The following is a 72,089-nucleotide window of genomic DNA, read 5'->3' as shown; positions in this document are numbered from 1 at the left end:
GTGAAAAATATGAGAAGCATGAAACGGTCTAAAAAATAGGAGGAGCATGAAGCGGTGTTCAAAAACATGAAGAGCCTGAAAAGGTGTGAAAAATATGAAGAGCTTCAAGAGGTGTCAAAAATATGAGGAGCATGAAACGGTCTGAAAAATAGGAGGAGCATGAAGCGGCGTTCAATAACATGAAGAGCCTGAAAAGCCGTGAACAATATGAAGAGCCTCAAAATGTGTGAAAAATATGAAGAGCTTCAAAATGTATGAAAAATATGAAGAGCTTCTAACGATGTCAAAAATGAGATGAGCATGAAACGGTCTGAAAAATCGGAGAAGCATGAAGTGGTGTTGAAAAATATGAAGAGCCTGAAAAAGTGTGAAATATATGAAGGGCTTCTTAGGGTATGAGAAATATGAGGAGCTTCAAAATTTGACAAAAATATGAGGAGCATGAAACGGTCTGAAAAATTTGAGGAGCATGAAGCGATGTTGAAAAACATGAAGAGCGTGAAAAGGTGTGAAATATATGAAGAGCTTCAAAAGCTGTAAAAAATATGAGGGACATGAAACAGTCTGAAAAATAGGATGAGAATGAAACGGTTTTGAAAAAAGATGAAGATCCTGAAAATGTTTGAAATATATGAAGAGCTTCAAAAGGTGTCAAAAATATGAGCAGCTTGAAACGGTCTGAAAAATAGGAGGAGCATGAAGCAGTCCTCAAAAACATGAAGAGCCTGAAAAGGTGTGAAAAATATGAAGAGCTTCAAAAGGTGTGAAAAATATGAGGAGCATGTAATGGTCTAAAAAATAGGAGGAGCATGAAGCGCTGTTCAAGAACATAAAGAGCCTGAAAAGGTGTGAAAAATATGAAGAGCTTCAAAAGGTGTGAAATACATGAGGAGCATGAAACGGTCTGAAAAATATGAGGAGCATGAAGAGTTGTTCAAAAACATGAAGAGCCTCAAAACTTGTCAAAAATATGAGGAGCATGAAACGGTCTGAAAAATAGGAGGAGCATGAAGTGGTGTTGATAAACATGAAGAGCATGAAAAGGTGTGAAATATACGAAGAGCTTCAAAAGGTGTCAAAAATATGATGAGCATGAAACGGTCTGAAAAATAGGAGGAGCATGAAGTGGTGTTCAACAACATGACGAGCCTGAAAAGGTGTGAAAAATATTAAGAGCTTCAAATGGTGTCAAAAATATGAGGAGCATGAAACGGTCAGAAAAATATGAGGAGCATGAAGCGGTGTTCAAAAAAAGAAGAGCCTGAAAAGGTGTGAAAAATATGAAGAGCTTCTAAAGGTGTCAAAAATATGAGGAGCATGAAACGGTCTGAAAAATACGAGGAGCATGAAACTGTGTTCAGTAATATGAAGAGCCTGAAAAGGTGTGAAAAATATGAAAAGCTTCAAAAGCTGTCAAAAATATGAGGAGCATGTAACGGTGTGAAAAATAGGAGAAGCATGAAGTGGTGTTGAAAAACATGAAGAGCCTGAAAACGTGTGAAAAATATGAAGAGCTTCAAAGGTGTGAAAAATATGAAGAGCTTCAAAAGGTGTCAAAAATGAGATGAGCATGAAACGGTCTGAAAAATAGGAGGAGCATGAAGTGGTGTTCAAAAAAATGAAGAGCCTGAAAAGGTGTGAAACATATGAAGAGCTTCAAAAGGTGTCAAAAATGAGATGAGCATGAAACGGTTTTAAAAATATTAGTAGCATGAAGTGGTATTCAACAACATGAAGAGCCTGAAAAGGTGTGAAAAATATGAAGAGCTTCAAATGGTGTCAAAAATATGAGGAGCATGAAACGGTCTGAAAAATATGAGGAGCATGAAGCGGTGTTCAAAAATAAGAAGAGCCTGAAAAGTTGTGAAAAATATGAAGAGCTTCAAGTGGTGTCAAAAATATGAGGAGCATGAAACGGTCTGAAAAATATGAGGAGCATGAAACGGTCTGAAAAATATGAGGAGCATGAAGGGGTGTTCAATAATAAGAAGAGCCTGAAAACCTGTGAAATATATGAAGAGCTTCAAAAGGTGTCAAAATATGAGGAGCATGAAACGGACTGAAAATTAGGAGGAGCTAGAAGCGGTGTTAAAAAACATGAAGAGCCTGAAAACGTGTGAAATATATGAAGAGCTTCAAAAGGTGTGCAATACATGAGGAGCATGAAACAACCTTAAAAACAGGACGAGCATGAAGCTCTGTTCAAAAACATTAGATTTTGAAAAGGTGTGAAAAATATGAAGAGCTTCATAAGGTGTCAAAAATAGGAGGAGCATGAAGCGATGTTCAAAAACATGAAGAGCCTGAAAAGGTGTGAAAAATATGAAGAACTTCAAAAGGTGTCAAAAATATGAGGAGCATGAAACGGTCTGAAAATTAGGAGGAGCTAGAAGCGGTGTTGAAAAACCTGAAGAGCCTGAAAATGTGTGAAAAATATGAAAAGCTTCAAAAGTTGTGAAAAATATGAAGAGCTTCAAAAGGTGTCAAAAATGAGATGAGCATGAAACGGTCTGAAAAATAGGAGGAGCATGAAGTGGTGTTGAAAAACATGAAGAGCCTGAAAATGTGTGAAATATTTGAAGAGCTTCAAAATGTGTCAGAAATGAGAGGAGCATGAAACGGTCTGAAAAATAGGAGGAGCATGAAGCGGTGTTGAAAAACATGAAGAGCCTGAAAAGATGTGAAAAATATGAAGAGCTTCAAAAAGTGTCAAAAATGTGAGGAGCATGAAACGGTGTTCAAAAACATGAAGAGACTGAAAAGTTGTGAAAATTATGAAGAGCTTCAAAATGTGTCAAAAATGTGAGGAGCAGGAAACGGTGTTCAAAAACATGAAGAGACTGAAAAGTTGTGAAAAATATGAAGAGCTTCAAAAGGTGTGAAATACATGAGGAGCATGAAACGGCCTGAAAAATAGGAGGAGCAGGAAGCTGTGTTCAAAAACATGAGAGCCTGAAAAGGTGTGAACAATATGAAGAGCTTCAAAAGTTGTGAAATACATGAGGAGCATGAAACGGTCTGAAAAATAGGAGGAGCATGAAACGGTGTTCAAAAACTTGAAGAGTCTGAAAAGGTGTAAAAATATGAAGAGTTTCAAAAGGTGTGAAAAATATGAAGAGCTTCAAATGGTGTCAAAAATATGAGGGTCATGAAACTGTCTGAAAAATAGGAGGAACATGAAGCAGTTTTCAAAAACATGTAGAGCCTGAAAAGGTGTGAAAAATATGAAGAGCTTCAAAAGGTGTCAAAAATATGAGGAGCATGACGGTCTGAAAAATAGGAGGAGCATGAAACGGTGTTGAAATTCATGAAGTGCCTGAAATGGTGTGAAAAATATGAAGAGCTTTAAAACGTGTCAAAAATATGAGGAGCATGAAACGGTCTGAAAAATAGGAGGAGCATCAGGTGGTGTTGAAAAACATGAAGAGCCTGAAAACGTGTGAAAAATATGAAGATCTTCAAAAGGTGTGCAAAATATGAAGAGCTTCAAAAGGTGTAAAAAATGAGATGAGCATGTAACGGTCTGAAAAATAGGAGGAGCATGAACTGGTGCTGAAAAACATGAAGAGCCTGAAAAGGTGTGAAAAATATGAAGAGCTTCAAAAGGTGTCAAAAATATGAGGAGCATGAAACGGTCTGAAAATTAGAAGGATCATGAAGCGGTGTTGAAAAACATGGACAGCCTGAAAAGGTGTGAAAAATTTGAAGAGCTTCCAAAGGTGGCAAAAAATGAGGAGCATGAAAGGCTATGAAAAATTTGAGGCGAATGAAGCGATTTTCAAAAACATGAGGAGCCTGAAAAGGAGTGAGAAATATGAAGAACTTCAAAAGTTTTCAAAATATGAGGAGCATGAAACGGTTTGAAAAATAGGAGGAGCATGAAGCTGTGTTCAAAAACATGAGAGCCTGAAAAGGTGTGAAAAATATGAAGAGCTTCAAAAGGTGTCAAAAATATGATGAGCATGAAAAGGTTTGAAAATTAAGAGGAGCATTAAACGGTGTTGAAATACATGAAGAGCCTGAAATGGTGCGAAAAATATGAAGAACTTCAAAAGGTTTGAAAAATATGAAGAGCTTCAATAGATGTCAAAAATGAGATTAGCATGAAACGGTCTGAAAGATAGGAGGAGCATGAAGTGGTGTTGATAAACATGAAGAGCATGAAAAGGTGTGAAATATACGAAGAGCTTCAAAAGGTGTCAAAAATATGAGGAGCATGAAACGGTCTGAAAAATAGGAGGAGCATGAAGCGGTGTTCAAAAACATGAAAAGCCTGAAAATGTGTGAAAAACATGAAGAGCTTCAAAAGGTGTCAAAAATGTGAGGAGCATGAAACGGTCTGAAAAATACGAGGAGCATGAAAAGGTGTCCAAAAACATGAAGAGACTGAAAAGGTGTGAAAAATAGCAAAAACTACAGAAAGTGTGAAATATATGAGGAGCATGAAACGGTCTGAAAAATATGAGGAGCAAGAAGCGGTCTGAAAAATAGGAAGAGCATGAAGCGGTGTTCAAAATCATGAAGAGCCTGAAAAGGTGTGCAAAATATGAAGAGCTTCAAAACGTGTGAAATACATGAGGAGCATGAAACGGTCTGAAAAATAGGAGGAGCATGATGCGGTGTTCAAAAAAATGAAGAGCTTGAAAAGGTGTGAAAAATATGACAAGCTTCAAAAGTTGTCAAATATGAGGAGCATGAAACGATCTGAAAAAAGGAGGATCATGATGCGGTGCTGAAAAACATGAAGAGCCTGAAATGGTGCGAAAAATATGAAGAAATTCAAAAGGTGTGGAAAATATGAAGAGCTTCAAAAAGTGTCAAAATATGAGGAGCATGAAAAGGTCTGAAAAATAGGAGGAGCATGAAACGGTGTTCAAAAACATGAAGAGCCTGAAAAGGTGTGAAAAATATGAAGAGCTTCAAAAGGTGTGAAATACTTGAGGAGCATGAAACTTTTGAAAAATAGGAGGAGCATGAAGCTGTGTTCAAAAACATGAGAGCCTGAAACGGTGTGAAAAATAGGAAGAGCTTCAATAGGTGTGAAATACATGAAGAGCATGAAACGGTCTGAAAAATAGGAGGAGCATGAAATGGTGTTCAAAAACAAGAAGAGCCTGAAAAGGTGTGAAAAATATCAAGAGCTTCAAAAGGTGTGAAATACATGAGGAGCATTAAACGGTCTGAAAATAGGAGGTGCATGAAGCTGTGTTCAAAACTTGAAGTGCCTGAAAACGTGTGAAAAATATGAAGAGCTTCAAAAGGTGTGAAATATATGAGGAGCATGAAACGGAATGAAAAATAGGGGGAGCATGAAGCGGTGTTCAAAAACATGAAAAAAAAAATAAATTAAAAAAAATATAAAAAAAACATGAAGAGCCTGAAAACGTGTGAAAAATATGAAGAGCTTCAAAAGGTGTGAAAAATATGAAGAGCTTCAAACGGTGCCAAAAATATGAGGAGCATGAAACGGTCTGAAAATAGTAGGAGCATGAAGCGGTGTTGAAAAACATGAAGAGCCTGAAAAGGTGTGAAAAATATGAAGAGCTTCAAAACGAGTCAAAATATGAGTAGGATAAAACCGTATGAAAAATAGCAGGAGCATGAAACGGTGTTGAAAAACATGAAGAGCATGAAAAGGTGTGAAATATATGAAGAACTTCAAAAGTAGTCAAACATATGAGGAGCATGAAACGGTCTGAAAAATAGGATGAGCATGACATGGTTTTGAAAAACATGAAGAGCATGAAAAGATGTGAAATATATGAAGAACTTCAAAAGGTGTCACATATATGAGGAGCATGAAACGGTCTAAAAAATAGGAGGAGCATGAAGCGGTGTTTAAAAACATGAAGAGCCTGAAAAGGTGTGAAAAACATGAAGAGCTTCAAAAGGTGTCAAAAATATGAGAAGCATGAAACAACCTGAAAAATTGGATAAGCATGAAAAGGTTTTGAAAAAGATGAATAGAATGAAAAGGTGTGAAAATTATGAAGAGCTTCAAAAGGTGTCAAAAATATGAGAAGCATTAAACGATCGAAAAATAGGAGGAGCATGAAGAGGTTTGCAAAACATGAAGAGCCTGAAAAGGTGTGAAAAATATGAAGAGCTTCAAAAGGTGTCAAAATTATGAGGAGCATGAAACGGTCTGAAAAAAAGGAGCAGCATGAAGCGGTGGTCCAAAACATGAAGAGCCTGAAACACTGTGAAAAATATGAAGAGCTTCAAAAGGTGTCAAAAATATGAGGAGGATGAAAAGTTCTGAAAAATAGGAGGAGAATGAAGCGGTGTTTAAAAACATGAAGAGCCTGAAAAGGTGTGAAAAATATGAAGAGCTTCAAAACGAGTCAAAAATATGAGTAGGATAAAACCGTATGATAAATAGCAGGAGCATGAAACGGTGTTGAAAAACATGAAGAGCATGAAAAGGTGTGAAATATATGAAGAGCTAGAAAAGGTGTCAAAATTATGAGAAGCATGAAACGGTCTGAAAAATACGAGGAGCATGAAGCGGTGTTGAAAAACATGAAGAGCCTGAAAAGGTGTGAAAAATATGAAGAGCATCAAAAGGTGTCAAAAATATGAGGAGCATGAAACTGTTTGAAATATACGAGGAGCATGAAGCGGTGTTCAAAAACATGAAGAGCCTGAAAAGGTTTGAAATATATGAAGAGCTTAAAAAGTGTTAAAAATATGAGGAGCATGAAACGGTCTGAAATATAGGAGGAGCATGAAGCGGTGCTGAAAAAAATTAAGAGCCTGAAAAGGTGTCAAAATTATGAAGAGCTTCAAAAGGTCTCAAAAATATGAGGAGCATGAAACGGTCTGAAAAATAGGAGGCTCATTAAACGGTGTTGAAAAATATAAAAAGCCTGAAAAAGTGTGAAAAATATGAAGAGCTTCAAAAGGTGTCAATAATATGAGGTGCATGAAAGAGTCTGAAAATTAGGAGGAGCATGAAACGGTGTTGAAAAACATGAAGAGCCTGAAAAAGTGTGAAAAATATGAAGAGCTTCAAAACGTGTCAAACATATAAGGAGCATGAAATGGTCTGAAAAATAGGAGCACCATGAAGCAGTGTTGAAAAACATGAAGAGCCTGAAAAGGTGTGAGAAATATGAAGAGCTTCAAAAGATGTCAAAAGTATGCGGAGCATGAAACGGTCTGAAAAATAGTAGGAGCATGAAGCGGTGTTGAAAAACATGAAGAGCCTGAAAAGATGTGAAAAATATAAAGAGCTTCAAAAGGTGTCAAAAATATGTGGAGCATGAAACGGTCTAAAAAATAGGAGGAGCATGAAGCGGTGTTCAAAAACATGAAGAGCCTGAAAAGGTGTGAAAAATATGAAGAGCTTCAAAAGGTGTGAAAAATATGAGGTGCATGAAACGGTCTGAAAAATAGGAGGAGCATGAAGCTGTGTTGAAAAACATGAAGAGCCTGAAAAGGTGTGAAAAACATGAAGAGCTTCAAAAGGTGTGAAAAATATGAGGTGAATGAAACGGTCTGAACAATAGGAGGAACATGAAACTATCTGAAAAATAGAGGAGCAAAAAGCGGTGTTAAACAACATGAAGAGCCTGAAAAGGTGTGAAATATCTGAAAAGCTTCAAAAGGTGTCAAAAATATGAGGAGCATGAATCGGTCTGACAAATAGGAGGAGCATGAAGCGGTGTTCAAAAACATGAAGAGCCTGAAAAGGTGTGAAAAATATGAAGAGCTTCATAATGTGTCAAAAATAGGAGGATCATAAAACGATGTGAAAAATAGGAGGAGCATGAAGCGGTGTTGAAAAACATGAAGAGCCTGAAAAGGTGTGAAAAATATGAAGAGCTTCAAAAGGTTTCAAAAATATGAGGAGCATGAAACATTCTGAAAAATAGCAGGGGCATGAAGCAGACGTCAAAAATATGAAGATCCTGAAAAGGTGTGAAAAATATGAAGATCTTCAAAAGGTGTCAAAAATATGACAAGCATGAAACGACTGAAAAATAGGAGGAGCATGAAGTGGTTTTGAAAAACATGAGGAGCCTTAAAAGTTGTGAAATATGTGAAGAGCTTCAAAGGTGTCAAAAATATGAGGGGAATGAAACGGTCTGAAAAATAGGAGGAGCATGAAGCCGTGTAAAAAAACAGGAAGATCCTGAAAAGGTTTGAAATATATGAAGAGCTTCAAAAGTTCTCAAAAATATGAGGAGCATGAAACGGTCAGAAAAACAGGAGCAGCATGAAGCGGTGGTGAAAAATATGAAGAGCCTGAAAAGGTTTGAAAAATATGAAGAGCTTCAAAAGGTGTCAAAAATATGAGGAGCAAGAAAGATTCTGAAAAATACGGTGAGAATTAAGTGGTGTTGAAACACATGAAGAGCCTGAAAAAGTGTGAAAAATATGAAGAGCTTAAAAAGGTGTCAAAAATATGAGGAGCATGAAACGGTCTGAAAAACAGGAGAAGCATGAAGCGGTCCTCAAAAACATGAAGAGCCTGAACAGGTGTGAAAAATATGAAGAGCTTCAAAAGGTGTCAAATGTATGAGAAGCATGAAACAGCCTGAAAAATTGGATAAGCATGAAACGGTTTTGAAAAAGATGAATAGAATGAAAAGGTGTGAAAATTATGAAGAGCTTCAAAAAGTGTCAAGAATATGAGAAGCGTGAAATGACCGAAAAATAGGAGGAGCATGAAGAGGTGTTGAAAAACATGAAGAGCCGTAAAAGGTTTGAAATATATGAAGAGCTTCAAAGGTGTCAAAAATATGAGGAGAATGGAACGGTCTGAAAAATAGGAGGAGAATGAAGCAGTGTTGAAACACATGAAGAGCCTGAAAAACTGAAAAATCTGAAGAGCTTAATAAGGTGTCAAAATTATGAGGAGCAAGAAACAGTCGGAAAAATAGGAGGAGCATGAAGCGGTCCTCAAAAACATGAAGAGCCTGAAAAGGTGTGAAAAATATGAAGAGCTTCAAAAGGGGTCAAACATATGAGGAGCATGAAAGAGTCTGAAAAATAGGATGAGCATGAAACGGTTTTTTAAAAGATGAAGAGCATGAAAAGGTGTGAAAAATATGAAGAGCTTCAAAAAGTGTGAAATATAAGAGGAGCATGAAACGGTCTGAAAAATAGGAGGAGCAAGAAGCTGTGTTCAAAAACATGTGAGGCTGAAAAGGTGTGAAAAATATGAAGAGCTTCAAAAGGTGTGAAATACACGAGGAGCTTGAAACGGTCTGAAAATAGTAGGAGATGAAGCAGTGTTCAAAATCATGAAGAGCCTGAAAAGGTGTGAAAAATATGAAGAGCTTCACAAGGTGTGAAAAATATGAACAGCTTCAAAAGGTGTCAAAAATGAGATGAGCATGAAGCAATCTGAAAAATAGGAGGAGCAAGAAGCTGTGTTCAAAAACATGAGAGGCTGAAAAGGTGTGAAAAATATGAAGAGCTTCAAAAAGTGTGAAATACATGAGGAGCATGAAAAGGTCTAAAAAATATGAGGAGCATGAAATGGCATTGAAAACATTAAGAGACTGAAAAAGTGTGAAAAATATGAAGTGCTTCAAAAGGTGTGAATAATGAGATGAGCATGAAAAGGACTGAAAAATAGGAGGAGTATGAAGTGGTGTTGAAAAACATGAAGAGCCTCAAAAGGTGTGAAATATATGAAGAGATTCAAAAGGTTTCAAAAATATGAGGAGCATGAAATGGTCTGGAAAATAGGACGAGCATGAAGCGGTTTGAAAAACATGAAGAGCCTGAAAAGGTGTGAAAAATATGAAGAGCTTCAAAACGTGTGAAATATATGAGGAGCATGAAACGGTCTGAAAAATAGGATAAGCATGAAGCGGTGTTGAAAAACATGAAGAGCCTGAAAAGGTGTGAAAAATATGAAGAGCTTCAAATGGTGTGAAAAATGTGAGGAGCATGAAATGGTCTGAAAAATAGGAGGAGCATGAAGCGGTGTTGAAAAACATGAAGAGCCTGAAAAGGTGTGAAAAATATTAAGAGCTTCAAATGGTGTCAAAATTATGAGGAGCATGAAACGGTCAGAAAAATATGAGGAGCATGAAGCGGTGTTCAATAATATGAAGAGCCTGAAAAGGTGTGAAAAATATGAAGAGCTTCTAAAGTTGTCAAAAATATGAGGAGCATGAAACGGTCTGAAAAATACGAGGAGCATGAAACTGTGTTCAATAATATGAAGAGCCTGAAAAGGTGTGAAAAATATGAAGAGCTTCAAAAGGTGTCAAAAATATGAGGAGCATGTAACGGTCTGAAAAATAGGAGAAGCATGAAGTGGTGTTGAAAAACATGAAGAGCCAGAAAACATGTAAAATATGAAGAGCTTCAAAGGTGTGAAAAATATGAAGAGCTTCAAAAGGTGTCAAAAATGAGATGAGCATGAAGCGGTCTGAAAAATAGGAGGAGCATGACGTGGCGTTGAAAAGACGAAGAGCCTGAAAAGGTGTGAAAAATATGAAGAGCTTCAAATGGTGTCAAAAATATGAGGAGCATGAAACGGTCTGAAAAATATGAGGAGCATGAAGCGGTGTTCAAAAATAAGAAGAGCCTGAAAAGTTGTGAAAAATATGAAGAGCTTCAAATGGTGTCAAAAATATGAGGAGCATGAAACGGTCTGAAAAATATGAGGAGCATGAAGGGGTGTTCAATAATAAGAAGAGCCTGAAAAGCTGTGAAATACATGAAGAGCTTCAAAAGGTGTCAAAATATGAGGAGCATGAAACGGTCTGAAAATAGGAGAAGCATGAAGTGGTGTTGAAAATCATGAAGAGCCTGAAAACGTGTGAAAAATATGAAGAGCTTCAAAAGGTGTGAAAAATATGAGGGCTTCAAAAGGTATCAAAAATGAGATGAGCATGAAACGGTCTGAAAAATAGGAGGAGCATGAAGTGGTGTTCAAAAAAATGCAGAGCCTGAAAAGGTGTGAAATATATGAAGAACTTCAAAAGGTGTGAAAAATATGAAGAGCTTCAAAAGGTGTCAAAAATATGAGGAGCATGAAATGGTCTGAAAAATCGGAGGAGCATGAAGCGGTGTTGAAAAACATGAAGAGCCTGAAAACGTGTGAGAAATATGAAGAACTTCAAAAGGTGTCAAAAATATGAAGAGCTTCAAAAGGTGTCAAAAATATGAGGAGCATGAAGCAGTCTGAAAAATAGGAGGAGCATGAAGCGGTCTGAAAAATAGGAGGAGCATGAAGCGGTCTGAAAAATAGGAGGAGCATGAAGCGGTGTTCAAAAACATGAAGAGCCTGAAAAGGTGTGAAATATATGAAGAGCTTCAAAAGGTGTGCAATACATGACGAGCATGAAACAACCTTAAAAACAGGACGAGCATCAAGCTCTGTTCAAAAACATGAGATTTTGAAAAGGTGTGAAAAATATGAAGAACTTCAAAAGGTGTCAAAAATATGAGGAGCATGAAACGGTCTGAAAATTAGGAGGAGCTAGAAGCGGTGTTGAAAAACCTGAAGAGCCAGAAAATGTGTGAAATATATGAAAAGCTTCAAAAGTTGTGAAAAATATGAAGAGCTTCAAAAGGTGTCAAAAATGAGATGAGCATGAAACGGTCTGAAAAATAGGAGGAACATGAAGTGGTGTTGAAAAACATGAAGAGCCTGAAAAGGTGTGAAAAATATGAAGAACTTCAAAAGGTGTCAAAAATATGAGGAGCATGAAATGGTCTGAAATATAGGAGGAGCATGAAACGGTGTTCAAAAACATGAAGAGCCTGAAATGTTGTGAAAAATATGAAGAGCTTTAAAAGGTGTGAAAAATATGAAGAGCTTCAAGAGGTGTGAAAAATATGAGGGGCATGAAACGGTCTGATAAATAGGAGGAGCATGAAGCGGTGTTGAAAAACATGAAGAGCCTGAAAAGGTGTGAAAAATATGAAGAGCTTCAAATCGTGTCAAAAATATGAGGAGCATGAAACGGTCTGAAAAATAGGAGGAGCATGAAGCGGTGTTCAAAACCATGAAGAGCCTGAAAAGGTGGGAAAAATATGAAGAGCTTCAAATGGTGTGAAATACAGGAGGAGACTGAAACGGTCAGTAAAATAGGAGGAGCATGAAGCGGTGTTCAAAAACATGAAGAGCCTGAAAAGTTGTGGAAAATATGAAGAGCTACAAAACGTGTCAAAAACTATGAGGAGCATGAAATGGTCTGAAAAATAGGATGAGCATTGAAGCGGGGTTCAAAAATATGAAGAGCCTGAAAATGTGTGAAAAATATGAAGAGCTTCAAAAGGTGTCAAAAATATGAGGAGCATGAAACGGTCTGAAAAATAGAAGGAGCATGAAGCGGTGTTGAAAAACATGAAGAGCCTGAAAACGTGTGAAACATATGAAGAGCTTCAAAAGGTGTGGAAAATATGAAGAGCTTCAAAAGGTGTCAAAAATGAGATGAACATGAAACGTTTTTCAAAATATTAGGAGCATGAAGCGGTGTTGAAAAACATGAAGAGCCTGAAAACCTGTGAAAAATATGAAGAGCTTCAAAAGGTGTCAAAAATATGAAGAGCTTCAAACGTTGTCAAAAATGAGATGAGCATAAAACGGTCTGAAAAATTGGAGGAGCATGAAGCGGTCTGAAAAATAGGAGGAGCATGAAGCGGTCTGAAAAATAGGAGGAGCATGAACCAGTGTTGAAAAACATGATGAGCCTGAAAAGGTGTGAAGAATATGAAGAGCTTCAAAAGGTGTCAAAAATATGAGGAGCATGAAACGGTCTGAAAAATAGGAAGAGCATGAACCAGTGTTGAAAAACATCAAGAGCCTGAAAAGGTGTGAAGAATATAAAGAGCTTCAAAGGGTGTCAAAAATTTGAGGAGCATGAAACAGTCTGAAAAATAGGAAGAGCATGAAATGGTTTTGAAAAACATGAAGAGCATGATAAGGGGTAAAAAAGATGAAGAGCTTCAAATGGTGTCAAAAATATGAGAAGCATGAAACGACTGAAAAATAGGAGGAGCATGAAGCTGTGTTGAAAAACATGAAGAGCCTGAAAAGGTGTGAAATACATGAAGAGCTTCAAAAGGTGTCAAAAATTTGAGGAGCATGAAACCGCCTGAAAAATAAGAGCAGCATGAAGAGGTGGTCAAAAAGATGAAGAGCATGAAAAGGTGTGAAAAATATGAAGAGCTTCAAAAGGTGTCAAAAATATGAGGAGCATGAAACAGTCTGAAAAATAGGATGAGCATGAAACGGTTTTTTAAAAGATGAAGAGCATGAAAAGGTGTGAAAAATATGAAGAGCTTCAAAAGTAGTCAAACATATGAGGAGCATGAAACGGTCTGAAAAATAGGAGGAGCATGAAGCGGTGTTGAAAAACATGAAGAGCCTTAAAAGTTTTGAAATATATGAAGAGCTTCAAAGGTGTCAAAAATATGAGGGAATGAAACGGTCTGAAAAAGAGGAGCAGCATGAAGCGGTGGTGAAAAATATGAAGAGCCTGAAAAGGTTTGAAAAATATGAAGAGCTTCAAAAGGTGTCAAAAATATGAGGAGCAAGAAAGATTCTGAAAAATACGATGAGAATTAAGCGGTGTTGAAACACAAAAGAGCCTGAAAAAGTGTGAACAATATGAAGAGCTTAAAAAGGTGTCAAAAATATGAGGAGCAAGAAACGGTCTGAAAAACAGGAGGAGCAATAAGCGGTCCTCAAATACATGAAGAGCCTGAAAAGGTGTGTAAAATATGCAGAGCTTCAAAAGGAGACAAAATTATGAGGAGCATAAAACTGTCTGAAAAATACGAGGAGCATGAACCGTTTTTTAAAAGATGAAGAGCATGAAAAGGTGTGAAAAATATGAAGAGCTTCAAAAGGTGTCAAAAATATGAGAAGCATGAAATGGTATGAAAAATAAGAGGAGCATGAAGCGGTGTTGTAAAACATGAAGAGCCTGAAAAGGTGTGAAGAATCTGAAGAGCTTCAAAACGTGTCAAAAATATGAGGAGCATTAAACAGTCTGAAAAATAGTAGGAGTATGAAACTGTGTTCAAAAACATGAAGAGCCTGAAAAGGAGTGCAAAATATGAAGAGCTTCAAAAGGTGTAAAATATATGAGGAGCATGAAACGGTCTGAAAAATAGGAGGGGCATGAAGCGGTGGTCGAAAATATGAAGAGCCTGAAAAGCTGTGAAAAATATGAAGAGCTTCAAAAGGTGTCAAACATATGAGGAGCATGAAACAGTCTGAAAAATAGGATGAGCATGAAACGGTTTTTTAAAAGAAGTAGGTCATGAAAAGGTGTGAAAAATATGAAGAGCTTCTAAAGGTGTCAAAAATATGACGAGCATGAAAGGGTCTGAAAAAGAGGAGGAGCATGAAGCGGTGTTGAAAAACATGAAGAGCCTGAAAAGGTGTGAAAAATATGAAGAGCTTCAAAAGTTGTCAAAATATGAGGAGCATGAAACGGCCTGAAAAATAGGAGGAGCATGAAACGGTCTGAAAAATAGGAGGAGCATGAGTCGGTGATGAAAACATTAAGAGCATGAAAAGGTGTGAAATATATGAAGAGCTTCAAAAGGTGTGATAAATATCATGAGCTTCAAAGGCTGTCAAAAAAGAGATGAGCATGAAACGGTCTGAAAAACAGGAGGAGCAAGAAGCGGTGTTGAAAAACATGAAGAGCCTGAAAAGGAGTGAAAAATATGAAGAGCTTCAAAAGGTGTCAAAAATATGAGGAGCGTGAAACGGTCTGAAAAAGAAGAGGAGCATGAAGCAGTGTTCAAAAATATGAAGAGCTTCAAAAGGTGTGAAAAATATGAGGAGCATGAAACGGTCTGAAAAATAGGAGAAGCATATAGTGGTGTTGAAAAACATGAGGAGCCTGAAAAGGTGTGAAAAATATGAAGAGCTTAAAAATGTGTGAAATACATGAGGAGCATGAAACGATCTGAAAAATAGGAAGAGCATGAAGCAGTGTTCAAAAACTTGAAGAGCCTGAAAAGGTGTGAAAAATATGAAGAGCTTCAAAAGGTGTCAAAAATATGAGGGGCATGAAATGGTCTGAATAAAAGGAGGAGCATGAGGCGATGTTGAAAAAAATGAAGAGCGTCAAAAGGTGTGAAATATATGAAGAGCTTCAAAAGTGGGAAATACATGAGGAGCATGAAACGGACTGAAAAATAGGAGGAGCATGAAGCGGTGTTCAAAAACATGAGGAGGCTGAAAAGGTGTGAAAAATATGAAGAATTCAAAATGTGTCAAAAATGTGAGGAGCAGGAAACCGTCTTCAAAAACATGAAGAGACTGAAAAGTTGTGAAAAATATGAAGAGCTTCAAAAGGTGTGAAATACATGAGGAGCATGAAACGGCCTGAAAAATAGGAGGAGCAGGAAGCTGTGTTCAAAAACATGAGAGCCTGAAAAAGTGTGAAAAATATGAAGAGGTTCAAAAGTTGTGAAATACATGAGGAGCATGAAACGGTCTGAAAAATAGGAGGGGCATGAAACGGTGTTCAAAAACTTGAAGAGTCTGAAAAGTTGTAAAAATATGAAGAGCTTCAAAAGGTGTGAAAAATATGAGGAGCTTCAAATGGTGTCAAAAATATGAGGGGCATGAAACTGTCTGAAAAATAGGAGGAACAGGAAGCAGTTTTCAAAAACATGTAGAGCCTGAAAAGGTGTGAAAAATATGAAGAGCTTCAAAAGGTGTCAAAAATATGAGGAGCATGAAACGGTCTGAAAAATAGGAGGAGCATGAAACGGTGTTCAAATACATAAAGTGCCTGAAATGGTGTGAAAAATATGAAGAGCTTTAAAACGTGTCAAAAATATGAGGAGCATGAAACAGTCTGAAAAATAGGAGGAGCATCAGGGGGTGTTGAAAAACATGAAGAGCCTGAAAACGTGTGAAAAATATGAAGATCTTCAAAAGGTGTGAAAAATATGAACAGCTTCAAAAGGTGTAAAAAATGATATGAGCATGAAGCGATCTGAAAAATAGGAGGAGCCTGAAGTGGTGTTGAAAAATATAAAGAGCCTGAAAAGGTGTGAAAAATATGAAGAGCTTCAAAAGGTGTCAAAAATATGAGGAGCATGAAACGGTCTGAAAATTAGGAGGATCATGAAGCGGTGGTGAAAAACATGGACAGCCTGAAAAGGTGTGAAAAATTTGAGGAGCTTCCAAAGGTGTCAAAAATAAGAGGAGCATGAAAGGCTATGAAAAATCGGAGGCGAATGAAGCGATTTTCAAAAACATGTGGAGCCTGAAAAGAAGTGAGAAATATGAAGAACTTCAAAAGTTTTGAAAATATGAGGAGCATGAAACGGTTTGAAAAATAGGAGGAGCATGAAGCTGTGTTCAAAAACATGAGAGCCTGAAAAGGTGTGAACAATAATATGAAGAACTTCAAAAGGTTGGAAAACTATGAAGAGCTTCAATAGATGTCAAAAATGAGATTAGCATGAAACGGTCTGAAAAATAGGAGGAGCATGAAGTGGTGTTGATAAACATGAAGAGCATGAAAAGGTGTGAAATATACGAAGAGCTTCAAAAGGTGTCAAAAATATGAGGAGCATGAAACGGTCTGAAAAATAGGAGGAACATGAAGCGGTGTTCAAAAACATGAGAATCCTGAAAATGTGTGAAAAACATGAAGAGATTCAAAAGGCGTCAAAAATGTGAGGAGCATGAAACGGGCTGAAAAATACGAGGAGCATGAAAAGGTGTTCAAAAACATGAAGAGACTGAAAAGGTGTGAAAAATAGCAAGACTTCACAAAGTGTGAAATATATGAGGAGCATGAAACGGTCTGAAAAATATGAGGAGCAAGAAGCGGTCTGAAAAATAGGAGGAGCATGAAGCGGTGTTCAAAAACATGAAGAGCCTGAAAAGGTGTGCAAAATATGAAGAGCTTCAAAACGTGTGAAATACATGAGGAGCATGAAACGGTCTGAAAAATAGGAGGAGCATAATGCGGTGTTCAAAAAAATGAAGAGCTTGAAAAGGTGTGAAAAATATGACAAGCTTCAAAAGTTGTCAAATATGAGGAGCATGAAACGGTCTGAAAAAGGGAGGATCATGATGCGGTGCTGAAAAACATGAAGAGCCTGAAAAACTGTGACAAATATGAAGAGCTTCAAAAGGTGTCAAAAATATGAAGAGCATGAAACGATCTGAAAAATAGGAGGAGAATGAAGCGGTTTTCAAAAACATGAGGAGCCAGAAAAGGTGTGGAAAATATAAAGAGCTTCAAAAGGTGTCAAAATATGAGGAGCAAGAAACGGTCTGAAAAATAGGAGGAGCATGAAACGGTGTTCGAAAACAGGAAGAGCTTTAAAAGGTGTGAAAAATATGAAGAGCTTCAAAAGGTGTGAAATACATAAGGAGGATGAAACTGTCTGAAAAATAGGAGGAGCATGAAGCTGTGTTCAAAAACATGAGAGCCTGAAAAGGTGTGAAAAATAGGAAGAGCTTCAATAGGTGTGAAATACATGAAGAGCATGAAACGGTCTGAAAAATAGGAGGAGCATGAAACGGTGTTCAAAAACAAGAAGAGCCTGAAAAGGTGTGAAAAATATCAAGAGCTTCAAAAGGTGTGAAATACATGAGGAGCATTAAATGGTCTGAAAAATAGGAGGTGCATGAAGCTGTGTTCAAAACTTGAAGTGCCTGAAAACGTGTGAAAAGTATGAAGAGCTTCAAAAGGTGTGAAATACATGAGGAGAATGAAACGGTCTGAAAAATAGGAGGAGCATGAAGCGGTGGTCAAAAATCTGAACAGCATGAAAAGGTGTGAATAATATGAAGAGCTTCAAAAGATGTCAAACATATGAGAGGCATGAAACAGTCTGAAAAATTGGATGAGCATGAAATCGTTTTTTTAAAAGAAGTAGGGCATGAAAAGGTGTGAAAAATATGAAGAGGTTCAAAATTGTAAAAAATTTGAGGAGCATGAAACGGTCTGAAAAAAACGAGGAGCATGAGGCGGTGTTTAAAAACATGAAGAGACTGAAAAGGTGTGAAAAATATGAAGAGCTTCAAAAGGTGTCAAAAATATGAGAAGCATGAAACAGCCTGAAAAATTGGATGAGCATGAAACGGTTTTGAATAAGATGAATAGAATGAAAAGGTGTGAAAATTATGAAGAGCTTCAAAAAGTGTCAAAAATATGAGAAGCATGAAACGACCGAAAAATAGGAGGAGCATGAAGTGGTGTTGATAAACATGAAAAGCCTGAAAAGGTATGAAATATATGAAGAGCTTCAAAGGTGTCAAACAGATGAGGAGAATGAAACGGTCTGAAAAATAGGAGGAGAATGAAGTGGTGTTCAAAAACATGAAGAGCATGAAAAGGTGTGAAAATATAAAGAGCTTCAAAAAGGTGTGAAAAATATGAGGAGCATGAAACGCTCTGAAACATAGGAGGAGCATGAAGTGGTGTTCAAAACATGAAGAGTCTGAAAAGGTGTGAAAAATATGAAGAGCTTCGAAATGTGTCAAATATGAGTAGCAAGAAACGGTCTGAAAAATAGGAGGAGCATGAAACGATGTTCCAAAACATGAAAGCTTGAAAAGGTGTGGAAAATATGAGGAGCTTCAAAACGTGTCAAAAATATTAGAAGCAAGAAATGGTCTCAAAAATAGGAGGAGCATGAAGCGGTGTTGAAAAACATGAAGAGCCTGAAAACTTGTGAAAAATATGAAGAGCTTCAAAACGTGTCAAATATATGAGGAGCATGAAACTGTCTGAAAAATAGGAGCAGCATGAAGCGGTGTTGAAAAACATTAAGAGACTGAAAAGGTGTGAAATATATGAAGAGCTTCAAAAGGTGTCAAAAATATGAGCTGCATGAAACGGTCTGAAAAATAGGAGGACCATGAAGCGGTGTTGAAAAATATGAAGAGCCTGAAAAGGTGTGAAAAATATGAAGAGCTTCAAAGGTGTTAAAATTATGAGGAGTTTCAAAAGGTGGCAAAAATGAGATGAGCATGAAACGGTCTGAAAAATAGGAGGAGCGTGAAGCGGTGTTCAAAAACTTAAGAGCCTGAAAAGGTGTGAAAAATATGAAGAGCTTCAAAAGGTGTGAAATACATAAGGAACATGAAACGGTCTGAAAAATAGTAGGTGCCTGTAGTTGTGTTCAAAAACTTGAAGATCCTGAAAACGTGTGAAAAATATGAAGAGCTTCAAAAGGTGTGAAATACATGAGGAGCATGAAACGGTGTGAAAAATAGGAGGAGCACGAAGTGGTGTTAAAATCATGAAGAGCCTGAAAAGGTGTGAAAAATATGAAGAGCTTCAAAAGGTGTCAAAAATATGAGGAGCATGAAACGGTCTGAAAAATAGGACGAACATGAAACGGTGTTGAAATATATGAAGAGCCTGAAAAGGTGTGAAAAATATGAATAGCCTCAAAACTTGTCAAAAATATGAGGAGCATTAACGTTTGGTCTGAAAAATATTAGGAGCATGAAGCGGTGTTGAAAAACATGAAGAGCCGGAAAAGGTGTGAAAAATATGAAGAGCTTCAAAAGGTGTCAAAAATATGAAGAGCATGAAACGGTATGAAAAATAGGAGGAGTATGAAACGGTCTTCAAAAACAGGAAGAGCTTGAAAAGGTGTGAAATACATGAGGAGCATGAAACGGTCTGAAAAATAGGAGGAGCATGAAGCTGTGTTCAAAAACATGAGAGCCTGAAAAGGTGTGAAAAATAGGAAGAACTTCAAAAGGTGTGAAATACATGAAGAGCATGAAACGGTCTGAAAAATAGGAGGAGCATGAAACGGTGTTCAAAAACAAGAAGAGCCTGAAAAGGTGTGAAAAATATCAAGAGCTTCAAAAGGTGTGAAATACATGAGGAGCATGAAACGGTCTGAAAAAGAGGAGGTGCATGAAGCTGTGTTCAAAACTTGAAGAGCCTGAAAACGTGTGAAAAATATGAAGAGCTTCAAAATGTGTGAAATACATGAGGAGCATGAAACGGTCTGAAAAATAGGAGGAGCATGAAGCGGTGTTCAAAAACATGAAAAAAAAAATAAAAATAAATTAAAAAAATATAAAAAAAAAACATGAAGAGCCTGAAAACGTGTGAAAAATATGAAGAGCTTCAAAAGGTGTGAAAAATATGAACAGCTTCAAAAGGTGTCAAAAAAGAGATGAGCATGAAGTGATCAGAAAAATAGGAGGAGCATGAAGCGGTGTTCAAAAACATGAAGAGCCTGAAAACGTGTGAAAAATATGAAGAGTTTCAAAAAGTCAGAAATACATGAAGAGCATGAAACGGTCTCAAAAATAGGAGGTGCATTAAGTGGTGTTGAAAAAGATGAAGAGCCTGAAAACTTGTGAAAAATATGAAGAGCTTCAAACGGTGCCAAAAATATGAGGAGCATGAAACGGTCTGAAAATAGGAGGAGCATGAAACGGTGTCCAAAAACATGAAGAGCCTGAAAAGGTGTGAAAAATATGAAGAGCTTCAAAAGGTGTCAAAAAGATGAGGAGCATGAAACGGTCTGAAAAATACGAGTAGCATGAAACTGTGTTCAAAAACATGAAGAGACTGAAAAGGTGTGAAAAATAGCAAGAGCATCAAAAGTGTGAAATATAAGAGGAGCATGAAACGGTCTGAAAAATAGGAGGAGCGTGAAGCGGTGTTCAAAAACTTGAAGTGCCTGAAAATGTGTGAAATATATGAGGACTTTCAAAAGGTTTCTACAATAAGAAGAGCATGAAACGGTCTGAAAATTAGAAGAGCATGAAGCGGTGTTCAAAACATGAAGAGCCTGAAAATGTGTGAAACTTATGAAGTGCTTCAAAAGGTGTGAAATATATGAGGAGTAAAAAGGTCTGAAAAATAGTAGTAGTATGAATCGGTGTTCAAAAACATGAACAGTCTGAAAAGTCGTGAAAAATATGAGGACCTTCAAAAGGTGGGAAATACAAGAGGAGCATGACGCGGTATGAAAAATAGGAGGATCATAAAACGGTGTTGAAAAACATGAAGAGCCTGAAAAGGTGTGAAATATATGAAGAGCTTCAGAGGGTGTGAAATACATGAGGAGCATGAAACGGTCTGAAAAATAGGAGAAGCATGAAGCGGTCTTCAAAAACATGAAGAGCCTGAAAAAGTGTGAAAAATATGAAGAGCTTCAAAAGATGTCAAAAATATGAGGAGCATGAAACAGTGAGAAAAATAGGAGGAGCATGAAAAGGTGTTCAAAATCATGAAGAGTCTGAAAAGCTGTGAAAAATATGAAGAGCTTCAAAAGGTGTCAAAAATATGAGGAGCATGAAAAGGTCTGAAAAATACGAGGAGCATGAAACTGTGTTCAATAATATGAAGAGCCTGAAAAGGTGTGAAAAATATGAAGAGCTTCAAAAGGTGTCAAAAATATGAGGAGCATGAAACGGTCTGAAAAATAGGAGAAGCATGAAGTGGTGTTGAAAAACATGAAGAGCCTGAAAACGTGTGAAAAATATGAAGAGCTTCAAAAGGTGTGAAAAATATGAAGAGCTTCAAAAGGTGTCAAAAATGAGATGAGCATGAAACGGTCTGAAAAATAGGAGGAGCATGAAGTGATGTTCAAAAAAATGAAGAGCCTGAAAAGGTGTGAAATATATGAAGAGCTTCAAAAGGTTTCAAAAATATGAGGAGCATGAAACGGTCTGAAAAATGGGAGGAGCATGAAGAGGGGTTGAAAAACATGAAGAGCCTGAATACGTGTGAGAAATATGAAGAGCTTCAAAAGTCGTCAAAATATGAAGAGCTTCAAAAGGTGTCAAATATATGAGGAGCATGAAGCGGTCTGAAAAAAAGTAGGAGCATGAAGCGGTCTGAAAAATAGGAGGAGCATGAAGCGGTCTGAAAAATAGGAGGAGCATGAAGCGGTCTGAAAAATAGGAGGAGCATGGGGCGGTCTGAAAAAAAGTAGGAGCATGAAGCGGTCTGTAAAATAGGAGGAGCATGAAGCGGTGTTCAAAAACATGAAGAGCCTGAAAAGTTGTGAAAAATATGAAGAGCTACAAAACGTGTTAAAAACTATGAGGAGCATGAAATGTTCCGAAAAATAGGATGAGCATTGAAGCAGTGTTCAAAAACATGAAGAGCCTGAAAATGTGTGAAAAATATGAAGAGCTTCAAAAGGTGGCAAAAATATGAGGAGCATGAAACGGTCTGAAAAATAGGAGGAGCATGAAGCGGTGTTGAAAAACATGAAGAGCCTGAAAACGTGTGAAACATATGAAGAGCTTCAAAAGGTGTGGAAAATACGAAGAGCTTCAAAAGGTGTCAAAAATGAGACGAGCATGAAACGTTTTTCAAAATATTAGGAGCATGAAGCGGTGTTGAAAAACATGAAGAGCCTGAAAACGTGTGAAAAATATGAAGAGCTCCAAAGGTGTCAAAAATATGAAGAGCTTCAAACGTTGTCAAAAATGAGATGAGCATGAAACGGTCTAAAAAATAGGAGGAGCATGAAGCGGTCTGAAAAATAGGAGGAGCATGAAGCGGTGTTGAAAAACATGAAGAGCCTGAAAACGTGTGAAACATATGAAGAGCTTCAAAAGGTGTGGAAAATACGAAGAGCTTCAAAAGGTGTCAAAAATGAGATGAGCATGAAACGTTTTTCAAAATATTAGGAGCATGAAGCGGTGTTGAAAAACATGAAGAGCCTGAAAACGTGTGAAAAATATGAAGAGCTCCAAAGGTGTCAAAAATATGAAGAGCTTCAAACGTTGTCAAAAATGAGATGAGCATGAAACGGTCTAAAAAATAGGAGGAGCATGAAGCGGTCTGAAAAATAGGAGGAGCATGAAGCGGTCTGAAAAATAGGAGGAGCATGAACCAGTGTTGAAAAACATGAAGAGCCTGAAAAGGTGTGAAGAATATGAAGAGCTTCAAAAGGTGTCAAAAGTATCAGGAGCATGAAACGGTCTGAAAAATAGGAGGAGCATGAAACACTGTTGAAAAACATCAAGAGCCTGAAAAGGTGTGAAGAATATAAAGAGCTTCAAAGGGTGTCAAAAATTTGAGGAGCATGAAACAGTCTGAAAAATAGGAAGAGCATGAAATGGTTTTGAAAAACATAAAGAGCATGATAGGGGTAAAAAATATGAAGAGTTTCAAATGGTGTCAAAAATTTGAGGAGCATGAAACGGTCTGAAAAATAGGAGGAGCATGAAGCGGTGTTGAAAAACATGAAGAGCCTGAAAAGATGTGAAAAATATGAAGAGCTTCAAAAGGTGTCAAAAATATGAGGAGCATGAAATGGTCTGAAATATAGGAGGAGCATGAAACGGTGTTCAAAAACATGAAGAGCCTGAAATGTTGTGAAAAATATGAAGAGCTTCAAAAGGTGTGAAAAATATGAAGAGCTTCAAAAGGTGTCAAAAATATAGGAGCATGAAACTGTCTGAAAAAAGGGGAAGCATGAAACGGTGTTGAAAAACATGAAGAGCCTGAAAAGGTGTGAAAAATATGAAGGGCTTCAAAAGTAGTCAAACATATGAGGAGCATGAAACGGTCTGAAAAATAGGATGATCATGAAATGGTTTTGAAAAACATGAAGAGAATGAAAAGGTGTGAAATATATGAAGAACTTCAAAAGGTGTCACATATATGAGGAGATTGAAACGGTCTGAAAAATAGGAGGAGCATGAAGCGGTGTTTAAAAACATGAAGAGCCTGAAAAGGTGTGAAAAACATGAAGAGCTTCAAAAGGTGTCAAAAATATGAGAAGCATGAAACAACCTGAAAAATTGGATAAGCATGAAACGGTTTTGAAAAAGATGAATAGAATGAAAAGGTGTGAAAATTATGAAGAGCTTCAAAAGGTGTCAAAAATATGAGAAGCATGAAATGATCGAAAAATAGGAGGAGCATGAAGAGGTTTGAAAAATATGAAGAGCCTGAAAAGGTGTGAAAAATATGAAGAGCTTCAAAATGTGTCAAAATTATGAGGAGCATGAAATGGTCTGAAAAAAAGGAGCAGCATGAAGCGGTGGTCCAAAACATGAAGAGCCTGAAACGCTGTGAACAATATGAAGAGCTTCAAAAGGTGTCAAAAATATGAGGAAGGTGAAACGGTCTGAAAAATAGGAGGAGAATGAAGCGTTGTTTAAAAACATGAAGAGCCTGAAAAGGTGTGAAAAATATGAAGAGCTTCAAAACGAGTCAAAAATATGAGTAGCATAAAACCGTATGAAAAATCGCAGGAGCATGAAACGGTGTTGAAAAACATGAAGAGCCTGAAAAGGTGTGAAAAATATGAAGAGCCTTCAAAAGGTGTGAAATACATGAGAGGAATGAAACTGTCTGAAAAATAGGAGGAGCATGAAGCGGTTGTGAAAAACATGAAGAGCGTGAAAAGTTGTGTAAAATATAAAGAGCTTCTAAAGGTGTCAAAAATATGAGGACAATGAAACGCTCTGGAAATAGGAGGAGCATGAAGTGGTATTGAAAAAGATGAAGAGCCTGAAAAGGTGTGAAAAATTTGAAGAGCTTCAAAAGGTGTCAAAATTATGAGGAGCATGAAACGGTCTAAAAAATAGGAGGAGCATAAAGTGGTGTTGAAAAACATGAAGAGCCTGAAAAGGTGTGAAAAATATGAAGAGCTTCAAAAGGTGTTAAATACATGAATAGCATGAAACGGTCTGAAAAATAGGAGGAGCTTGAAGCGGTGTTCAAAAACATGAAGAGCCTGAAAAGGTGTGAAAAATATGAAGAGCTTCAAAATGTCTCAAAAATATGAGGAGCATGAAATGGTCTGAAAAATAGGAGGAGCATGAAACGGTGTTCAAAAACATGAAGAACCCGAAAAGGTGTGAAAAATATGAAGAGTTTCTAAAGGTGTCAAAAATATGAGGAGTATGAAACGGTCTGAAAAATAGGAAGACCATGAAACGGTGTTCAAAAACATGAAGATCCTGAAAGGTGGGAAAATTATGAAGAGATTCAAAAGGTGTGAAATACATGAGGAGCATGAAACGGTCTGAAAAGTAGGAGGAGCATGAAGAAGTGTTCAGTAACATGAAGAGCCTGAAAAGGTATGAAAAATATGGAGAGCTTCAAAAGGTGTCAAAAATATGAGGAGTATGAAACGGTTTGAAAAATAGGAGGAGCTTGAAACGGTGTTCAAAAACATGAAGAGCATGAAAAGGTGTGAAAAATATGAAGAGATTCAAAAGCTGTGAAATACATGTGGAGCATAAAACGGTCTCAAAAATAGGAGGAGCATGAAGCGGTGTTCGAAAACATGAAGTGCCTGAAAAGGTGTGAAAAATATGAAGAGCTTCAAAACGTGTCAAAAATAGGAAGAGCATTAAACGTTCTGAAAAAATAGGAGGAGCATGAAGCGGTGTTGAAAAACATGAAGAGCCTGAAAAAGTGTGAAAAATATGAAGAGGTTCAAAAGGTGTGAAATTAATGAGATGTATGAAACGGTCTAAAAAATAGGAGGAGCATGATGGGGTGTTCAAAAACATGAAGAGCCTGAAAAGGTGTGAAAAATATGAAGAGTTTCAAAAGGTGTCAAGTATAAGAGGAGCATGAAACGGTAGGAAAAATAGGAGGAACATGAAGCGGTGTTCAAAAACAGGAAGAGCCAGAACATGTTTGAAATATAAGAAGAGCTTCAAAGGGTGTCAAAATTATGAGGAGAATGAAACGGTCTGAAAAATAGGAGGAGCATGAAGCGTTGTTGAAAAACATGAAGAGCCTGAAAAGGTGTGAAAAATATGAAGAGCTTCAAAAGGTATGAAAAATATGAAGATTTCAAAAGGTGTCAAAAATATGAGGAGCATGAAACGGTCTGAAATATATATTAGGAGCATGAACCGGTGTTCAAAAACATGAAGGCCTGAAAAGGTGTGAAAAATATGAGGAGCTTCAAAAGGTGTGAAAAATATGAAGAGCTTCAAAATGTGTCAAAAATGAGATGAGCATGAAACAGTCTGAAAAACAAGAGGAACATGAAGTGGTGTTCAAAAACATGAAGAGCCTGAAAATGTATGAAAAATATGAAGAGCTTCAAAAGTTGTGAAAAATATGAGGAGCATGAAACGGTCTGAAAAAGAGGAGGAGCAATAAGCGGTGTTGAAAAACATGAATAGCATGACAAGTTGTGAAATATATGAAAAGCTTCAAAAGGTGTCAAAATTAGGAGAAGCCTGAAACGGTCTGAAAAATATGAGGTGCATGAAGCGGGGTTCAAAAACATGAAGAGCCTGAAAAGGTGTGAAAAATATGAAGAGCTTCAAAATGTGTCAAATATATGAGAAGCATCAAATGACTGAAAAATAGGAGGAGCATGAAGCGGTGCTGAAAAACATGAATGGCCTGAAAAGGTGTGAAAAATATGAAGAGCTTCAAAAGGTGTCAAAAATATGAGAAGCATGAAATGACTGAAAAATAGGAGGAGCACAAAGCGGTGTTGAAAAACATGAAGAGCCTGAAAAGGTGTGAAAAATATGAAGAGCTTCAAAAGTTGTGAAAAATATGAGGAGCATGAAACAGTCTGAAAATTAGGATGAGAATGAAACTGTTTTGAAAAAGATGAAGAGTAAGAAAAAGTGTGAAAATTATGAAGAGGTTCAAAAGTTATCAAAAATATGAGAAGCATGAAACGGTATGAAAATAGAAGCAGCATGAAGCGGTGTTGAAAAACATGAAATCCTGATAAGGTGTGAAATATATGAAGAGCTTCAATAGGTGTCAAAAATATGAGGAGCATGAAACGGTCTGAAAAATAGGAGGAGCATGAATCGGTCTTCAAAAACATGCAGATCCTGAAAAGGTTTGAAAAATATGAAGAGCGTCAAAATGTGTCAAAAATATGAGGAGCACGAAACAGCCTGAAAAATAGGATGAGCATGAAACGGTTTTAAAAAAGATGAAGAGCATGAAAAGGTGTGAAAATATGAAGAGCTTCAAAAGGTGTCCAAAATATGAGAAGCATGAAACGACTGAAAAATAGGTGGAGAATGAAGCGGTGTTGAAAAACATGAAGAGCCTGAAAAGGTTTGAAATATATGAACAGCTACAAAGGTGTCAAAAATATGAGGAGCATGAAACGGTCTGAAAAATCTGAGGAGCATGAAGCTGGGCTCAAAAACATGAAGAGCCTGAAAAGGTGTGAAAACATGAAGAGCTTCAAAAGTTCTCAAAAATATGAGGAGCATGAAACGGTCTGAAAAATAGGAGGAGCCTGAAGCTTTGATGAGAAACATGAAGAGCCTGAAACGGTGTGAAAAATATGAAGAGCCTCAAAAATTGTCAAATATATGAGGAGCATGAAACAGTCTGAAAAATAGGATGAGCATGAAATGGTTTTGAAGAAGATGAAGAGAATGAAAATCTGTGAAAAATATGAAGAACTTCAAAAGGTGTCAAAAATATGAGAAGCATGAAATGAGTGAAAAATAGGAGGAGCACAAAGCGGTGTTGAAAAACATGAAGAGCCTGAAAAGGTGTGAAAAATATGAAGAGCTTCAAAAGGTGTCAAATATATGAGAAGCATGAAATGACTGAAAAATAGGAAGAGCACAAAGCGGTGTTGAAAAACATGAAGAGCCTGACAAGGTGTGAAAAATATGAAGAGCTTCAAAAGCTGTCAAAAATATGAGGAGCAAGAAACAGTCTGAAAATTAGGATGAGAGTGAAACTGTTTTGAAAAAGATGAAGAGCATGAAAAGGTGTGAAAATTATGAAGAGCTTCAAAAGGTGTCAAAAATATGAGGAGCATGAAATGGTCTGAAAAATAGGAGGAGCATGAAGCGGTGTTGAAAAACATGAAGAGCCTGACAAGGTGTGAAATATATGAAGAGCTTCAAAAGGTGTCAAAAATATGAGGAATCTGAAAGGGTCTGAAAAATAGGAGGTGCATGAAGTGGTGTTCAAAAATATGAAGAGCCTGAAAAATTGTGAAAAATATGAAGAGCTTCAAAATGTGTCAAAAATGGGAGGAGAATGAAAAGCTCTGAAAAATAGGAAGAGCATGAAGCGGTGTTTAAAAACATGAAGATCCTGAAAAGGTGTGAAAAATATGAAGAGCTTCAAAAGGTGACAAAAATATGTGGAGCATGAAACGGTCTGAAAAATAGGAGGAGAATGAAACGGTTCTGAAAAAGATGAAGATTCTGAAATTGTTTGAAATATGTGAAGAGCTTCAAAAGGTGTCAAATATATGAGGAGCATGAAACAGTCTGAAAAATAGGAGGAGCATGAAGTCGTGTTGAAAATCATGAAGAACCTGAAAACTTGTGAAAAATACGAAGAGCTTCAAAAGGTGTCAAAAATATGAGGAGCATGAAACGGTCTGAAAAATAGGAGGAGCATGAAGCGGTGGTCAAATACATGAAGAGCATGAAAAGGTGTGAAAAATATGAAGAGCTTCAAAACGTGTGAAAAATATGAAGAGCTCCAGAAGGTGTGAAATACATGAGGAGCATGAAACGGTTTGAAAAATAGGAGGATCATGAAACGGTGTTCAAAAACATGAAGAGCCTGAAAAGCTGTGAAAAATATGAGGAGCCTCAAACGTGTCAAAAATACGAGGAGCATGAAACGGTTTGAAAAATAGGAGGAGCATGAAGCGGTTGTGAAAAACATGAAGAGCCTGAAAACGTGTAAAAATATGAAGAGCTTCAAAACGTGTGAAAAATATGAAGAGCTTCAGAAGGTGTGAAATACATGAGGAGCATGAAACGGTCTGAAAAATAGGAGGAGCATGAAACCGTGTTCAAAAACATGAAGAGCCTGAAAAGGTGCGAAAAATATGAAGAGCTTCAAAAGGTGGCAAAAATAGGAGGAGCATGAAACGTTCTGAAAATTAGGAGGAGCATGAAGTGGTGTTGAAAAACATGATGAGCGTGAAAGGTCTGAAAAATATGAAGAGCTTCAGAAGTTGTCAAAAATATAAGGAGCATGAAACGTTCTGAAAATTGGAGGAGCATGAAGCGGTGTTGAAAAACATGAAGAGCCTGAAAAGTTGTGAAATACATGAAGAGCTTCAAAAGGTGTCAAAAATATGAGGAGCATGAAACGGTCTGAAAAATAGGAGGAGCATGAAATGTTCTGAAAAATAGTAGGAGCATGAAGCGGTGTTGAATAACATGAAGAGCATGAAAAGGTGTCAAAAATATGAAGAGCTTCGAATGGTATCAAAACTATGAGGAGCATGAAATGGTCTGAAAAATAGGAAGAGAATGAAGCGGTGTTGAAAAACATGAAGAGCCTGAAAATGTGTGAAAAATATGAAGAGCTTCAAAAGGTGTGAAATACAAGAGGAGCATGAAACGGTCTGAAAAATAGGAGGAGCATGAAGCGGTGTTGAAAAACATGAAGAGCCTTAAAAGGTGTGAAAAATATGAAGAGCTTCAAAATGTGTCAAAAATATAAGGAGCATGAGATGGTCTGAAAAATAGCAGGAGCATGAATGGTGTTCAAAAAATGAAGAGCCTGAAAACGTTTGAAAAATATGATGAGCTTCAAAAGGTGTGAAATACATGAGAAGCATGAAACGGTTTGAAAAATAGAAGGAGCATGAAGCTGTGTCGAAAAACATGAAGAGCCTGAAAAGGTTTGAAATATATGAACAGCTTCAAAGGTGTCAAAAATATGAGGAGCATGAAACGGTCTGAAAAATCTGAGGAGCATGAAGCTGGGCTCAAAAACATGAAGAGCCTGAAAAGGTGTGAAAACATGAAGAGCTTCAAAAGTTCTCAAAAATATGAGGAGCATGAAACGGTCTGAAAAATAGGAGGAGCCTGAAGCTTTGATGAGAAACATGAAGAGCCTGAAACGGTGTGAAAAATATGAAGAGCCTCAAAAATTGTCAAATATATGAGGAGCATGAAACAGTCTGAAAAATAGGATGAGCATGAAATGGTTTTGAAGAAGATGAAGAGAATGAAAATCTGTGAAAAATATGAAGAACTTCAAAAGGTGTCAAAAATATGAGAAGCATGAAATGAGTGAAAAATAGGAGGAGCACAAAGCGGTGTTGAAAAACATGAAGAGCCTGAAAAGGTGTGAAAAATATGAAGAGCTTCAAAAGGTGTCAAATATATGAGAAGCATGAAATGACTGAAAAATAGGAGGAGCACAAAGCGGTGTTGAAAAACATGAAGAGCCTGACAAGGTGTGAAAAATATGAAGAGCTTCAGAAGCTGTCAAAAATATGAGGAGCAAGAAACAGTCTGAAAATTAGGATGAGAGTGAAACTGTTTTGAAAAAGATGAAGAGCATGAAAAGGTGTGAAAATTATGAAGAGCTTCAAAAGGTGTCAAAAATATGAGGTGCATGAAATGGTCTGAAAAATAGGAGGAGCATGAAGCGGTGTTGAAAAACATGAAGAGCCTGACAAGGTGTGAAATATATGAAGAGCTTCAAAAGGTGTCAAAAATATGAGGAATCTGAAAGGGTCTGAAAAATAGGAGGTGCATGAAGCGGTGTTCAAAAATATGAAGAGCCTGAAAAATTGTGAAAAATATGAAGAGCTTCAAAATGTGTCAAAAATGGGAGGAGAATGAAAAGCTCTGAAAAATAGGAAGAGCATGAAGCGGTGTTTAAAAACATGAAGATCCTGAAAAGGTGTGAAAAATATGAAGAGCTTCAAAAGGTGACAAAAATATGTGGAGCATGAAACGGTCTGAAAAATAGGAGGAGAATGAAACGGTTCTGAAAAAGATGAAGATTCTGAAATTGTTTGAAATATGTGAAGAGCTTCAAAAGGTGTCAAATATATGAGGAGCATGAAACAGTCTGAAAAATAGGAGGAGCATGAAGTCGTGTTGAAAATCATGAAGAACCTGAAAACTTGTGAAAAATACGAAGAGCTTCAAAAGGTGTCAAAAATATGAGGAGCATGAAACGGTCTGAAAAATAGGAGGAGCATGAAGCGGTGGTCAAATACATGAAGAGCATGAAAAGGTGTGAAAAATATGAAGAGCTTCAAAACGTGTGAAAAATATGAAGAGCTCCAGAAGGTGTGAAATACATGAGGAGCATGAAACGGTTTGAAAAATAGGAGGATCATGAAACGGTGTTCAAAAACATGAAGAGCCTGAAAAGCTGTGAAAAATATGAGGAGCCTCAAACGTGTCAAAAATACGAGGAGCATGAAACGGTTTGAAAAATAGGAGGAGCATGAAGCGGTTGTGAAAAACATGAAGAGCCTGAAAACGTGTAAAAATATGAAGAGCTTCAAAACGTGTGAAAAATATGAAGAGCTTCAGAAGGTGTGAAATACATGAGGAGCATGAAACGGTCTGAAAAATAGGAGGAGCATGAAACCGTGTTCAAAAACATGAAGAGCCTGAAAAGGTGCGAAAAATATGAAGAGCTTCAAAAGGTGGCAAAAATAGGAGGAGCATGAAACGTTCTGAAAATTAGGAGGAGCATGAAGTGGTGTTGAAAAACATGATGAGCGTGAAAGGTCTGAAAAATATGAAGAGCTTCAGAAGTTGTCAAAAATATAAGGAGCATGAAACGTTCTGAAAATTGGAGGAGCATGAAGCGGTGTTGAAAAACATGAAGAGCCTGAAAAGTTGTGAAATACATGAAGAGCTTCAAAAGGTGTCAAAAATATGAGGAGCATGAAACGGTCTGAAAAATAGGAGGAGCATGAAATGTTCTGAAAAATAGTAGGAGCATGAAGCGGTGTTGAATAACATGAAGAGCATGAAAAGGTGTCAAAAATATGAAGAGCTTCGAATGGTATCAAAACTATGAGGAGCATGAAATGGTCTGAAAAATAGGAAGAGAATGAAGCGGTGTTGAAAAACATGAAGAGCCTGAAAATGTGTGAAAAATACGAAGAGCTTCAAAAGGTGTGAAATACAAGAGGAGCATGAAACGGTCTGAAAAATAGGAGGAGCATGAAGCGGTGTTGAAAAACATGAAGAGCCTTAAAAGGTGTGAAAAATATGAAGAGCTTCAAAATGTGTCAAAAATATAAGGAGCATGAGATGGTCTGAAAAATAGCAGGAGCATGAATGGTGTTCAAAAAATGAAGAGCCTGAAAACGTTTGAAAAATATGATGAGCTTCAAAAGGTGTGAAATACATGAGAAGCATGAAACGGTTTGAAAAATAGAAGGAGCATGAAGCTGTGTCGAAAAACATTAAGAGCCTGAAAAGGTTTGAAATATATGAACAGCTTCAAAGGTGTCAAAAATATGAGGAGCATGAAACGGTCTGAAAAATCTGAGGAGCATGAAGCTGGGCTCAAAAACATGAAGAGCCTGAAAAGGTGTGAAAACATGAAGAGCTTCAAAAGTTCTCAAAAATATGAGGAGCATGAAACGGTCTGAAAAATAGGAGGAGCCTGAAGCTTTGATGAGAAACATGAAGAGCCTGAAACGGTGTGAAAAATATGAAGAGCCTCAAAAATTGTCAAATATATGAGGAGCATGAAACAGTCTGAAAAATAGGATGAGCATGAAATGGTTTTGAAGAAGATGAAGAGAATGAAAATCTGTGAAAAATATGAAGAACTTCAAAAGGTGTCAAAAATATGAGAAGCATGAAATGAGTGAAAAATAGGAGGAGCACAAAGCGGTGTTGAAAAACATGAAGAGCCTGAAAAGGTGTGAAAAATATGAAGAGCTTCAAAAGGTGTCAAATATATGAGAAGCATGAAATGACTGAAAAATAGGAGGAGCACAAAGCGGTGTTGAAAAACATGAAGAGCCTGACAAGGTGTGAAAAATATGAAGAGCTTCAGAAGCTGTCAAAAATATGAGGAGCAAGAAACAGTCTGAAAATTAGGATGAGAGTGAAACTGTTTTGAAAAAGATGAAGAGCATGAAAAGGTGTGAAAATTATGAAGAGCTTCAAAAGGTGTCAAAAATATGAGGTGCATGAAATGGTCTGAAAAATAGGAGGAGCATGAAGCGGTGTTGAAAAACATGAAGAGCCTGACAAGGTGTGAAATATATGAAGAGCTTCAAAAGGTGTCAAAAATATGAGGAATCTGAAAGGGTCTGAAAAATAGGAGGTGCATGAAGCGGTGTTCAAAAATATGAAGAGCCTGAAAAATTGTGAAAAATATGAAGAGCTTCAAAAGGTGTCAAAAATATGAGGAGCATGAAACGGTCTGAAAAATAGGAGGAGCATGAAGCGGTGGTCAAATACATGAAGAGCATGAAAAGGTGTGAAAAATATGAAGAGCTTCAAAACGTGTGAAAAATATGAAGAGCTCCAGAAGGTGTGAAATACATGAGGAGCATGAAACGGTTTGAAAAATAGGAGGATCATGAAACGGTGTTCAAAAACATGAAGAGCCTGAAAAGCTGTGAAAAATATGACGAGCCTCAAACGTGTCAAAAATACGAGGAGCATGAAACGGTTTGAAAAATAGGAGGAGCATGAAGCGGTTGTGAAAAACATGAAGAGCCTGAAAACGTGTAAAAATATGAAGAGCTTCAAAACGTGTGAAAAATATGAAGAGCTTCAGAAGGTGTGAAATACATGAGGAGCATGAAACGGTCTGAAAAATAGGAGGAGCATGAAACCGTGTTCAAAAACATGAAGAGCCTGAAAAGGTGCGAAAAATATGAAGAGCTTCAAAAGGTGGCAAAAATAGGAGGAGCATGAAACGTTCTGAAAATTAGGAGGAGCATGAAGTGGTGTTGAAAAACATGATGAGCGTGAAAGGTCTGAAAAATATGAAGAGCTTCAGAAGTTGTCAAAAATATAAGGAGCATGAAACGGTCTGAAAATTGGAGGAGCATGAAGCGGTGTTGAAAAACATGAAGAGGCTGAAAAGGTGTGAAAAATATGAAGAGCTTCAAAAGGTGTCAAATATATGAGAAGCATGAAATGACTGAAAAATAGGAGGAGCACAAAGCGGTGTTGAAAAACATGATGAGCGTGAAAGGTCTGAAAAATATGAAGAGCTTCAGAAGTTGTCAAAAATATAAGGAGCATGAAACGGTCTGAAAATTGGAGGAGCATGAAGCGGTGTTGAAAAACATGAAGAGGCTGAAAAGTTGTGAAATACATGAAGAGCTTCAAAAGGTGTCAAAAATATGAGGAGCATGAAACGGTCTGAAAAATAGGAGGAGCATGAAATGTTCTGAAAAATAGTAGGAGCATGAAGTGGTGTTGAATAACATGAAGAGCATGAAAAGGTGTCAAAAATATGAAGAGCTTCGAATGGTATCAAAACAATGAGGAGAATGAAATGGTCTGAAAAATAGGAAGAGAATGAAGCGGTGTTGAAAAACATGAAGAGCCTGAAAATGTGTGAAAAATATGAAGAGCTTCAAAAGGTGTGAAATACAAGAGGAGCATGAAACGGTCTGAAAAATAGGAGGAGCATGAAGCGGTGTTGAAAAACATGAAGAGCCTTAAAAGGTGTGAAAAATATGAAGAGATTCAAAATGTGTCAAAAATATAAGGAGCATGTGATGGTCTGAAAAATAGCAGGAGCATGAATGGTGTTCAAAAAATGAAGAGCCTGAAAACGTTTGAAAAATATGATGAGCTTCAAAAGGTGTGAAATACATGAGAAGCATGAAACGGTTTGAAAAATAGAAGGAGCATGAAGCTGTGTCGAAAAACATGAAGAGACTGAAAAGGTGTGAAAAATATGAAGAGCTTCAAAAGGTGTGAAAAATATGAAGAGCTTCAGAAGGTGTCAAAAATGAGATGAGCATGAAACGGTTTGAAAAATAGGAGGAGCATGAAGCGGTTTGGAAAACATGAAGAGCTTGAAAAAGCGTGAAATATATGAAGAGCTTCTAAAGGTGTGAAAAATATGAGGAGCTTCAAAAGGTGTCAAAAATATGACGAGCATGAAATGGTCAGAAAAATAGGAGGAGCATGAAACGGTGTTCAAAACATGAAGGGCCTGAAAAGCTGTGAAAAATATGAAGAGCTTCAAAAGGTGTGAAAAATATGAGGAGCATGAAACGGTCTGAAAAAGAAGAGGAGCATGAAGAGGTGTTCAAAAACATGAAGATCCTGAAAAGGTGTGAAAAATATGAAGAGCTTCAAAAGGTGTGAAAAATATGAGGAGCATGAAACGGTCTGAAAAATAGAAGCAGCATGAAACGGTGTTGAAAAATATGAAGAGCCTGAAAACGTGTGAAAAATATGAAGAGCTTCAAAAGGTGTCAAAAATGAGATGAGCATGAACCCGTCTGAAAATTAGGAGGAGCATGAAGCGGTGTTGAAAGACATGAAGAGCCTGACAAGGTGTGAAAAATATGAAAAGCTTCAAAAGGTGTCAAAAATGAGATGAGCATTAAACGGTCTGAAAAATAGGAATAACATGAAACGGTGTTGAAAATCATGAAGAGCCTGAAAAGATGTGAAAAATATGAAGAGCTTCAAAAGGTGTCACAAATATGAGGAGCATGAAACGGTCTGATAAGTAGGAGGAGCATGAAGCTGTGTTCCAAAACATGAAGATCCTGAAAAGGTGTGAAAAATATGAAGAGCTTGAAAAGGTGTGAAAAATATGAGGAGCATGAAACGGTCTGAAAAATAGAAGCAGCATGAAACGGTGTTGAAAAATATGAAGAGCCTGAAAACGTGTGAAAAATATGAAGAGCTTCAAAAGGTGTGAAAAAGATAAAGAGCTTCAAAGGTGACAAAAATGAGATGAGCATGAAACGGTCTGAAAAATAGGAATAACATGAAACGGTGTTGAAAATCATGAAGAGCCTGAAAAACTGTGAAAAATATAAAGAGCTTCAAAAGGTGTCAAAAATATGAGGAGCATGAAACGGTCTGATAAATAGGATGAGCATGAAGCTGTGTTCCAAAACATGAAGATCCTGAAAAGGTGTGAAAAATATGAAGAGCTTCAAAAGGTGTGAAAAATATAAAGAGCTTCAAAGGTGACAAAAATGAGATGAGCATGATACGGTCTGAAAAATAGGAGGAGCATGAAGTGGTGGTGAAAAACATGAAGAGCCTGAAAAGGTGCGAAAAATATGAAGAGCTTCAAAATGTTTCACAAATATGAAGAGCATGAAACGGTCTGAAAAGCAGGAGGATCATGAAGCGGTGTTCAAAAACATGAAGAGCCTGAAAAGGTGTGAAAAATATGAAGAGTTTCAAAAGGTGTCAAAAATATGAGGAGCATGAAACGGTCTGAAATATAGGAGGAGCATGAAGCGGTGTTGAAAAATATGAAGAGCCTGAAAACGTGTGAAAAATGTGAAGAGCTTCAAAAGATGTGCAAAATATAAAGAGCTTCAAAAGGTGTCAAAAATGAGATGAGAATGAAACGGTATGAAAAATAGGAGGAGCATGAAGTGGTGTTGAAAAACATGAAGAGCCTGAAATGGTGTGAAATATATGAGGAGCTTCAAAAGGTGTCAAAAATATGACGAGCATGAAATGGTCTGAAATATAGGAGGAGCATGAAGTGATGTTGAAAAACATGAAGAGCCTGAAAAGGTGTGAAAAATATGAAGAGCTTCAAAAGGTGTCAAATATATGAGGAGCATGAAACGGTCTGAAATATAGGACGAGCAAGAAGTGGAGTTCAAAACCATGAAGAGCATGAACAAGTGTGAAATATATGAGGAGCTTCAAAATGTGTCAAAAATATGAGGAGCATGAACGTTCTGAATAATAGGAGGTGCATGAATTGGTGTCGAAAAACATGAAGAGCATGAAAAGTTGTGAAAAATATGAACAGCTTCAAAATGTGTCAAAAATATGAGGAGCATGAAACGGTCTAAAAAATAGGAGAATCATGCAGTGGTGTTGAAAAACATGAACAGCCTGAAAAGGTGTGAAAAATATGAAGTGCTTCAAAAGGTGGCAAATATATGAGTAGCATGAAATGGTCTGAAAAATAGGAGCAGCATGAAACGGTTTTGAAAAACATGAAGAGTCTGAAAAGGTGTGAAAATTAGGAAGAGCTTCAAGGTGTCAAAAATATGAGGAGCATGAAATGGTCTGAAAAATAGGATGAGCATGAAATGGTTTTGAAAAACATGAAGAGTCTGAAAAGTTGTGAAATATAGAAAGAGCTTCAAAAGTTGTGAAATACATGAGGAGCATGAAACGGTCTGAAAAATAGGAGGAGCATGAAGTTGTGTTCAAAAACATGAAGAGCCTTAAAAGGTGTGAGAAATATGAAGAGCTTCAAAAGCTGTGAAAAATATGAAGAGCTTCAAAGGTATCAAAATTGAGATGAGCATGAAACGGTCTGAAAAAAAGGAGGAGCATGAAGCGGTGTGAAAAAACATTAAGAGCCTGAAAAAATGTGAAAAATATGAAGAGCTTTAAAAGGTGTGAAAAATACGAGGACAATGGAACGGTCTGAAAAATAGGAGGAACATGAAGTAGTGTTGAAATACACAAAGAGACTGAAAAGGTGTGAAAAATATGAAGAGGTTCAAAGGTGTGAAATACATGACGACAATGAAATGGTTTGAAAAATACGAAGAGCATGAAGCAGTGTTCAAAAACATGAAGAGCCTGAAAAGGTTTGAAAAATATGAAGAGCTCAAAAGATGTCAAAAATATGAGGAGCATGAAACGAACTGAAAAATAGGAGGAGCATGAAGAAGTGATAAAAAACATGAAGAGTCTGAAAAGGTGTGAAAAATATGAAGAGCTTCAAAATTGTCAAAAATATGAGAAGCATGAAACGGTCTGAAAAATAGGAGGAACATGAAACGGTAGTCAAATATATGAAAGCCTGAAAAGGTGTGAAAAATATGAAGAGCTTCAAAACGTGTCAAAAATATGAGAAGCGTTAAACGGTCTGCAAAACAGGAGGAGCAAGAACCGGTGTTGAAAAACATGAAGAGACTGAAAAGGTGTGAAAAATATGAAGAGCTTCAAAAGGTGTCAAAAATATGAACAGCATGAAACGATATGAAAAATATGAGGAGCATGAAGCGGTATTCAAAAACATGAAGAGCCTGAAAAGGTGTGAAAAATATGAAGAGGTTCAAAATGTGTCAAAAATATAAGGAGCGTGAAACGGTCTGAAAAACAAGAGGAACATGAAGTGGTGTTCAAAAACATGAAGAGCCTGAAAAGGTGTGAAAAATATGACGATCTTCAAAAGTTGTCAAAATTATGAGGAGCATGAAACGGTCTGAAACATAGGAGGAGCATGAAACTGTGTTGGAAAACATGAAGAGCCTAAAAGGTGTGAAAAATATGAAGAGCTTCAAAACGTGTCAAAAATAGGAGGAGCATGAAACGGTCTGAAAAAGAGGAGAAGCATGAAGCGGTGTTGAAAAACATGAAGAGACTGAAAACGTGTGAAAAATATGAAGAGCTTCAAAAAAAAAGAAAAATATGAAGAGCTTCAAAAGTTGTCAAAAACATGAGACGCACGAAACGGTCTGAAAAATACTATGGGCAAGAAACGGTTTTGAAAAAGGTGAAGAGCCTGAAAAGGTGTGAAAAATATGAAGAGCTTCAAAAGGTGTGAAAAATATGAGGAGCATGAAACAGTCTGAAAAATAGGAGGAGCATGAAGTGGTGTTGAAAAACATGAAGAGATTGAAAACGTGTGAAAAATATGAAGAGCTTGAAAAGGTGTCAAAAATACGAGGAGCATGAAACGGTCTGAAAAATAGGAGGAGCATGAAGCGGTGGTCAAGAACATGAAGAGCCTGAAAATGTATGAAAAATATGAAGAGCTTCAAAAGTTGTGAAAAATATGAGGAGCATGAAACGGTCTGAAAAAGAGGAGGAGCAATAAGCGGTGTTGAAAAACATGAATAGCATGACAAGGTGTGAAATATATGAAACGCTTCAAAAGGTGTCAAAATTAGGAGAAGCCTGAAACGGTCTGAAAAATATGAGGTGCATGAAGCGGGGTTCAAAAACATGAAGAGTCTGAAAAGGTGTGAAAAATATGAAGAGCTTCAAAATGTGTCAAATATATGAGAAGCATCAAATGACTGAAAAATAGGAGGAGCATGAAGCGGTGCTGAAAAACATGAATGGCCTGAAAAGGTGTGAAAAATATGAAGAGCTTCAAAAGGTGTCAAAAATATGAGAAGCATGAAATGACTGAAAAATAGGAGGAGCACAAAGCGGTGTTGAAAAACATGAAGAGCCTGAAAAGGTGTGAAAAATATGAAGAGCTTCAAAAGTTGTGAAAAATATGAGGAGCATGAAACAGTCTGAAAATTAGGATGAGAATGAAACTGTTTTGAAAAAGATGAAGAGTAAGAAAACGTGTGAAAATTATGAAGAGGTTCAAAAGTTATCAAAAATATGAGAAACATGAAACGGTATGAAAATAGAAGCAGCATGAAGCGGTGTTGAAAAACATGAAATCCTGAAAAGGTGTGAAATATATGAAGAGCTTCAAAAGGTGTCAAAAATATGAGGAGCATGAAACGGTCTGAAAAATAGGAGGAGCATGAATCGGTCTTCAAAACATGCAGATCCTGAAAAGGTTTGAAAAATATGAAGAGCGTCAAAATGTGTCAAAAATATGAGGAGCACGAAACAGCCTGAAAAATAGGATGAGCATGAAACGGTTTTGAAAAAGATGAAGAGCATGAAAAGGTGTGAAAATTATGAAGAGCTTCAAAAGGTGTCAAAAATATGAGGAGCATGAAATGGTCTGAAAAATAGGAGGAGCATGAAGCGGTGTTGAAAAACATGAAGAGCCTGACAAGGTGTGAAATATATGAAGAGCTTCAAAAGGTGTCAAAAATATGAGGAATCTGAAAGGGTCTGAAAAATGGGAGGTGCATGAAGCGGTGTTCAAAAATATGAAGAGCCTGAAAAATTGTGAAAAATATGAAGAGCTTCAAAATGTGTCAAAAATGGGAGGAGAATGAAAAGCTCTGAAAAATAGGAAGAGCATGAAGCGGTGTTTAAAAACATGAAGATCCTGAAAAGGTGTGAAAAATATGAAGAGCTTCAAAAGGTGACAAAAATATGTGGAGCATGAAACGGTCTGAAAAATAGGAGGAGAATGAAACGGTTCTGAAAAAGATGAAGATTCTGAAATTGTTTGAAATATGTGAAGAGCTTCAAAAGGTGTCAAATATATGAGGAGCATGAAACAGTCTGAAAAATAGGAGGAGCATGAAGTCGTGTTGAAAATCATGAAGAACCTGAAAACTTGTGAAAAATACGAAGAGCTTCAAAAGGTGTCAAAAATATGAGGAGCATGAAACGGTCTGAAAAATAGGAGGAGCATGAAGCGGTGGTCAAATACATGAAGAGCATGAAAAGGTGTGAAAAATATGAAGAGCTTCAAAACGTGTGAAAAATATGAAGAGCTCCAGAAGGTGTGAAATACATGAGGAGCATGAAACGGTTTGAAAAATAGGAGGATCATGAAACGGTGTTCAAAAACATGAAGAGCCTGAAAAGCTGTGAAAAATATGAGGAGCCTCAAACGTGTCAAAAATACGAGGAGCATGAAACGGTTTGAAAAATAGGAAGAGCATGAAGCGGTGTTGAAAGACATGAAGAGCCTGACAAGGTGTGAGAAATATGAAGAGCTTCAAAAGGTGTCAAAAATATGAGGAGCATGAAACGGTCTGCAAAAAAGTAGGAGCATGAAGTGATGTTGAAAATCTTGAAGAGCATGAAAAGGTGTGAAAAATATGAAGAGGTTCAATGTTGTGAAATACATGAGGATCATGAAACGGTTTGAAAAATTGGAGGAGCATGAAGCAGAATTCAAAAACAAGAAGAGCCTGAAAAGGTTTGAAAAATATGAAGAGCTCAAAAAGTGTCAAAAATATGAGGAGCATGAAACGATCTGAATAATACAAGGAGCATGAAGCAGTGTTCAAAAACATGAAGAGCTTCAAAAGGTATGAAAAATATGAAGAGCTTCAAAAGGTGTCATAAATATGAGGAGCATGAAACTGTCTGAAAAATAGGAGGAACATGAAGCGGTGTTCAAACACATGAAGAGCCTGAAAATGTGTGAAAATTATGAAGATCTTCAAAAGGTGTCAAAATTATGAGGAACATGAAACGGTTTGAAAAATAGGAGGAGCATGAAGCGGTGTTCAAAATCATGAAGAGCCTGAAAACGTGTGAAAAATGTGAAGAGCTTCAAAAGGTGTCAAAAATATGAGGAGCATGAAACGGTCTGAAAAAGAGGAGAAGCATGAAGCGGTGTTGAAAAACATGAAGAGCCTGAAAAGGTGTGAAAAATATGAAGAGCTTCAAAAGGTATGAAAAATATGAAGAGCTTCAAAAGTTGTCAAAAATATGAGGAGCACGAAACGGTCTGAAAAATAGGAGGAGCATGAAGCGGTGATGAAAAACATGAAGAGCCTGAAAAGGTGTGAAAAATATGAAGAGTTTCGAAAGATGTCAAAAATATGAGGAGCATGATACGGTCTGAAATATAGGAGGAGCATGAAGTAGTGCTGAAAAATATGAAGAGCCTGAAAAGGTGTGAAAAATATGAAGAGCTTCAAAAGTTGTCAAAAATATGAGGAGAATGAAACGGTCTGAAAAATAGGAGGATCATGAATCGGTGTTGAAAAAAATGAAGAGCCTGAAAAGGTGTGAAAAATATGAAGAGCTTGAAAAGGTGTCAAAGATATGAGGAGCATGAAACGGTCTGAAAAATAGGAGGAGCATGAAACGCTGTTCAAAAATATGAAGAGCCTGAAAAGGTGTGAATAATATGAAGAGCTTCAAAGTTGTGAAATACATGAGGAGCATGAAACGGTCTGAAAAATAGGAGGAGCATGAAGCGGTGTTCAAAATCATGAAGAGCCTGAAAACGTGTGAAAAATGTGAAGAGCTTCAAAAGGTGTGAAAACTATGAAGAGCTTCAAAAGGTGGCAAAAATGAGATGAACATGACGGTCTGAAAAATAGGCGGAGCATGAAGTGGTGTTGAAAAAAAAGAAGAGACTGAAAAGGTGTGAAATATATGAAGAGCTTCAAAAATGTGAAAAATATGAAGAGGTTCAAAAGGTGTGAAAAATATGAAGAGATTCAAAAGGTGGCAAAAATGAGATGAACATGAAACGGTCTGAAAAATAGTAGGAGCATGAAGCGGTGATGAAAAATATGAAGAGCCTGAAAACGTGTGAAAAATATGAAAAGCTTCAAACGATGTCAAAAATGAGATGAGCATTAAACGGTCTGAAAAATAGGAATAACATGAAACGGTGTTGAAAATCATGAAGAGCCTGAAAAAGTGTGAAAAATATAAAGAGCTTCAAAAGGTGTCAAAAATATGAGGAGCATGAAACGGTCTGATAAATAGGAGGAGCATGAAGCTGTGTTCCAAAACATGAAGATCCTGAAAAGGTGTGAAAAATATGAAGAGCTTCAAAAGGTGTGAAAAATATGAGGAGCATGAAACGGTCTGAAAAATAGAAGCAGCATGAAACGGTGTTGAAAAATATGAAGAGCCTGAAAACGTGTGAAAAATATGAAGAGCTTCAAATGGTTTGAAAAATATGAAGAGCATGAAACGGTCTGAAAAACAGGAGGATCATGAAGCGGTGTTCAAAAACATGAAGAGCCTGAAAAGGTGTGAAAAATATGAAGAGCTTCAAAAGGTGTGAAATACATGAGGAGCATGAAACGGGCTGAAAAATAAGAGAAGCATGAAGTGCTGTGGAAAAACATGAAGAGCCTGAAAAGCGGTGAAAAATATGAAGAGCTTCAAAAGGTGTGAAATACATGAGGAGCATGAAATGGGCTGAAAAATAGGAGAAGCATGAAGTGGTGTTTAAAAATACGAAGAGCTTGAAAAGGTGTGAAAAATATGAAAAGCTTCAAAAGGTGTCAAAAATGAGATGAGCATGAAAAGGTCTGAAAAATAGGAGGATCAAGAAACGGTGTTGAAAATCATGAAGAGCCTGAAAAACTGTGAAAAATATAAAGAGCTTCAAAAGGTGTCAAAAATATGAGGAGCATGAAACGGTCTGATAAATAGGATGAGCATGAAGCTGTGTTCCAAAACCTGAAGATCCTGAAAAGGTGTGAAAAATATGAAGAGCTTCAAAAGATGTGAAAAATATGAGGAGCATGAAACGGTCTGAAAAATAGAAGCAGCATGAAACGGTGTTGAAAAACATGAAGAGCCTGAAAAGATGTGAAAAATATGAAGAGCTTCAAAAGGTGTCAAAACTATGAGGAGCATGAAACGTTCTGAAAAATAGGAGGAGCATCAACCTGTGTTCAAAAACATGAAGAGCCTGAAAAGGTGTGAAAAATATGAAAAGCTTCAAAAGGTGTCAAAAATGAGATGACATGAACCCGTCTGAAAAATAGGAGGAGCAAGAAGCGGTGTTGAAAGACATGAAGAGCCGGACAAGGTGTGAAAAATATGAAAAGCTTCAAAAGGTGTCAAAAATGAGATGAGCATGAACCCGTCTGAAAAATAGGAGGAACATAAAACGGTGTTCAAAAACATGAAGGGCCTGAAAAGGTGTGAAATATATGAAAAGCCTCAAAACGTGTCAAAAATATGAGGAGCATGAAACGGTCTGAAAAATAGGAGGAACATGAAGCGGTGTTGAAAAACATTTAGACACTGAAAACGTGTGAAAAATAAGAAGAGTTTCAAAAGGTGTGAAAAATATGAAGAGCTTCAAAAGGTGTCAAATATATGAGGAACATGAAACGGTCTCAACAATAGGAGGAGCATGAAGTGGTATTGAAATTCATGAAGAGCCTCAAAATGTGTGTAAATATGAAGAGCTTGAAAAGGTGTGAAATACATGAGGAGCATGAGACAGTCTGAAAAATAGGAGGAGCATGAAGCGGTGTGGAAAACATGAAGAGCCTGAAATGGTGTGAAATATATCAAGAGATTCAAAAGGTGTCAAAAATATGAGGAGCATGAAACGGTCAGAAATAAAGGAGGAGCATGAAACGGTGTTGAAAAAAATGAAGAGCCTGAAAAGGTGTGAAAAAAATGAAGAGCGTCAAAAGGTGTGAAATACATGAGGAGCATTAGACTGTCTGAAAATAGTAGAAGTATGAAGTGGTGTTCAAAAAAATGAAGAGCCTGAAAAGGTGTGAAAAATATGAAGAGCGTCAAAAGGTGTCAAAAATATGAGGAGCATGAAACGATCTGAAAAATATGAGGATCATGAAGCGGTGTTCAAAAACATGAGAAGCATGAAAAGGTGTGAAAATTATGAAGAGCTTCAAAGGTGTCAAAAACATGAGGAGCAAGAAACGGTCTGAAAAATAGGAGGAGCATGAAACTGTGTTCAAAAACATGAAGAGCCTGAAAAGTTGTGAAAAATATGAAGAGCTTCAAAACATGTCAAAAGTATGAGGAGCATGAAACTGTCTGAAATATAGGAGGAGCATGAAATGGTGTTCAAAAACATGGACACCCTGAAACGGTCTGAAAAATACGAGGAGCATGAAACGGTCTGAAATATAGGAGGAGCATGGAGCGGTGTTCAAAAGCATGAAGAGCCTGAAAAGGTGTGAAAAATATGAAGAGCGTCACAAGGTGTCAAAAATATGAGGAGCATGAAACGATCTGAAAAATATGAGGAGCATGAAGCAGTGTTCAAAAACATGAAGAGCCTGAAAAGGTGTGAAAAATATGAGGAGCTTCAAACCGTGTCAAAAATATGAGGAGCATGAAACGGTCTGAAATATAGGAGGATCAGGAAGCGGTGTTGAAAAACATGAAGAGCCTGAAATGGTGTGAAAAATGTGAAGAGCTTCAAAAAGGTGTGAAAAATATGAGGAGCATGAAATGGTCTGAAAAAGAAGAGGAGCATGAAGAGGTGTTCAAAAATTGAAGAGCCTGAAAAGGTTTGAAAAATATGAAGAGCGTCAAAAGGTGTCAAAAATATTAGGAGCATGAAACGGTCTGAAAAATAGGAGGAACATAAATGGTGTTCAAAAACATGAAGGGCCTGAAAAGGTGTGAAATATATGAAGAGCCTCAAAACGTGTCAAAATATGAGGAGCATGAAACAGTCTGAAAAATAGGAGGAGCATGAAACAGTGTTGAAACACATGAAGAGACTGAACACGTGTGAAAAATATGAAGAGATTCAAAAGGTGTGAAATACATGAGGAGCATGAAACGGTCTGAAAAATAGGAGGAGCATGAAGCGGTGTTCAAAAACATGAAGAGCCTGAAAAGGTGTGAAATATATCAAGAGATTCAAAAGGTGTCAAAAATATGAGGAGCATGAGACGGTCTGAAAAATAGGAGGAGCATGAAGCGGTGTTGAAAACATGAAGAGACTGAAAAGGTGTGAAAAATATGAAGAGCTTCAAAAGGTGTCAAAAATATGAGGAGCATGAAACGGTCTGAAAAAAAGGAGGAGAATGATTCGGTGGTCAAAAACATGAAGAGCCTGAAAAGGTGTGAAAAATATGATGAGCTTCAAAACGTGTCAAAAATATGAGGAGCATGAAACGGTCTGAAAAATAGGAGGAGCATGAAACTGTGCTGAAAATCATGAAGAGCATGAAAACTTGTGAAAAATATGAAGAGCTTCAAAAGGGAAGAATGATATTAAGAGCTTGAATAGGAGTCAAAAAGAGATGAGCATGAAATGTTCTGAAAAATAGGAGGAGCATGAAGTGGTGTTCAGAAAAATGAAGAGACTGAAAAGGTTTGAAATATATGAAGAGCTTCAAAAGGTGTCAATAATATGAGGAGCATGAAACGGTCTGAAAAATAGGAGGAGCATGACGTGGTGGTGAAAAACATGAAGAGCCTGAAAAGGTGTGAAATATATGAAGAGCCTCAAAGGTGTGAACTATATGAAGAGCTTCAAAAGGTGTCAAAAATATGAGGAGCATTAAACGGTCTGAAAAATAGGAGTAATATGAATCAGTGTTCGAAAACATGAAGAGCCTGAAAAGGTGTGAAAAATATGAAGAGTTTCAAAAGGTGTCAAAAATATGAGGAGCATGAAAAGGACCGAAAAATAGGAGGAGCATGAATCGTTGTTGAAAAACATGAAGTGCCTGAAAAGGTGAAAAAAATATGAAGAGCTTCAAAAGGTGTCAAAAATATGAGGAGCATGAACCGGTCTGAGAAATAGGAAAAGGATGAAGCGGTGTTGAAAAACATGAAGAGCCTGAAAAGGTGTGAAATATATGAAGAGCTTCAAAACCTGTGAAAAATATGAGGAGCATGAAACGGTCTGAAAAATTGGAGGAGCATCAGGCGGTGTTGTAAAACATGAAGAGACTGAAAAGGGTTGAAAAATATGAAGAGCTTCAAAAGATGTCAAAAATATGGGGACCATGAAACGGTCTGAAAAATAGGAGGAGCATGAAGCGTTGTTGAAAAACATGAAAAACCTGAAAAAGTGTGAAATATATGAAGAGCTTCAAAAGGTGTCAAAAAGATGAGGAGCATGAAACGGCCGGAAAAATAGGAGGAGCATGAAACGGTGTTCAAAAACATGAAGAGCCTGAAAAGATGTGAAAATATGAAGAGCTTCAAAACGTGTGAAATACATGAGGAGCATGAAACATTCTGAAAAATAGGAGGAGCATGAAACAGTGTTCAAAAACATGAAGGGCTGCAAAATGTGTCAAATGTATGAGGAACATGAAACGATCTGAAAAATATGAGTAGCATGAGGCGGTGTTCAAAAACATGAGGAGACTGCAAAGGTGCGAAAAATATGAAGAGCTTCAAAAGGTGTCAAAAATGAGATGAGCATGAAACGGTCTGAAAAATAGGAGCAGCATGAAATGGTGTTCAAAAACATGAAGAGCCTGAAAAGGTGTGAAAAATATGAGGAGCTTCAAAAGGTGTGAAATACATGAGGAGCATGAAACGGTCTGAAAATAATAGGAACATGAAGCTGTGTTCAAAAACATGAAGAGCGTGAAAAGTTGTGAAAAATATGAAGAGGTTCAAAAGGTGTCAAAATTATGAGGAGCATGAAATGATCTGAAAAATATGAGGAGCATGAAGTGGTGTTCAAAAACATGACGAGCCTGAAAAGGTGTGAAAAATATGAAGAGCTTCAAAAAGTGTGAAAAATATGAAGAGCGTGAAACGGTCTGAAAAACTGGAGGAGCATGAAACGGTATTCAAAAACACGAAGAGCCTGAAAAGTTGTGAAAAATATGAAGAGCTTCAAAAGCTGTAAAATATGAGGAGCATGAAACGGTCTGAAAAATTGGAGGAGCATGAAGTAGTGTTCAAAAACATGAAGAGCCTGAAAAGGTGTGAAAAATATGAAGAGCTTTAAAAGGTGTCAAAAATATGAGGAGCATGAAACGGTCTGAAAAATAGGAGGAGCATGAAACGGTGTTCAAAAATATGAAGAGCCTACAAAGATGTGAAAAATATGAGAGCTTCAAAAGGTGTGAAATACGTGAGGAGCAATATACGGTCTGAAAAAAAGGCGGAGCATGAAGCGGTGTTCAAAAACATGAAGAGCCTGAAAAGGTGTGAAAGATATGAACAGCATCAAAAGGTGTGAAAAATAGAAGCAGCATGAAACGGTGTTCAAAAACGTGAAGAGCCTAAAAATGTGTGAAAAATAAGAAGAGCTTCAAAAAGTGTGAAAAATATGAGGAGCATGAAACGGTCTGAAAAATAGGAGGAGCATGAAACGGTGATCAAAAACATGAAGAGCCTGAAAACGTGTGAAAAATATGAAGAGCTTCAAAAGGTGTGAAATACATGAGGAGCATGAAACAGTCTGAAAAATAGGAGGAGCATGAAAAGGTATTCAAAAATATGAAGAGCTTCAAAAGGTGTGTAATATATGAGGAGCTTCAAAAGGTGTCAAAATAAGAGGAGCATGAAACGGTCTGAAAAATAGCAGGAGCATGAAGCTGTGTTGAAAATCATGAAGAGCCTGAAAACGTGTGAAAAATATGAAGAGCTTCAAAAGGTGTCAAATATATGAGGAGCATGAAACGTCCTGAAAAAGAGGAGGAGCATGAAGCGGTGTTGAAAAACATGAAGACCCTGAAAAGCTGTGTAAAATATGAGGAGGTTCTAAAGGTGTCAAAAATATGAGGAGCATGAAAAAGTCTAAAAAATAGGCGGATTATGAAACGGTGTTCAAAAACATGAAGAGCCTGAAAAGGTGTGAAAAATATGAAAAGCATCAAAACCTGTCAAAAATACGAGGAGCATGAAACGGTCTGAAAAATAGCAGGGCATGAAGTGGTGTTGCAAAAAAAGAAGAGACTGAAAAGGTGTGAATTATATGAAGAGCTTCAAATATGTGAAAAATATGAAGAGGTTCAAAAGGTGTGAAATTCATGAGGTGTATGAAACGGTCTGAAAAATAGGAGCATGAAGTGGTTTTCAAAAACATGGACACCCTGAAACGGTCTGAAAAATACGAGGAGCATGAAACGGTCTGAAAAATAGGAGGAGCATGGAGCGGTGTTCAAAAGCATGAAGAGCCTGAAAAGGTGTGAAAAATAGGAAGAGCTTCAAAAGGTGTGAAATATATGAGGAGCTTGAAACGCTCTGAAAAACAGGAGGAGCATGAAGAAGTGTTGAAAAACAGGAAGAGCATGAAAAAGTGTGAAAAATATGAAGAGCTTCAAAAGGTGTCAAAAATATGAAGAGCTTAAAAAGGTGTCAAAAATATGAGGAGCATGAAACGGTCTGAAAAATAGGAGGAGCAAGAAGCTGTGTTGAAAAACAAGAAGAGTCTGAAAAGGTGTGAAATATATGAAGAGCTTCAAAAGGTGTCAAAAAAGAGATGATAATGAAGCGGTCTGAAAAACTGGAGGAGCATGAAGCGCTGTTGAAAACCATGAAGAGCCTGAAAAGGTGTGAAAAATATGAAGAGCTTCCAAAGGTGTGAAATATATGAAGAGCTTCAAAAGGAGACAAACATATAAGGAGCATGAAACGGTCTGAAAAATAGGAGGAGCATGAAACGGTGTTGAAAAACATGAAGAACCTGAAAACGTGTGAAAAATATGAAGAGTTTCAAAAGATGTGAAAAATAAGAAGAGCTTCAAAAGGTGTCAGAAATGATGTGAGCATGAAACGGACTGAAAAATAGGAGGAGCATGAAGTGGGGTTGAAAAACATGAAGAGCCTGAAAAGGTGTGAAAAATATGAAGAGCTTGAAAAGGTGTGAAAAATATGAAGAGCTTCAAAAGGTGTTAAAAATATGAGGAGCTTCACAAGTTGTCAAAAATATGAGGTGCATGAAATGGTCTGAAAAATAGGAGGAACATTAAGTCGTGTTGAGAAACATGAAGAGCCTGAAAAGGAGTGAAAAATATAAAGAGCTTCAACAGGTGTCTAAAATATGAGGAGCATGAAACGTTCTGAAAAACAGGAGGAGCATGAAACGGTATTCAAAACATGAAGAGCTTGAAAAGGTGTGAAAAATATGAAGAGCTTCAAAACCTGTCAAAAGAATGAGGAGCATGAAATGGTCTGAAAAGTAGGAGGAGCATGAAGCAGTGTTGAAGAACATGAAGAGCCTGAAAAGTTGTCAAATATATGAAGAGCTTCAAAAGGTGTCAAAAATATCAGGAGAGAGAAACGGTGTTCAAAATCGTGAAGAGCCTTAAAAGGTGTGAAAAATACGAAGAGATTCAAAAGATGTCAAAAATAGGAGGAGCCTGAAACGTTGTTGAAAAACATGAAGAGCAGGAAAAGGTGTGAAAAATATGAAGAGCTTCAAAAGGTGTCAAAAATATGAGGAGCATGAAACGGTCTGAAATATAGGAGACGCATGAAGCGGTGTTGAAAAACATGAAGAGCCTGAAAAGGTGTGAAAAATATGAAGAGCTTCAAAAGGTGTGAAAAATATGAGGTGCATGAAACGGTCTGAAAAATAAAAGGAGCATGAAGCTTTGTTGAAAAACATGAAGAGCCTGAAAATGTAGGAAATATATGAAGAGCTTCAAAAGGTGTCAAAAATATGAGGAGCATGAAACGGTCTGAAAAATAGGAGGAGTATGAAGCGGTGTTCAAAAACATGAAGAGCCTGAAAAGTTGTGAAATATATGAAGAGATTCAAAAGGTGTCAAAAATATGAGGAGCATAAAACGCTCTGAAAAATAGGAGGATCATGAAGCGGTGTTGAAAAACATGAAAAGCCTGAAAAGGTGTGAAAAATATGAAGAGTTTCAAAAGGTGTCAAAAATATGAGGAGCATGAAACTGTCTGAAAAACAGGAAGAGCATGAAACCGTGTTCAAAAACATGAAGAGCTTGAAAAGGTGTGAAAAATATGAAGAGCTTCAAAAGTGTGAAATACATGAGGAGCATGAAATGGTCTGAAAAATAGGAGGAGCATGAAGTGGTGTTGAAAAACATGAAGAGCTTGAAAAGGTGTGAAAAATATGAAAAGCTTCAAAAGGTGTGAAAAATATGACGAGCATAAAGCGGTCTGAAAAATAGGAGGAGCATGAAGCGGTGTTGAGAAACATGGAGAGCCTGAAAAGGTGTGAAAAATATGAAGTGCTTCAGAAGGTGTGAAATACATGAGGAGCATGAAACGGTCTGAAAAATAGGCGGAGCATGAAGCGGTGTTGAGAAACATGGAGAGCCTGAAAATGTGTGAAAAATATGAAGAGCTTCAAAAGTTGTCAAAAATATGAGGAGCATGAAACGGTCTGAAAAATAGGAAGAGCATGAAGCGGTGTTGAAAAACATGAAGAGCCTGAAAAGGTGTGAAAAATATGAAGAGCTTCAAAAGGTGTCAAATATATGAGGAGCATGAAACGGGCTGAAAAATACGAGGAGCATGAAACGGTGTTGAAAAACATGAAGAGCCTGAAAAGGTGTGAAAAATATGAAGAGCTTCAAAAGGTGTCAAAAATATGAGGAGAATCAACTGGACTGAAAAGAAGGAGGAGCATGAAGCGGTGTTGAAAACCATGAAAAGCCTGAAAAGGTGTGAAAAATATGAAGAGCTTCAAACGGTGTCAAGAAGATGAGGAGGATGAACGGTCTGAAAAATACGAGGAGCATGAAGCGAAGTTGAAAAACATGAAGAACCTGAAAAGATGTGAAAAATATGAAGAGATTCAAAAGGTGTGAAAAATATGAGAAGCATGAAACGGTCTGAAAAATAGGAGGAGCATGAAAAGGTGTTCAAAAACAGGAAGAACCTGAAAAGGTGTGAAGTATATGAAGAGCTTCAAAAGGTGTCAAAAATATGAGGAGTATGAAACGGTCTGAAAAATAGGATGAGCAAGAAGGGGTGTTGAAAAACATGAAGAGCCTGAAAATGTTTGAGAAATATGAAGAGCTTCAAAAGGTGTGAAATATATGAAGAGCTTCAAAAGGTGTCAGAAATGAGAGAAGCATGAAACGGTCTGAAAAATAGGATGAGCAAGAAGGGGTGTTGAAAAACATGAAGAGCCTGAAAACGTTTGAGAAATATGAAGAGCTTCAAAAGGTGTGAAATATATGAATAGCTTCAACAGGTGTCAAAAATGAGATGAGCATGAAACAGTCTGAAAAATAGGAGGAGCATGAAGTGGTATTGAAAAACATGAAGAGCCTGAAAATGTGTGAAATATATGAAGAGCTTCAAAAGGTGTCAGAAATGAGAGGAGCATGAAACGGTCTGAAAAATAAGAGGAGCATGAAGTGGTGTAGAAAAACATGAAGAGACTGAAAAGGTGTGAAAAATATAAAGAGCTTCTAAAGGTGTCAAAAATATGAGGATCATGAAACGGTGTGAAAAACAGGAGGAGCATGAAATGGTGTTGAGAAACATGAAGAGGCTGAAAAGGTGTGAAAAATATGAATAGCTTCAAAAGTTTTCAAATATATGAGGAGCATGAAACTATCTTTAAAATAGGAGGAGCATGAAACGGTGTTGAGAAACATGAAGAGCCTGAAAAGGTTGAAAAATATGAAGACCTTCAAAAGGTGTCAAAAAGAGGAGGCACATGAAACTGTCTGAAAAATAGGAGGAGCATGAAGCGGTGTGGAAAAACATGAAGAGCCTGAAAAAGTGTGAAAAATTTGAAGAGCTTCAAAAGGTGTGAAAAAAATGAAGAGCTTCAAAATCTGTCAAAAATATGAGGAGCATGAAACGATCTGAAAAATAGGAGCAGCATGAAACGGTGTTCAAAGACATGAAGAGCCTGAAAAGTTGTGAAAAATATGAAGAGCTTCAAAAGGTGTGAAAAAATGAAGAGCTTCAAAATCTGTCAATAATATGAGGAGCATGAAACTATTTGAAAAATAGGAGCAGCATGAAACGGTGTTCAAAGACATGAAGAGCCTGAAAAGGTGTGAAAAATATGAAGAGCTTCAAAAGGTGTCAAAAATGAGATGAGCATGAAACAGTCCGAAAAATAGGAGGAGCCTGAAATCGTGTTCAAAAACATGAAGAGCCTAAAAAGGTGTGAAAAATATAAAGAGCTTCAAACGGTGTGAAATATATGAGGAGCATGAAACGGTCTGAAAAATAGGAGGAGCATGAAGTGGTGTTGAAAAACATGAACAGCCTGAAAAGGTGTGAAATATAGGAAGAGCTTCAAAATGTGTCAAAAATAGGAGGAGCATGAAACGGTCTGAAAAATAGGAGGAGCATGAAGTGGTGTAGAAAAACATGAAGAGACTGAAAAGGTGTGAAAAATATGAAGAGCTTCTAAAGGTGTCAAAAATATGATGATCATGAAACGGTGTGAAAAACAGGAGGAGCATGAAGTGGTGTTGAGAAAAATGAAGAGGCTGAAAAGGTGTGAAAAATATGAATAGCTTCAAAAGTTTTCAAATATATGAGGAGCATGAAACTGTCTTTAAAATAGGAGGAGCATGAAACGGTGTTGAGAAACATGAAGAGCCCTAAAAGGTGTGACATATATGAAGAGCTACAAAAGGTGTCAAAAAGAGGAGGCACATGAAACTGTCTGAAAAATAGGAGGAACATGAAGTGGTGTAGAAAAACATGAAGAGACAGAAAAGGTGTGAAAAATATGAAGAGCTTCTAAAGGTGTCAAAAATAGGAGGATCATGAAACGGTGTGAAAAACAGGAGGAGCAAGAAGGGGTGTTGAAAAACATGAAGAGCCTGAAAACGTTTGAGAAATATGAAGAGCTTCAAAAGGTGTGAAAAATATGAAGAGCTTCAAAAGTTGTTAAAAATGAGATGATCATGACACAGTTTGAAAAATAGGAGGAGCATGAAACGGTCTGAAAAATTTGAGGAGCATGAAACGGTGTTCAAGAACATGAAAACCCTGAAAAGGTGTGAAATATATGAAGAGGTTCAAAAGATGTCAAAAATAGGAGGAGCATGAAGCGGTGTAGAAAAACATGAAGAGCATGAAAAGGTGTGAAAAATATGAAGAGCTTCAAAACTTGTCAAAAATATGAGGAGTATTACACGGTCAGAAATATAGGAGGAGCATGAAGTGGTGTTGAAAACATGAAGAACCTGAAAAGTTGTGAAAAATATGAAGACCTTCAAAAGGTGTCAAATATATTAAGAGCATGAAACGGTCTGAAAATTAGGAGGAGGATGAAACGGTGTTCAAAACATGAAGAGCCTGAAAAGGTTTGAAAAATGTGAAGAGCTTGAAAAGGTGTCAAAAATATGAGGGGCATGAAACTGTCTGAAAAATAGGAGGAGCATGAAACGTTGTTCAAAAACATGAAGAGCCTGAAAAGGTTTGAAAAATGTGAAGAGCTTGAAAAGGTTTCAAAAATATGAGGGCCATGAAACGGTCTGAAAAAGAGGATGAGCAAGAAGCAGTGTTGAAAAACATGAAGAGCCTGAAAAGGTGTGAAAAATATGAAGAGCTTCAAAAGGAGTCAAAATATGAGGAGCATGAAACGGTCTGAAAAATAGGAGGTGAAAGAAACGGTGTTCAAAAACATGAACAGCCTGAAAAGGTTTGAAAAATGTGAAGAGCTTGAAAAGGTGTCAAAAATATGAGGGGCATGGAACTGTATGAAAAATAGGAGGAGCATGAAACCTTGTTGAAAAATATGAAGAGCCTGAAAAGGTGTGAAAAATATGAAGAGCTTCAAAAGGTGTCAAAATATGAGGAGCATGAAACGGTCTGAAAAATAGGAGGAGCATGAAACGGTGTTGAAAACATGAAGAGCCTGAAAAGGTGTGAAAAATATGAAGAGCTTCAAAAGGTGTCAAAAATATGAGGAGCATGAAACGGTCTGAAAAATATGAGGAGCATGAAACGGTGTTCAAAAACATGAAAACCCTGAAAAGGTGTGAAATATATGAAGAGCTTCAAAAGATGTCAAAAATAGGAGGAGCATGAAGCGGTGTAGAAAAACATGAAGAGTCTGAAAAGGCGTGAAAAATATGAAGAGCTTCAAAAGATGTCAAAAATATGAGGAGCATGACACGGTTCAGAAATATAGGAGGAGCATGAAGTGGTGTTGAAAACATGAAGAACCTGAAAAGTTGTGAAAAATATGAAGAGCTTCAAAAGGTGTCAAATATATGAGGAGTATGAAACGGTCTGAAAAATGGGAGGAGCATGAAGCGGTGTTCAAAAACATGAAGAACCTGAAAAGGTGTGAAAAATATGAAGAGATTCAAAAGGTGTCAAAAATATGAGAAGCATGAAACGGTCTGTAAAATAGGAGGAGCATGAAGCGGTGTTGAAAAAGATGAAGAGCTTGAATACGTGTGAAAAATATGAAGAGCTTCAAAAGGTGTCAAAAATATGAGGAGCATGAAACAGTCTGAAAAATAGGAGGAGCATGAAGCGGATTTGAAAAGCATGAAGAGCCTGAAAAGGTGTGAAATATATGAAGAGCTTCAAAAGGTGTAAAAAATATGAGGAGCTTGAAACGGTCTGAAAAATAAGAGGATCTGGTTTCCTCAGTGTGTATGCCCAGAAGTGGGATTGCTGGGTCATATGGCAGTTCTATTTCCAGTTTTTTAAGAAATCTCCACACTGTTTTCCATAGGGGCTGTACTAGTGTGCATTCCCACCAACAGTGTAAGAGGGTTCCCTTTTCTCCACACCATCTCCAGCATTTATTGCTTGTAGACTTTTGGATAGCAGCCATCCTGACTGGCATGTAATGGTACCTCATTGTGGTTTTGATTTGCATTTCTCTAATAATGAGTGATGTTGAGCATCTTTTCATGTGTTTGTTATCCATCTGTATGTCTTCTTTGGAGAAATGTCTGTTTAGTTCTTTGGCTTATTTTTTATTGGGTCATTTATTTTTCTGGAATTGAGCTGCAGGATTTGCTTGTATATTTTTGAGATTAATCCTTTGTCTGTTTCTTCATTTGCTATTATTTTCTCCCAATTTGAGGGCTGTCTTTTCACCTTACTTATAGTTTCCTTTGTAGTGCAAAAGCTTTTAAGTTTCATTAGGTCCCATTTGTTTAGTTTTGCTTTTATTTCCAATATTCTGGGAGGTGGGTCATAGAGGATCTTGCTTTGATTTATGTCGGAGAGTGTTTTGCCTATCTTCTCCTCTAGGAGTTTTATAGTTTCTGGTCTTACATTTAGATCTTTAATCCATTTTGAGTTTATTTTTGTGTATGGTGTTAGAAAGTGTTCTATTTTCATTCTTTTACAAGTGGTTGACCAGTTTTCCCAGCACCACTTGTTAAAGAGGTTGTCTTTTTTCCATTGTATATCCTTGCCTCCTTTGTCAAAGATAAGGTGTCCATAGGTTCGTCTGAAAGAGGCACGTGCACCCCAATGTTCATCGCAGCACTGTTTATAATAGCCAGGACATGGAAGCAACCTAGATGCCCGTCAGCAGATGAATGGATAAGAAAGCTGTGGTACATATACACCATGGAATATTACTCAGCCATTAAAAAGAATTCATTTGAATCAGTCCTAATGAGATGGATGAAGCTGGAGCCCATTATACAGAGTGAAGTAAGCCAGAAAGATAAAGAACATTAGAGCATGCTGACACATGTATATGGAATTTAGAAAGGTGATAACGATAACCCTATATGCAGAACAGAAAAAGAGACACAGAAATACAGAACAGACTTTTGAACATTGTGGGAGAATGCGAGGTTGGGATATTTCAAAAGAACAGCATGTATGCTATGTATGGTGAAACAGATCACCAGCCCAGGTAGAATGCACGAGACAAGTGCTCCGGCTTGGTGCACTGGGAAGACCGAGAGGAATCGGGTGGAGAGGGAGGTGGGAGGGGGGATTGGGATTGGGAATACATGTAATCCATGGCTGATTCATATCAATGTATGACAAAACCGACTGGGAAAAAAAATAAAAATAATAAAAAAAAATTTTAAAAAAATAACAATAAAAAAAAAATAAGAGGAGCATGAAATGGTGTTCAAAAACATGAAGAGCCTGAAAAGGTGTGGAAATTATGAAGAGCTTCAAAAGGTGTCAAATATATGAGGAGCAAAAAACGGTCTGAAACACAGGAGGAGCATGAAGCGGTGTTGAAAAACATGAAGAGCCTGAAAAGGTGTGAAAAATATGAAGAGCTTCAAAAGGTGCCAAAAATATGAAGAGCATGAAACGGTCTGAAAAATAGGAGGAGCATGAAATGGTGTTCAAAAACATGAAGACCTGAAAAGGTGTGAAAAATATGAAGAGCTTCAAAAGGTGCCAAAAATATGAGGAGCATGAAACGGTCTGACAAAGTGGAGGAGCATGAAGCGGTGTTGAAAAACATGAAGAGCCTGAAAAGTTGTGAAAAATATGAAGAGCTTCAAAAGGTGTCAAAATATGAGAAGCATGAAACGGTCTGAAAAATAGGAGGAGCATGAAACGGTCTGAAAAATAGGAGGAGCATGAAGCAGTGTTCAAAAACATGAAGAGTCTGAAAAGGTGTGAAAAATATGAAGAGCTTCAAAGGTGTCAAAAATATGAGGAGCATGAAACGGTCTGAAAAATAGGAGGAGCATGAAGCGGTGTTGAAAAACATGAAGAGCCTGAAAAGGTGTGTAAAATATGAAGAGCTTCAAAATATGTGAAAAATATGAAGAGCTTCAGAAGTTGTCAAAAATGAGATGAGCATGAAACGGTCTGAAAAATAGGAGGAGCAATAAGCAGTGTTGAAAAATATGAAGAGCCTGAAAAGGTGTAAAAAATATGAAGAGCTTCTAAAGGTGTCAAAAATATGAAGAGCTTAAAAAGGTGTCAAAAATGAGATGAGCATTAAACGGTGTGAAAAAAATGAGGAGCATGAAGCGGTGTTGGAAATCATGAAGAGTCTGAAAAGGTATGAAATATAGGAGGAGCTTCAAAAGGTGTCAAAAATATGAGTGTCATGAAACGGTCTGAAAATTAGGGGGAGCATGAAGCGGTGTTCTAAAACATGAAGATCCTGAAAAGTTGTCAAAAATATGAAGAGCTTCTAAAGGGGTCAAAAGTAGAGGAGCTTCAAAAGGTGTCAAAAATGAGATGAGCATGAAATGGAGTGAAAATATGAGGAGCATGAAGCCGTTTTGAAAATCATGAAGAGTCTGAAAAGGTGTGAAAATTATGAAGAGCATCAAAAGGTGTCAAAAATATGAGGAGCATGAAACGGTCTGAAAAAGAGGAGGAGCATGAAGCGGTGTTGAAAAACATGAAGAGCCTGAAAAGGTGTGAAAAATATGAAGAGCTTCAAAAGGAGTGAAATACATTAGGAGCATGAAACTCTCTGAAAAATATGAGGAGCATGAAGCGCTGTTCAAAAACCTGAAGAGCCTAAAGAGTTGTGAAAAATATGAAAAGCTTCAAAAGGTGTCAAAAATGAGATGAGCATGAAACGGTCTGGAATATAGGAGGAGCATGAAGCGGTGTTCAAAAACATGAAGAGCCTGAAAAGGTGTTAAAAATATGAAGAGCTTCTAAAGGTGTCAAAAATAAGAGGAGCATGAAACGGTCTGAAAAAGAGGAGTAGCATGAAGTGGTGTTGAATAAAATCAAGAGCCTGAAAAGGTGTAAAAAATATGAAGAGCTTCAAAAGGGGTGAAATACATGAGGAGCATGAAACGGGCTGAAAAATAGGAGAAGCATGAAGTGGTGTGGAAAAACATGAAGAGCCTGAAAAGGTGTGAACAATATGAAGAGCTTCAAAAGGTGTGAAAAATATGAGGAGCATGAAACGGCCTGAAAAATAGAAGCTGCATGAAACGGTGTGGAAAAACATGAAGAGCCTGAAAAGGTGTGAAAAATATGAAGAGCTTCAAATGGTGTCAAAAATATGAGGAGCATGTAACGTTCTGAAAAATAGGAGGAGCATGAAACAGTGATCAAAAACATGAGGAGCCTGAAAAGGTGTGATAAATATGAAGAGCTTCAAATTGTGTCAAAAATATGAGAAGCATGAAACGGTCTGAAAGATAGGAGGAGCATGAAACGGTGATCAGAAACATGAAGAGCCTGAAAAGGTGTGAAAAATATGAACAGCTTCAAAAGGTGTCAAAAATATGAGGAGCATGATGTGGTCTGAAAAATAGGACGAGCATAAGCGGTGTTCAAAAACATGAACAGCCTGAAAAGGTGTGAAAAATATGAAGACCTTCAAAAGGTGTGAAAAAAATGAAGAGCTTCAAAGGTGTCAAAAATTAGATTAGCATGAAAGGGTGTGAAAAATAGGAGGAGCATGAAGTGGTGTTGAAAAGCATCAAGAGCCTGAAAAGGTGTGAAATATATGAACAGCTTCAAAAGGTGTGAAATATATGAGGTTGCAAGAAACGGTGTGAAATATAGGAGGAGCATGAAGCGGTGTTGAAAAACATGAAGAGCCTGAAAAGGTGTGAAAAATATGAAGAGCTTCAAAAGGTGTCAAAAATATGAGGAGCATGAAACATTCTGAAAATAGGAGGAGCATGAAGCGGTGTTGAAAAACATGAACAGCCAGAAAAGATGTGAAAAATATATAGAGCTTCAAAAGAGGTCAAAAATATGAGGAGCATGACACGGTCTGAAAAATAGGAGGAGCATGATGCGGTGTTGAAAAACATAAAAGCCTGAAAACGTGTGAAAATATGAAGAGCTTCAAAAGGTTTGAAAAAGATGAAGAGCTTCAAAAGGTGTCAAAAATGAGACCTGATGAAACGGTCTGAAAAATAGGAGGAGCATGAAGTGGTGTTGAAAAAAATGAAGAGCCTGAAAAGGTGTGAATTACATGAAGAGCTTCAAAGATATCAAAAATATGAGGAGCATGAAACGGTCTGAAAAATAGGAGGAGCATGAAGCGGTGTTGAAAAACATGAAGAGCCTGAAAAGGTGTCAAAAATATGAAGAGCTTCAAAAGGTGTCAAAAATATGAGGAGCATGAAACGGCCTGAAAAATAGGAGGAGCATGAAACGGTGTTCAAAAACATGAAGAGCCTGAAAAGGTGTGAAAAATATGAAGAGCTTCAAAAGGTGTCAAAAATATGAGGAGCATGAAACGGCCTGAAAAATAGAAGGAGCATGAAGCGATGTTGAAAAACATGAAGAGCCTGAAAAGGTGTCAGAAATATGAATAGCTTCAAAAGATGTCAAAAATGAGTTGAGCATGAAATGATCTGAAAAATAGGAGAAGCATGAAGTGGTGTTGGAAATCATGAAGAGCCTGAAAAGGTGTGAGAAATATGGAGAGCTTCAAAAGGTGTGAAAATTATGAGGAGCCTGAAACGGTCTGCAACAAAGGAGGAGCATGAAGTGGTGTTGAAAAATATGAAGAGCTTGAAAAGGTGTGAAAAATATGAAAGCTTCAAAAGGTGTCAAAAATATGAGGAGCATGAAACGGTCTGAAAAATAGGAGGAGCATGAAGCGGTGTTCAAAAACATGAAGAGCCTGAAAAGGTGTGAAAAATATGAAGAGCTTCAAAATGTGTCAAAAATATGACAAGCATGAAACCCTCTTAAAAATAGGAGGAGGATGAAGCGGTGTTCAAAAACATGAAGAGCCTGAAAATGTGTGCAAAATATGAAGAGCTTCAAAAGGAGTGAAATACATGAGGAGCATGAAAAGGTGTTGAAAAACATGCAGAGACTTAAAAGGTGTGAAAAATATGAAGAGCTTCAAAAGATGTCAAAAATGAGATAGCATGAAACGGTCTGAAAAATAGGAGGAGCATGAAGTGGTGTTGAAAATCATGAAGAGCCTGAAAAGGTGTGAAATATATGCAGAGCTTCAAAAAGTGTCAAAAATATGAGGAGAATGAAACCGTCTGAAAAATACGAGGAGCATGAAGTGTTGTTGAAAAACATGAAGAGCCTGAAAAGGTGTGAAAAATATGAAGAGCTTCAAAAGGTATCAAAAATATAAGGAGCATGATGTGGTCTGAAAAATAGGACGAGCATAAGCGGTGTTCAAAAACATGAACAGCCTGAAAAGGTGTGAAAAATATGAAGACCTTCAAAAGGTGTGAAAAATATGAAGAGCTTCAAAAGGTGTCAAAAATTAGATTAGCATGAAAGGGTGTGAAAAATAGGAGGAGCATGAAGTGGTGTTGAAAAACATCAAGAGCCTGAAAAGGTGTGAAATATATGAACAGCTTCAAAAGGTGTGAAATATATGAGGTTGCAAGAAACGGTGTGAAATATAGGAGGAGCATGAAGCGGTGTTGAAAAACATGAAGAGCCTGAAAAGGTGTGAAAAATATGAAGAGCTTCTAAAGGTGTCAAAAATATGAGGAGCATGAAACATTCTGAAAATAGGAGGAGCATGAAGCGGTGTTGAAAAACATGAACAGCCAGAAAAGATGTGAAAAATATATAGAGCTTCAAAAGAGGTCAAAAATATGAGGAGCATGACACGGTCTGAAAAATAGGAGGAGCATGATGCGGTGTTGAATAACATAAAAGCCTGAAAACGTGTGAAAATATGAAGAGCTTCAAAAGGTTTGAAAAAGATGAAGAGCTTCAAAAGGTGTCAAAAATGAGACCTGATGAAACGGTCTGAAAAATAGGAGGAGCATGAAGTGGTGTTGAAAAAAATGAAGAGCCTGAAAAGGTGTGAATTATATGAAGAGCTTCAAAGATATCAAAAATATGAGGAGCATGAAACGGTCTGAAAAATAGGAGGAGCATGAAGCGGTGTTGAAAAACATGAAGAGCCTGAAAAGGTGTGAAAAATATGAAGAGCTTCAAAAGGTGTCAAAAATATGAGGAGCATGAAACGGCCTGAAAAATAGGAGGAGCATGAAACGGTTTTCAAAAACATGAAGAGCCTGAAAAGGTGTGAAAAATATGAAGAGCTTCAAAAGGTGTGAAATACATGAGGAGCAAGAAACTCTCTGAAAAATAGAAGGAGCATGAAGCGGTGTTGAAAAACATGAAGAGCCTGAAAAGGTGTGAAATATATGCAGAGCTTCAAAAGGTGTCAAAAATATGAGGAGAATGAAACCGTCTGAAAAATACGAGGAGCATGAAGTGTTGTTGAAAAACATGAAGAGCCTGAAAAGGTGTGAAAAATATGAAGAGCTTCAAAAGGTGTCAAAAATGTGAGGAGCATGAAACGGTCCGAAAAATGGGAGGATCATGAAGCGGTGTTGAAAAACATGAAGAGCCTGAAAAGGTGTGTAAAATATGAAGAGCTTCAAAAGGTGTCAAAAATATGAGGAGCATGAAACGGTCTGAAAAATAGGACGAGCATAAGCGGTGTTCAAAAACATGAACAGCCTGAAAAGGTGTGAAAAATATGAAGAGCTTCAAAAGGTGTCAAAAAATCAGATTAGCATGAAAGGGTGTGAAAAATAGGAGGAGCATGAAGTGGTGTTGAAAAACATCAAGAGCCTGAAAAGGTGTGAAATATATGAACAGCTTCAAAAGGTGTGAAAAATATGAAGAGCTTCAAAAGGTGTCAAAAATGAGATGAGCATTAAACGGTCTGAAAAATAGGAATAACATGAAACGGTGTTGAAAATCATGAAGAGCCTGAAAAACTGTTAAAAATATAAAGAGCTTCAAAAGGTGTCAAAAATATGAGGAGCATGAAACGGTCTGATAAGTAGGAGGAGCATGAAGCTGTGTTCCAAAACATGAAGATCCTGAAAAGGTGTGAAAAATATGAAGAGCTTCAAAAGGTGTGAAAAATATGAGGAGCATGAAACGGTCTGAAAAATAGAAGCAGCATGAAACGGTGTTGAAAAATATGAAGAGCCTGAAAACGTGTGAAAAATATGAAGAGCTTCAAAAGGTGTGAAAAATATAAAGAGCTTCAAAGGTGACAAAAATGAGATGAGCATGAAACGGTCTGAAAAATAGGAATAACATGAAACGGTGTTGAAAATCATGAAGAGCCTGAAAAACTGTGAAAAATATAAAGAGCTTCAAAAGGTGTCAAAAATATGAGGAGCATGAAACGGTCTGATAAATAGGATGAGCATGAAGCTGTGTTCCAAAACATGAAGATCCTGAAAAGGTGTGAAAAATATGAAGAGCTTCAAAATGTGTGAAAAATATGAGGAGCATGAAACGGTCTGAAAAATAGAAGCAGCAAGCAACGGTGTTGAAAAATATGAAGAGCCTGAAAACGTGTGAAAAATATGAAGAGCTTCAAAAGGTGTGAAAATTATAAAGAGCTTCAAAGGTGACAAAAATGAGATGAGCATGATACGGTCTGAAAAATAGGAGGAGCATGAAGTGGTGGTGAAAACATGAAGAGACTGAAAAGGTGTGAAAAATATGAAGAGCTTCAAAATGTTTCACAAATATGAAGAGCATGAAACGGTCTGAAAAACAGGAGGATCATGAAGCGGTGTTGAAAAACATGAAGAGCCTGAAAAGGTGTGAAAAATATGAAGAGCTTCAAAAGGTGTCAAAAATATGAGGAGCATTAAACGGTCTGAAAAATAGGAGGAGCATGAAACGGTGATCAAAAACATGAAGAGCCTGAAAAGGTGTGAAAAATATGAAGAGCTTCAAAAGGTGTGAAATACATGAGGAGCATGAAACGGGCTGAAAAATAAGAGAAGCATGAAGTGCTGTGGAAAAACATGAAGAGCCTGAAAAGCTGTGAAAAATATGAAGAGCTTCAAAAGGTGTGAAATACATGAGGAGCATGAAATGGGCTGAAAAATAGGAGAAGCATGAAGTGGTGTTTAAAAATATGAAGAGCTTGAAAAGGTGTGAAAAATATGAAAAGCTTCAAAAGGTGTCAAAAATGAGATGAGCATGAAACGGTCTGAAAGATAGGAGGATCATGAAACGGTGTTGAAAATCATGAAGAGCCTGAAAAGATGTGAAAAATATGAAGAGCTTCAAAATGTGTCAAAAATATGAGAAGCATGAAACGTTCTGAAAAATAGGAGGAGCATCAACCTGTGTTCAAAAACATGAAGAGCCTGAAAAGGTGTGAAAAATATGAAAAGCTTCAAAAGGTGTCAAAAATGAGATGAGCATGAACCCGTCTGAAAATTAGGAGGAGCATGAAGATGTGTTGAAAAACATGAAGAGCCTGACAAGGTGTGAAAAATATGAAAAGCTTCAAAAGGTGTCAAAAATGAGATGAGCATTAAACGGTCTGAAAAATAGGAATAACATGAAACGGTGTTGAAAATCATGAAGAGCCTGAAAAAGTGTGAAAAATATAAAGAGCTTCAAAAGGTGTCAAGAATATGAGGAGCATGAAACGGTCTGATAAGTAGGAGGAGCATGAAGCTGTGTTCCAAAACATGAAGATCCTGAAAAGGTGTGAAAAATATGAAGAGCTTCAAAAGGTGTGAAAAATATGAGGAGCATGAAACGGTCTGAAAAATAGAAGCAGCATGAAACGGTGTTGAAAAATATGAAGAGCCTGAAAACGTGTGAAAAATATGAAGAGCTTCAAAAGGTGTGAAAAATATAAAGAGCTTCAAAGGTGACAAAAATGAGATGAGCATGATACGGTCTGAAAAATAGGAGGAGCATGAAGTGGTGGTGAAAAACATGAAGAGACTGAAAAGGTGTGAAAAATATGAAGAGCTTCAAAATGTTTCACAAATATGAAGAGCAAGAAACGGTCTGAAAAACAGGAGGATCATGAAGCGGTGTTCAAAAACATGAAGAGCCTGAAAAGGTGTGTAAAATATGAAGAGCTTCAAAAGGTGTCAAAAATATGAGGAGCATGAAACGGTCTGAAAAATAGGAGGAGCATGAAACGGTGATCAAAAACATGAAGAGCCTGAAAATGTGTGAAAAATATGAAGAGCTTCAAAAGGTGTGAAATACATGAGGAGCATGAAACGGGCTGAAAAATAAGAGAAGCATGAAGTGCTGTGGAAAAACATGAAGAGCCTGAAAAGCTGTGAAAAATATGAAGGGCTTCAAAAGGTGTGAAATACATGAGGAGCATGAAATGGGCTGAAAAATAGGAGAAGCATGAAATGGTGTTTAAAAATACGAAGAGCTTGAAAAGGGGTGAAAAATATGAAAAGCTTCAAAAGGTGTCAAAAATGAGATGAGCATGAAACGGTCTGAAAAATAGGAATAACATGAAACGGTGTTGAAAATCATGAAGAGCCTGAAAAACTGTGAAAAATATAAAGAGCTTCAAAAGGTGTCAAAAATATGAGGAGCATGAAACGGTCTGATAAATAGGATGAGCATGAAGCTGTGTTCCAAAACATGAAGATCCTGAAAAGGTGTGAAAAATATGAAGAGCTTCAAAAGGTGTGAAAAATATGAGGAGCATGAAACGGTCTGAAAAATAGAAGCAGCAAGCAACGGTGTTGAAAAATATGAAGAGCCTGAAAACGTGTGAAAAATATGAAGAGCTTCAAAAGGTGTGAAAATTATAAAGAGCTTCAAAGGTGACAAAAATGAGATGAGCATGATACGGTCTGAAAAATAGGAGGAGCATGAAGTGGTGGTGAAAAACATGAAGAGACTGAAAAGGTGTGAAAAATATGAAGAGCTTCAAAATGTTTCACAAATATGAAGAGCATGAAACGGTCTGAAAAACAGGAGGATCATGAAGCGGTGTTGAAAAACATGAAGAGCCTGAACAGATGTGAAAAATATGAAGAGCTTCAAAAGGTGTCAAAAATATGAGGAGCATGAAACGTTCTGAAAAATATGAGGAGCATCAACCTGTGTTCAAAAACATGAAGAGCCTGAAAAGGTGTGAAAAATATGAAAAGCTTCAAAAGGTGTCTAAAATGAGATGAGCATGAACCCGTCTGAAAATTAGGAGGAGCATGAAGCGGTGTTGAAAGACATGAAGAGCCTGACAAGGTGTGAAAAATATGAAGAGCTTCAAAAGGTGTCAAAAATGAGATGAGCATTAAACGGTCTGAAAAGTAGAAATAACATTAAATGGTGTTGAAAATCATGAAGAGCCTGAAAAACTGTTAAAAATATAAAGAGCTTCAAAAGGTGTCAAATATATGAGGAGCATGAAACGGTCTGATAAGTAGGATGAGCATGAAGCTGTGTTCCAAAACATGAAGATCCTGAAAAGGTGTGAAAAATATAAAGAGCTTCAAAAGGTGTGAAAAATATGAGGAGCATGAAACGGTCTGAAAAATAGAAGCAGCATGAAACGGTGTTGAAAAATATGACGAGCTTCAAAAGGTGTGAAAATTATAAAGAGCTTCAAAGGTGACAAAAATGAGATGAGCATGATACGGTCTGAAAAATAGGAGGAGCATAAAGTGGTGGTGAAAACATGAAGAGAGTGAAAAAGTGTGAAAAATATGAAGAGCTTCAAAATGTTTCACAAATATGAAGAGCATGAAACGGTCTGAAAAACAGGAGGATCATGAAGCGGTGTTGAAAAATATGAAGAGCCTGAAAAGGTGTGAAAAATATGAAGAGCTTCAAAAGGTGTCAAAAATATGAGGAGCATGAAACGGTCTGAAAAATAGGAGGAGCATGAAACGGTGATCAAAAACATGAAGAGCCTGAAAAGGTGTGAAAAATATGAAGAGCTTCAAAAGGTGTGAAATACATGAGGAGCATGAAAGGGGCTGAAAAATAAGAGAAGCATGAAGTGCTGTGGAAAAACATGAAGAGCCTGAAAAGCTGTAAAAAATATGAAGAGCTTCAAAAGGTGTGAAATACATGAGGAGCATGAAATGGGCTGAAAAATAGGAGAAGCATGATGTGGTGTTTAAAAATATGAAGAGCTTGAAAAGGTGTGAAAAATATGAAAAGCTTCAAAAGGTGTCAAAAATGAGATGAGCATGAAACGGTCTGAAAGATAGGAGGATCATGAAATGGTGTTGAAAAACATGAAGAGCCTGAAAAGATGTGAAAAAATGAAGAGCTTCAAAAGGTGTCAAAAATATGAGGAGCATGAAACGTTCTGAAAAATAGGAGGAGCATCAACCTGTGTTCAAAAACATGAAGAGCATGAAAAGGTGTGAAAAATATGAAAAGCTTCAAAAGGTGTCAAAAATGAGATGAGCATTAAACGGTCTGAAAAATAGGAATAACATGAAACGGTGTTGAAAATCATGAAGAGCCTGAAAAATTGTTAAAAATATAAAGAGCTTCAAAAGGTGTCAAAAATATGAGGAGCATGAAACGGTCTGATAAGTAGGAGGAGCATGAAGCTGTGTTCCAAAACATGAAGATCCTGAAAAAGTGTGAAAAATATGAAGAGCTTCAAAAGGTGTGAAAAATATGAGGAGCATGAAACGGTCTGAAAAATAGAAGCAGCATGAAACGGTGTTGAAAAATATGAAGAGCCTGAAAACGTGTGAAAAATATGAAGAGCTTCAAAAGGTGTGAAAAATATAAAGAGCTTCAAAGGTGACAAAAATGAGATGAGCATGATACGGTCTGAAAAATAGGAGGAGCATGAAGTGGTGGTGAAAAACATGAAGAGACTGAAAAGGTGTGAAAAATATGAAGAGCTTCAAAATGTTTCACAAATATGAAGAGCATGAAACGGTCTGAAAAACAGCAGGATCATGAAGCGGTGTTCAAAAACATGAAGAGCCTGAAAAGGTGTGAAAAATATGAAGAGCTTCAAAAGGTGTCAAAAATATGAGGAGCATGAAACGGTCTGAAAAATAGGAGGAGCATGAAACGGTGATCAAAAACATGAAGAGCCTGAAAAGGTGTGAAAAATATGAAGAGCTTCAAAAGGTGTGAAATACATGAGGAGCATGAAACGGGCTGAAAAATAAGAGAAGCATGAAGTGCTGTGGAAAAACATGAAGAGCCTGAAAAGCTGTGAAAAATATGAAGAGCTTCAAAAGGTGTGAAAAACATGAGGAGCATGAAATGGGCTGAAAAATAGGAGAAGCATGAAGTGGTGTTTAAAAATACGAAGAGCTTGAAAAGGTGTGAAAAATATGAAAAGCTTCAAAAGGTGTCAAAAATGAGATGAGCATGAAACGGTCTGAAAATAGGAATAACATGAAACGGTGTTGAAAATCATGAAGGGCCTGAAAAACTGTGAAAAATATAAAGAGCTTCACAAGGTGTCAAAAATATGAGGAGCATGAAACGGGCTGATAAATAGGATGAGCATGAAGCTGTGTTCCAAAACATGAAGATCCTGAAAAGGTGTGAAAAATATAAAGAGCTTCAAAAGGTGTGAAAAATATGAGGAGCATGAAACGGTCTGAAAAATAGAAGCAGCATGAAACGGTGTTGAAAAATATGAAGAGCCTGAAAACGTGTGAAAAATATGAAGAGCTTCAAAAGGTGTGAAAATTATAAAGAGCTTCAAAGGTGACAAAAATGAGATGAGCATGATACGGTCTGAAAAATAGGAGGAGCATGAAGTGGTGGTGAAAAACATGAAGAGACTGAAAAGGTGTGAAAAATATGAAGAGCTTCAAAATGTTTCACAAATATGAAGAGCATGAAACGGTCTGAAAAACAGGAGGATCATGACGGGGTTCAAAAACATGAAAAGCCTGAAAAGGTGTGAAAAATATGAAGAGCCTCAAAACGTGTCAAAAATATGAGGAGCATGAGACGGTCTGAAAAATAGGAGGAGCATGACGGGGTTCAAAGACATGAAGAGGCTGAAAAGGTGTGAAAAATATGAAGAGTTTCAAAAGATGTGAAAAATATGAAGAGCTTCAAAAGCTCTCAAAAATTAAATGAGCATGAAACGGTCTGAAAAATCGGAGCAGCATGAAACCGTGTTCAAAAACATGAAGAGCCTGAAAAGCTGTGAAAAATATGAAGAGCTTCAAAACGTGTGAAAAATATGAAGAGCTCCAGAAGGTGTGAAATACATGAGGAGCATGAAACGGTTTGAAAAATAGGAGGATCATGAAACAGTGTTCAAAAACATGAAGAGACTGAAAAGGTGTGAAAAATATGAGGAGCCTCAAACGTGTCAAAAATACGAGGAGCATGAAACGGTTTGAAAAATAGGAGGAGCATGAAGCGGTTGTGAAAAACATGAAGAGCCTGAAAACGTGTAAAAATATGAAGAGCTTCAAAACGTGTGAAAAATATGAAGAGCTTCAGAAGGTGTGAAATACATGAGGAGCATGAAACGGTCTGAAAAATAGGAGGAGCATGAAACCGTGTTCAAAAACATGAAGAGCCTGAAAAGTTGCGAAAAATATGAAGAGCTTCAAAAGGTGGCAAAAATAGGAGGAGCATGAAACGTTCTGAAAATTAGGAGGAGCATGAAGTGGTGTTGAAAAACATGATGAGCGTGAGGTGTGAAAAATATGAAGAGCTTCAGAAGTTGTCAAAAATATAAGGAACATGAAACGGTCTGAAAATTGGAGGAGCATGAAGCGGTGTTGAAAAACATGAAGAGCCTGAAAAGTTGTGAAATACATGAAGAGCTTCAAAAGGTGTCAAAAATATGAGGAGCATGAAACGGTCTGAAAAAAAGGAGGAGCATGAAATGTTCTGAAAAATAGTAGGAGCATGAAGCGGTGTTGAATAACATGAAGAGCATGAAAAGGTGTCAAAAATATGAAGAGCTTCGAATGGTATCAAAACTATGAGGAGCATGAAATGGTCTGAAAAATAGGAAGAGAATGAAGCGGTGTTGAAAAACATGAAGAGCCTGAAAATGTGTGAAAAATATGAAGAGCTTCAAAAGGTGTGAAATACAAGAGGAGCATGAAACGGTCTGAAAAATAGGAGGAGCATGAAGCGGTGTTGAAAAACATGAAGAGCCTTAAAAGTTGTGGAAAATATGAAGAGATTCAAAATGTGTCAAAAATATAAGGAGCATGAGATGGTCTGAAAAATAGCAGGAGCATGAATGGTGTTCAAAATATGAAGAGCCTGAAAACGTTTAAAAAATATGATGAGCTTCAAAAGGTGTGAAATACATGAGAAGCATGAAACGGTTTGAAAAATAGAAGGAGCATGAAGCTGTGTCGAAAAACATGAAGAGACTGAAAAGGTGTGAAAAATATGAAGAGCTTCAAAAGGTGTGAAAAATATGAAGAGCTTCAGAAGGTGTCAAAAATGAGATGAGCATGAAACGGTTTGAAAAATAGGAGGAGCATGAAGCGGTGTTGAAAAACATGAAGAGCCTGAAAAGGTGTGAAATATATGAAGAGCTTCAAAAGGTGTCAGAAATTAGAGGAGCATAAAACGGTCTGAAAAATAGGAGGAGCATGAAGCGGTGGTGAGAAACATGAAGAGCCTGAAAAGGTATTGAAAAATATGAAGAGCTTCAAAAGGTGTCAAAAATATGAGGAGCCTGAAACGGTCTGAAAAACAGGAGGAGCATGAAGCGCTGTTCAAAAAAATGAAGAGACTGAAAATGTTAAAAAATATGAGGAGCTTCAAAAGGTGTCAAATTATGAGGAGCATGAAACGGTCTGAAAAATAGGAGGAACATAAAACGGTGTTCAAAAACATGAAGGGCCTGAAAAGGTGTGAAATATATGAAAAGCCTCAAAACGTGTAAAAAATATGAGGAGCATGAAACGGTCTGAAAAATAGGAGGAACATGAAGCGGTGTTGAAAAACATTTAGAGACTGAAAACGTGTGAAAAATAAGAAGAGTTTCAAAAGGTGTGAAAAATATGAAGAGCTTTAAAAGGTGTCAAATATATGAGGAACATGAAACGGTCTCAACAGTAGGAGGAGCATGAAGTGGTATTGAAATACATGAAGAGCCTCAAAATGTGTGTAAATATGAAGAGCTTCAAAAGGTGTGAAATACATGAGGAGCATGAGACAGTCTGAAAAATAGGAGGAGCATGAAGCGGTGTGGAAAACATGAAGAGCTTGAAAAGGTGTGAAATATATGAAGAGCTTCAAAAGGTGTGAAAAATATGATGAGCTTTAAAAGCTTTCAAAAATGAGATGAACATGAGACGGTCTGAAAAATAGGAGGAGCATGAAGCGGTTTGGAAAACATGAAGAGCTTGAAAAAGTGTGAAATATATGAAGAGCTTCTAAAGGTGTGAAAAATATGAGGAGCTTCAAAAGGTGTCAAAAATATGACGAGCATGAAATGGTCAGAAAAATATGAGGAGCATGAAACGGTGTTCAAAACAGGAAGGGCCTGAAAAGGTGTGAAAAATATGAAGAGCTTCAAAAGGTGTGAAAAATATGAGGAGCATGAAACGGTCTGAAAAAGAAGAGGAGCATGAAGAGGTGTTCAAAAACATGAAGAGCCTGAAAAGGTGCGAAAAATATGAAGAACTTCAAAAGTTGTCAAAAATATGAGGAGCAAGAAACGGTCTGAAAAATAAAAGGAGCATGAAGTGGTGTTCAAAAAAATGAAGAGCCTGAAAAGGTGTGAAAGATATGAAGGGCTTCAAAAGGTGTCAAAAATATTAGGAGCATGAAACGGTCTGAAAAATAGGAGGAACATAAATGGTGTTCAAAAACATGAAGGGCCTGAAAAGGTGTGAAATATACGAAGAGCCTCAAAACGTGTCAAAATATGAGGAGCATGAAACAGTCTGAAAAATAGGAGGAGCATGAAACAGTGTTGAAACACATGAAGAGACTGAACACGTGTGAAAAATATGAAGAGATTCAAAAGGTGTGAAATACATGAGGAGCATGAAAAGGTCAGAAAAATAGGAGGAGCATTAAGTGGTGTTCAAAATCATGAAGAGCCTGAAAAGGTGTGAAATATATGAAGACATTCAAAAGGTGTCAAAAATATGAGGAGCATGAAACGGTCTGAAAAATATGAGGATCATGAAGCGGTGGTGAAAAACATGAAAAGCCTGAAAAGGTGTGAAAAATGAAGAGCTTCAAAAGTTGTCAAAAATATGAGGAGCATGAAACGGTCTGAAAAATAGGAGGATCATGAAGCGGTGTTGAGAAACATGAAGAGCCTGAAAAGGTGTGAAAAATATGAAGAGCCTCAAAACGTGTCAAAAATATGAGGAGCATGAGACGGTCTGAAAAATAGGAGGAGCATGACGGGGTTCAAAAACATGAAGAGCCTGAAAAGGTGTGAAAAATATGAAGAGTTTCTAAAGATGTGAAAAATATGAAGAGCTTCAAAAGCTCTCAAAAATTAAATGAGCATGAAAGGATCTGAAAAATAGGAGCAGCATGAAACCGTGTTCAAAAACATGAAGAGCCTGAAAACGTGTGAAAAATATGAACAGCTTCAAAAGGTGTGAAAAATATGAAGAGCTCCAGAAGGTGTGAAATTCATGAGGAGCATGAAACGGTTTGAAAAATAGGAGGATCATGAAACCGTGTTCAAAAACATGAAGAGCCTGAAAAGGTGTGAAAAATATGAGGAGCCTCAAACGTGTCAAAAATACGAGGAGCATGAAACGGTTTGAAAAATAGGAGGAGCATGAAGCGGTTGTGAAAAACATGAAGAGCCTGAAAACGTGTAAAAATATGAAGAGCTTCAAAACGTCTGAAAAATATGAAGAGCTTCAGAAGGTGTGAAATACATGAGGAGCATGAAACGGTCTGAAAAATAGGAGGAGCATGAAACCGTGTTCAAAAACATGAAGAGCCTGAAAAGGTGCGAAAAATATGAAGAGCTTCAAAAGGTGGCAAAAATAGGAGGAGCATGAAACGATCTGAAAATTAGGAGGAGCATGAAGTGGTGTTGAAAAACATGATGAGCGTGAAAGGTGTGAAAAATATGAAGAGCTTCAGAAGTTGTCAAAAATATAAGGAGCATGAAACGGTCTGAAAATTGGAGGAGCATGAAGCGGTGTTGAAAAACATGAAGAGCATGAAAAGTTGTGAAATACATGAAGAGCTTCAAAAGGTGTCAAAAATATGAGGAGCATGAAACGGTCTGAACAAAAGGAGGAGCATGAAATGGTCTGAAAAATAGGAAGAGAATGAAGCGGTGTTGAAAAACATGAAGAGCCTGAAAATGTGTGAAAAATATGAAGAGCTTCAAAACGTGTGAAATACAAGAGGAGCATGAAACGGTCTGAAAAATAGGAGGAGCATGAAGCGCTGTTCAAAAAAATGAAGAGACTGAAAATGTGTGAAAAATATGAGGAGCTTCAAAAGGTGTCAAATT

The sequence above is a fragment of the Dama dama genome, unplaced genomic scaffold (genome assembly GCF_033118175.1).
Source record: "Dama dama isolate Ldn47 unplaced genomic scaffold, ASM3311817v1 ptg000082l, whole genome shotgun sequence".
NCBI classification, from domain to species: Eukaryota; Metazoa; Chordata; class Mammalia; order Artiodactyla; family Cervidae; genus Dama; species Dama dama.
The sequence above is the reverse complement of the archived record's forward strand: the minus strand, read 5'-3'. Positions refer to the sequence as shown.